General features: G+C 49.5%; 2 protein-coding genes across 10 annotated transcripts; one reads left to right on the top strand and one right to left on the bottom strand.

The window, feature by feature from the left end:
• Positions 1-664: 664 nt before the first annotated feature.
• Pif1 (PIF1 5'-to-3' DNA helicase) lies at positions 665-10,176 on the bottom strand. 9 transcript variants are annotated; one of them, XM_063265942.1, is made up of 13 exons: positions 9,704-10,163; positions 8,597-9,394; positions 7,866-7,998; positions 7,659-7,784; positions 7,395-7,548; positions 7,177-7,291; positions 6,946-7,052; positions 4,861-5,000; positions 4,469-4,575; positions 3,536-3,623; positions 3,288-3,433; positions 2,164-2,355; positions 665-1,987 (listed from the first exon to the last, which is right to left on the bottom strand). In XM_063265942.1, the coding sequence occupies exons 2-13, from the start codon at positions 9,140-9,142 to the stop codon at positions 1,928-1,930; spliced, it is 1,914 nt and encodes a 637-aa protein (XP_063122012.1). In that variant the 5' UTR covers positions 9,143-9,394; positions 9,704-10,163; the 3' UTR covers positions 665-1,927. The 9 variants fall into 9 exon arrangements, 6 of the variants coding, with proteins under 6 accessions (XP_063122012.1, NP_001037718.1, XP_063122011.1 ...); NM_001044253.1 differs by lacking the exon at positions 9,704-10,163 and having other exon boundaries at positions 1,928-1,987; positions 8,597-9,143; XM_063265941.1 differs by lacking the exon at positions 665-1,987 and having other exon boundaries at positions 1,998-2,355; positions 8,597-9,422; positions 9,704-10,171.
• A 5,287-nt stretch (positions 10,177-15,463) lies between these two features.
• Positions 15,464-42,418, top strand: Plekho2 (pleckstrin homology domain containing O2). Its single transcript, XM_236354.8, has 6 exons — positions 15,464-15,740; positions 21,575-21,724; positions 29,866-29,982; positions 35,247-35,351; positions 37,620-37,718; positions 39,254-42,418. The coding sequence occupies exons 1-6, from the start codon at positions 15,729-15,731 to the stop codon at positions 40,253-40,255; spliced, it is 1,485 nt and encodes a 494-aa protein (XP_236354.1). The 5' UTR covers positions 15,464-15,728; the 3' UTR covers positions 40,256-42,418.
• Positions 42,419-52,720: the final 10,302 nt, after the last annotated feature.

The following is a 52,720-nucleotide window of genomic DNA, read 5'->3' as shown; positions in this document are numbered from 1 at the left end:
ATCCTGGTGAGACTGAGGAGGAAGACCAGCTGGCTGTTTTCTCTGCCTCTCTGGGCTAGCAGCTTCCACCCCAGCATCTGGCTCCCAAACAATTGAGATTCTGTTTTAAAAAAAACAAACAAAACCCACCAACTTCTACTGCAGAGGACCTGAGTTCCATTTCCAGCACCTAAGTCAGGTGCCTTACAGCCACCTGTAACTCTGGTTTCAGGGATCTGACACCTCTGGCCTCACTGGCTTCCTGGCCCTGGAGTTACAGGCGGCAAGGTCTATGACCTACTTGATATAGGTGCTGGGAACTGAACTGCAATCCACTGCAAGAGCATAGGCGTGCATAACTAGGCTGTTAACCACCAAGCTATCTCTCTGACCCCTCCATCATGCTTTTTGATAAACTGAAGATAGTTTGTTGATGGCTCCTTCCCTATCCAAACATCAAAGCCAGAGTCTCAGGGTGAGCAGGGACTTAGAACTGCTCTAGAGTATCTTTGTCTTAACTTGTGCCTGATAGTTACTCTCCTTGTTGATCCATTGTTTGAAAGACAGTTGCTACAAACAGAACCTCCTCACATCAGGTTGCTGTGATCTGGGTCCTTGAGGTGGTTGGACAAGCACCTCTGTGCATCCCCTCAGTGAGGGAGAGACCAGGCAGGAGGCACAGTGACACAGTTCACAGTTTTATTTGGCCCTAATAAATACAACAGGGAACATCCATTTCTAAACATGGCCTCTCCCCTACAAAGGGCACAGTTTGCAGTGTCTGTTCTCAGTCAGGCTCAGGATGATGTTTACGTGGGGCTGTGTTAGGCTGAGCTCAGCTGTGAAGATAATTAAACTTCTATCTTGGGCTTGTGTCTGGCCTGAATCCCCTCTAGGCTCCTGCTGTAGTTTGGATGGTTTTCCTTATAGGTTTATGTGCTGGAAGCTTAGTCCCTAGTGTAGCAGTGTTAGGATGATGTAACCCTTAAGAAATGGATTGCGGGTTGTAGAGATGGCTCAGTGGTTAAGAGCACTGACTGCTTTTCCAGAGGACCTGAGTTCAAATCCCAGCAACCACATGGTGGCTCACAACCATCTGTAATGGAATCTGCTGCCCTCTTCTGGTGTGTCTGAAGACAACTACAGTGTACTTATATATAATAAATAAATCTTTAAAAAAAAAGAGATGGATTGCATGGAGGGGGTCTTGCCCTCATGAATGGATAAATGCCGCTCCCCAGAATCACTGTCTCCCGCTGCCTGTCTCATACGATCCTGCTGCACATGTCCCTGCCATGTACTGCCAGCTACCGTCCAACCCCAGCAAAGCTGGGCGTAGGCCGGTTCCACATGTTTAGTCTTCTAGAACTGTGAGCTTATTGTACAAATAAATCACTTTTACATAAAGTGCCCAGCCTTATATATTTTGTTATAATAACGAAAGGAAAATTACTACCCCAGTAGCAAGTTTGCTCACCTGGGATAAGTGCCTGATAACAAGCCCTATGACCTGAATTTAACCCCCAGAACACACATGGGGAAGAGAAAACTAACTTCCTCAAGTTGTCCTCTGACCTTCACATGTGCACTGTGCTGTGCATGCACATGCACACAAGACAAACACATGCAGTGTAATAAGACAGGCTGCTGAAGCACCTGCCCGCACTGCCTCTCTCCAGTCTGCAGCTAAGAACTCTGTGACTGTCCCAGCCTCTGTGGAGAGCTTTGTCCTCTGATAACCATTACCATTTCTAGTTTCTGACCCTGGAAGTCATTTCTCCAGGAGAACAGGTAAAATCGAGGCTAAGCTAGTTAAGTAGATAGGAGACTGTGTCCCTTAACCCTACCAGAGGCTGAATGAGGGAAGAAACAGGGGCCTCTTCCCAGTTGATTCCTAGGGCCTTGACCCATGAAAGAACTAGAAGCTTGTCTTCTCTTTCAGCCGAGGTCAGAGGTTTGGGTCCATGTTCTCCAGATCTGAGCTTGCCTCCTCATCGTCTTGCGACTCCTAGGTCAGAACCAGAAAGCCAGTCACAGGTTTGTGCCAATCCCCAGGGCCACAGCCTGGGGACCAACACCTCTTTCCTTCTGCCTCCACCAGAAAGGAATCAGTAAAGATTCACTGCTAGGCCTCCTTCTCAGCCTGCCCACACCCAGGAGGGCCCTCTTTAGGTGACTTCTTACCAGACTGAGGCCCCTGCCCTGCCGCAGGGTGGCATAGAATTGCAGCACTCGGGAGTCGCATCGAACCACAGTGGGGTCGAAGTCTAGCACACGTAGACCCTGGAGGCTACGGGCCCGGGAGAGGGCCACATAGGCTTGACCACTGGCGAACACACGGCCCAGAGAGATCTCTACACAGTCCAGAGACATGCCCTGGGTGATGGAGGAAGAGTTAAAGCCAATTTTGCCTGAAGTCCCTTACATTCAAATGACTTTCACCAACCCAGCTACTGTGCCTGAGTACCTAGAGTCTTTTTTTAAAGATTTATTTATTTATTACATATACAGTGTTCTGCCTGCATGTATGCCTACCAGGACTGTAGAGGGCACTAGATCTGATTATAGATGGTTATAAACCACCATATGGTTGCTGGGAATTGAACTCAGAACCTCTGGAAGATGAGCCAGTGCTCTTAACCACTAAGCCATCTCTCCAGCCCCTATCCAGAGCCTTAAACATAGGAGAGCTTAAGGGGCAGACAGAGAAAGCTCAGACAATGGTCAGACGGGTGCAGGGCTAAATCTGTACAGAGCTAAACTCTGCCTCTCCACTAGCTGTGACACCTGGGAAGCTTTCTCAGCACCTTTGTTTTCTGCCTGTGAATTGCTAACTCTTCAGTTATATCTACGCCTGGTATGGTTGTTACAGAGATTAACCTGTTCTGGTCATGGTCAGGAAATGGCAGAGGAGGGTCTAGAAAGGGAGAGAAGAATGTGGACCAAGAGGTATGCTAAAGAAAAGTTTAGGGGATTGGGGATTTAGCTCAGTGGTAGAGTGCTTGCCTAGCAACCGCAAGGCCCTGGGTTCAGTCCCCAGCTCCGGGGGAAAAAAAAAGAGAGAGAAAGAAAAGAAAAGTATAGGGCTGGGGGTGGAGCCTGACTGGTAGCATGCCTAACAGGCAGGAAGCCCTGGGTTCAGATTGAATGGAAGCATCCACATAACCCAGGCGGGTGCATACTTGTAATAACAGCAGGAGATCAAGGCCAGCGTCCTCCACAGCTACATGATGAGTTTGAGGCCAGCCTGGCTCAGCATTGCCTGCCCACTCTGTCCTATTGTGCTCACCCCTGCACTGGATAGTCACCTGGCTTTTGTGGATGGACATTGCCCAGGCTAGCTGTAGGGGAAGCTGCTGCCGGCTGAGGTACTGGCCCCCAGTGACCTGTACTGTCCAGCGGTCGGTGCGGATGACCTCAGTGATGCCACACAGGAACCGTACCCGGGGAAGCCCTGAGGAAGGCATGGAGAAGTCCCACCTTTTAGCAAGCCTACAGCTTGTCCTGCTGTGAAATGAACCCAAGCAGCATGACCTCTCCCTTCAACATCACTCACCTCTTCCTTCTGACTCAAACCCGACTACCACCCCTCGGGCACCATTCACCAGGCCCCGAGACACTGCTAAGTTCTTCACCAGCATGACCTGCAGAGGAGGAAGTGCAGGGATGAAGAGGGACCCTCCCTGGGCCTGACTCCTCTAGCACTTAGGGTTCAGAGAGAGGATGGGGGAGTCTTAGCACAAGACCTCTGTGACAAGATACATTATTTTCCTGGAAATATCTTGGCCTTATCTTGTGTCAAAGGGGCTTAGGAGTCATCAAATTGCCCAGAGAGAAGGTGATAAAACCAGGAGGGTAACCTGCATCACAGGACTTTGAAAAGAGTTAGACCTAGCTGGGTTTGGTGGACATGTTTTCTATCCCAGCACTCAGGAAGCAGAGAGGCAGGTGGATCTCCAGAGTTCAAGGCCACCCTAGTCAACAAGTTCCAGGCCAGCTGGGTCTACATAGTTATCTTGTTTTTAAAAAGGGGGGTAGGGAATTAAGGGATTATGCCTGCCTTGGAAGACCACAAAATTTGAGGAATGACACTAGCGTCTGCCACGCCTCTTTCAACCACAATGCTTGCATTTCCCACATGTGCCCAGTGGACCCTGAGGAGAGTCTTACCATTCTTGGCCATGCCCACAGAGGAGGAGCCAGAAGCTGCCCATCTATAAGGAATACTACTATTGGGGTAGTATACCTCATATCATGAGGGATATTACCATGGGGAGACATTTCACCTAAGGACTGAGCTTCAGTAAGGAAGAGACTTGTCCAAAGTGGAATCGCTTGACAGGGCTCTTGATGTTAAAAGAAGATAAGAGGGTGGAAGAAGACAGGAAAGGGGGTGGGGAGTGGTCACAGTAGGTCTCAACTATCAAGGGACCTTGGTAGAGTGTTAATAGTCAGGGATTTCCCCACCCCACCCCCGTTTCCCACTCACTTGAGCCCCCAGCTTTAACTGAAGGACACGGCCTACAGGGCACTGAGCATCCAGGGTCCGGCTTAGCTCAGGGTCACTGTCTATAGCCTCAAAGCTGTGTACATCACCTGGAAAAGGAAGAGTGAGAAAACATGTTATACATTGACTTGTGGCTCAGTTTCCACAAATGTATTAGATCAAGATGGTTGTGGGGGATGGACTGGGGACAGCTCAGGTCTAGCCAGGGCCTTGGAATCAGCCCACTACAGCCTTTGGGTAATAGTTTCATCTGTGAATGTACACAGAGCTTGGGCCCGGTTTTCCAGGGATGTGGGGTGGGGTTGGAGGGGAGGGTCACACCTGTCTGATGGCCCCTCCCAGCTGGTTTTGTCCAACCCAAGCATTGTATTCACCTGGTAGTTCCTTCAGCCGCTTCTCATTGGTAAGGGCCACATCATCCTGATGGGTGCACAGTCTCGTGGCTATAATTCCATCTCGTCCCACCTTATGGGCAGCTGTGGCCCTGAGCTGGCGGGTCACTTCATCTGAACATCTGTGGGGGCTTCAGTGTCAGACCAGAGATCCCCTGGACACCAGAAAAGGTGGGGACAGTATGGCCTGCTGCATAGGCCAAGTCTTGGAGCCCAAAAGGGGCACCAATGTAAGATTTGCTGCTACCCAGCCCCTAGCCAGTCTGCTTGTCCCTAGGTGTGAACAGTGAGCATGGGGACAGGGTGCTGGACTCTGAATACAGGTGGACCTGCTGCTGTGTCTGCCCCGAGGAACCCACAGTGTTCCTGAGGAAGCAGTATATCATGAGTGACCCCAGGCCAGAGGTTTGCAGGCCTCAGTAGGATGCTGGTGTTGATACACTGGAATACTGACTATCCCGTCATCAGATCCGCCTTTTAGCCATCTGCCTACTGCTTTTACTGCAATAGCTAGCCTGAGTATTTTTTTTCTTCTTTTTTCTTTTTCTCGTGTGTGTGTGTGTGTGTGTGTGTGTGTGTGTGTGTGTGTTTGCGCGCATGTGTGTGCACGTCTCTTTTTTTTTGTATTATTTTTTTTATTAGATATATGTCTTTACTTACATTTCAAATGTTATTCCCTTTCCTGGTTTCCTGTCCATAAGCTCCCTATCCCTCCTCTTCCCCCTCCCCCATATGGGTGTTCCCCCCATCTATCCCCCTTACTGCCCCCACCATTCCCCTGCACTAAGGGTCCAATGTTGGCAGGATCAAGGGCTTCCCCTTCCACTGGTGCCCCAACAAGGCTATTCTCTGCTATCTATGCAGTTGGAGTCCTGGGTCAGTCCATGTCTAGTTTTTCAGTAGTGGTTTAGTCCCTGGAAGCTCTGGTTGGTTGGCATTGTTGTTCTTATGGGGTTGCAAACTCCTTCAACTCTTTCAGTCCTTCCTCTAAGTCCCCCAAAGGGGGTCCTGTTCTCAGTTCAGTGGTTTGCTGCTAGCATTGACCTCTGTATTGGACATGCTCTGGCTGTGTCTCTCAGGAGAGATCTATATCCGGTCCCTTTCAGCATGCATTTTTTAGCACGAGCACTTCTACAAGCTAGAAGTCAACTTCCTCAGTTTCCTTTAGCCTTTGTTTTTGTTTTTCGAGACAGATTCTCACTATGTAGCCCTAGTTGTCCTGGAACTCACTATGTAGACCAGGTTGGCCTTGAACTCACAGAGATCCACTTGCCTTCAGAGTGTTGATTTAAAGTCATGTGCCTCTATACCTGGCACTTTTTACCTTTTTTATTTCTTTGTTTTTTGAGACAGAGTCTCTTACTGAATTTGGAGCTTACTCACCAGGCCAGCGAACTCAAGAATTCTCCTGTTTTGACTTCCCTAGCACAGGGGTTTACAGGTATCTGCTGTCAACTTCAACTTTTCACACAGGCACTGGGGAATCCAAACATAGGTTCTCAGGCTTCTGTAATAAGCACTTTCCTGACTCAACTGTCTCTCCAGCCAGCTAGCCTGTGTTTCAATGTGAGGTATGCTGTAAGGAGTGTTTGGTGTTGGTTTCTTTGAGATAGTGTCTTCTTCTTCTTTTTTTTTTTTTTCGGAGCTGGGGAAATAGTGTCTTCTTAAACTGCCCAGGATGGCCTCAAGCTCACTATCCTCCACCTCAGCCTCTTGAGTCCTGTGGTTGCAATTGAGTGCCACAATGCCCAGTGCCATAACGTATATTGATTGATTGATTGGTGTTATAACATTCTTGACTACATTCTATCCTAAGTTGTCCCAAACTTGTTTTCCTGTACAAACTGCTCATTCCCAAGGACAAACAAGCATCTCTCCCTCTTCCCTGAACTAGGTATGGTTACCAAAAGCCTGTAAATCCTAGGACTGATGAGATACGGGTAAGAGGATCAGGAGTTCAAGGCCATACTGCAAATTCTCGACCAGCCTCAGCTATATGAAGCCTGCCACCCACAAACATAACAATACAGACTCGTGCATGCATCCTTATCCCATTCCAGTACCCACCTGCCTAATCTCACAGCCTTCAGGAGAGAGATGAAGGTCTGGTCTGCTTGCCTCCACACCTCAGTCAGCTCCAGAGTCACTGGTACACACTTCCTCCAGCTCTTGGCCTGGTGGGGAAAGGGTAGGGGTGAGTTGGGTAATCAGAGAAGACTCCCCCACAAGCATAGGATCAGAATCAGGGTGTAAGTCCCTCCTCACAAGCACAGGTCAGGGTTAGGATGTGACCAGTACCTGAAAGCAGAATCGAGGATGCTGGGAACCTTTGGTCACTGGCGGCAACTGTAGGAAGTCCCCACAGATAATAAGCTGGATCCCTCCAAATGGTTTCTTCTGTTGCCGGACAGCTCTGGATGGGAGCAAGGAGTGCTTTAGAGATAGATGCTGGGTGGGCAAACCCCTTGGGGAAAATAACCAGACTCAGACCTCATGCCCTTGCTCTACGTACTGACCTGGCCACAGCTTCCAACTTGTCAAAGAAGTCTGCCTCTACCATGGAGATCTCATCAATGACCAAACGCTGGCAGTTCAGCCAGCCCTGCCGCACACCAGGCCGATGGGCCAGAGCCACACACTGGGCCAGGGGAGCCTGGCCTGAACCGATGCCTAGGAGTGACACTATTCAGTCTGTGCTGAAACCCCGGCGCCCCCTCCCCCCATCTCTCCTTCCACAAGTCTGGCGTGCTCTTAACCCAAGCCCAGGGGTTCACACTTACCTGCAAAGGCATGAAGGGTGGTGCCCCCAATGTGGCAGGCTGCCACCCCAGTGCTGGCAGTGGCCACAGTGCCAGTAGGAGGCAGGGAACCCAGGATATGTTTCAGCAGGTAGGACTTCCCTGTCCCTGGTGGGTAGACAAAGTCAGAGCTGCCTGCTCCCCGGTGCCACCCTAGAGCTACCCACCACGCCATTCTTTCTCTATTACCTGCACTCCCGGTAAAGAATATGCTCTGGCCTTTCAGAACCATCCGCAGCACAGCGGCCTGCTCTTCGGAAAGCTTCGGTTTGCTGGAGGGCATGCGTAGCTTCTTCACAGGCAGGGGCCACCTTGGAGCTTCCTGGGAGGAACAGGGCTGTGTCAGAACCTCCTGCCATGTTGCTTGGTCTGTATGCATTGCAAAACAGCCCTTTGCTTTGTTCTAGGCTTCACTTGGAACTTTGAGCAGGTCTGGGTCATCTGAAGACAGTCCCAACGGATACTAGCCTCCACTTCTGGCTTTTCACCCGTTCAATGCCAGGCGTCTTAGACTGGCGACCACACCTGATTGCATCTAAAAGCTTTGTCAGACTCTCCTGACGGGTTTTCTCCTCAGGTGATTGGATTATTGCCTGTTCCTGACCCGCTCCGTTCCAAAAGCTCCTCTCTTCTGGGACTCTAATACTCTTTCTTCCTTCCTAAGTTTCCTTGCCTGGTCTTCTCTGCCACTATCTCTTTGGATATGGCCTGGATGCTATTTTCCTGTTCTCAGCTTATCTAAAGAATTACTGGAGGGGAAGCATGGGTGATTTACAGCTCATCATCACCGTTCTCAAATGATGGGCATTTCAGATCACCAGCTGTCTCCTTAATACTGCTGACTATCTTCCCCCAACCTCGGACCTCCTGGGTTTCCTTGATCCTCAATAAAAGCTCTCCACTCCCTTTCTGGTCCTCACCATACTAGGCTGGGATTCCATTGGCCGCTTTTCCAGCGCTGAGTCTGGAGCCTTGGTGGCCGCAGCACGGCGCAGTTCCTCCGGCTGCACTGGACTGATCGTGACAAAGTCTCGGGGCCGCGGACCGAGCAATTGCGCACGGGCAGAGGCGGGTCCCGGCCCAGGGGCGACCGCCAGCTTCAGGCGCAGGGTGCGCAGGAAGCGGCGCAAGCGCTCCGGGGGACAGTCAGAGAGCAGCAGTTGCACTGAGCCAGCCCGGGGCACGCCATCGGCCGGGAGTCGCAAAGTGCTGCGCCCAACTGCGGCGAAGCGGGTGAAGAGGCGCACGGCGCGCAGTGGGAAACAGCGTGGCCGCCCTTCGGGTCCGGGTGCCTGCAGTCGCAGCATCAACTCGCGGCGTTCATTCCGACCTAGGCTCAGCTCTGCGGCGCGCAGAGCCTGGCGCTTGCGAGGTTGCCCTCCAGGACTCAGCTCCTCTACGGCTACCCGGCACCGCAGCTCGGTGTCATCACATTCATCGGTCGCCACCTCAGTGCTAGAAGGCATCTCCAATGCCTCTGCAGGCGTTCAGGGACCGAAGCACACAAGTCACAGAAAATCGGGGTGTAATAGGCAGTATGGCTGCCGTGACAGAAAATCCTGTCCAGATCACTTAGGGTCAAGCAGGTTGTCACTGGTAACAGGAGGTGCCACCAAGATATTCCAAGCACTCTAGAGCGAGGAGAAACGTCCTCTGCTGTAGCTCTCGGAGAGGTGGAAGGTGGCATTAACTGCACTTAGGACTGACGAGCAACTGTCCTGCAATGGCCACATTAGAAAGGTGTTCCTGAACAGAAAAAAAAAAAAAAAGACCCACCCAGGCCAACACCGGACTCATCAGGGACTTCTACCCAGGAAGCAGAACAATAACCACACGTTGGGCGATGGGAAGGAGACTGGCTGGAGGTGAAAACAGGCTGAGACAGGCACACCCCCTTCATAAACCAATTAGTAGGTATCAGGGTCAGTGTGATTCCAGTGCTTTGGAAAGGGTGAATTCTTAGGGAATGTATGGAACCTCCGGGCCCAGGAATCCATTGTCCCTCCGTCTGACCCACGAATCAGTACCTCTCCCAGCGAGGATCACTAAAATAGTCACGTTCTTTGCCTCCCACCTCAAGGATCCGACAGACTCACTGGTTGCTTTCGGATGAAAAGGCAGATCTGAACCGGCCGGCAGCAAAGCCAAGGCACTAAGAACTTTCAAATACTAGGAATAAAAAAATTACCCAATCACCGGCCTGGTCTTTAAATTCTCTAGCCAATCAGGGACAGGAGCGGGGGCGTGTCCAGGGGCGGGCGTTTCTTCGGCGTTCCAACAGTTAACCAGAACCAGCCTTTTTGTGTTGGGGGAGCGTGCGTTTTAGAGTTCCACGTGTGGGCGTGGCGGGGTAGGGAAGGGGCTGCGGTTCCAAGGCTCATGGTGTACTGTCGCCGAGGCGGTTCTGAAGATTTGAGAACCGTTTTATTTACACGGCCTGCTTTTCTCACACCCACCACCGCCACCTGGCTGTGCTTAGCCTTGGGGAGAAACTACCTAGTCCTTTGCACACCCTGTTCCCACCCACAGAACCATTGTCTCCTGTTCAGGTCATTCCCTGGGCCAGCCATGTCCGCTTCCCTGTTCCCTTATTTATTTATTTTTCCCCTTCTCTGCCCCCCTAAGAATTATTCTATACATTTGTCTCTTTTACCGTGCTGAGACCAGTGTCAGATGTCCAGTTGTTATAAAGGAAGCCAGTGAGTCCTTGTTCTCAGGGAATTCTTACTCCTCTTGTTGCTTTGATTGCGCAGAGAATGTATTTTTTTTCAGCTGGGGCCTTGTTACCTTGTGTAGGCTGGTCTTAAATTCCTGGCCTTAAGGGATCCTCCTTCAGCCTCCTAAATAGCTGTGACTACAGGCACCTGACAAGATCCAGCTTTGGAAACTTATTTTTAATTATTATTTTTCCTTCACTGAAGTTTGAAATTACATAGCTGGAAGGGATCTTCTGGGTGGGTCGAGTCACCTCATTTTACAGATAATGATAGCCACTACAGACTAAATCCTCTTCTTTCTTTCTTTCTTTCTTTCTTTCTTCCTTCCTTCCTTCCTTCCTTCCTTCCTTCCTTCTCCCCCTCCTCCCTCTATGACATTATGTGTCCAAGGCTGACCTCAAATATCTCTAGGTTCTACTTACAGGATATAACATTGAGTTTCTGATCTTTCTTCGTCCACCTAATGTTATAATTCTATGCATCTAGCACTGTGGCCAGTCAGTTATGAGGACCAGAGTGACAATTCTCAAACTCAGTATTCAAAATAAGAATTATAAAGAATTTTTAAGAATTATTTACCTTATGTGTATGAATGTTCTGCATGCACGTGTATCACTTGTGTGCCTGTTGAATCCCTTGAAGCCAAGGCTTGTGAACCACCATGTGGATTCTGGGACTTGAAGGTTCTCTGCAAGACCCACATGTGCTCTTTACTGCTGAGTCATATCTCTAACCCTGAAAGTGTTCCCATTGGAACTGGAAAAAGAATGGCTCAGAGATTAAGAGAATTAGCTCTTAGCTATTATAGTGTCCCACAATCTTCTGTTCCAGGAGGTTCAACACCTTCTGGTACACATTCAAACATGTGGGCAAGACTCGCTTGAACATATAGATGTGTGTGCATATGCATATGTATTTAAATAAATATTAAAAATTTAAAAACTTTTCACCATCGGGGCTTAGCAGTTAAGAGCACTGACTGCCCTTCCAGATGTCCTGAGTTTAAATCCCAGCAATCACATGGTTGCTCACAACCATCTGTAATGGGATATAATGTCCTCTTCTGGTTCATCTGAAGACAGCTACAGTGTACTCACAACATTAAATAAATAATTTAAAAAAGAGCTAAGTTTAAAAAAATCTTTCACCACCTCACATAAAAACTATGTACTCACTGAGATAAAAATTTGTAATTCTTTATTCTCAGACCATGGTACCCTAACATTTTATTATGAAAATATTGAAGGAAATACAGTGCAGAAAGGTTAAAAGAATTTTACAGTAGGGCCCAAGTGATTGTTCAGTAGTTAAAGGCACCTACCTACAACCAAGTCTGACAACCTAAATTTGATCCTACAGACCCATTTTGGTGAATGGATAGAATCAACTCTCCCAAGTTGTCCTCTATTAGTACCTTCTCTCTCTCTCTCTCTCTCTCTCTCTCTCTCTCTCTCTCTCTCTCTCACACACACACACACACACACACACACACACACACGTTTTGTTTGTTTTGTTTTGTTTTTCAACAGGATTTCTCTGTGTAGCCTTGGCTGTTATGGAATTCACTCTGTAAGCTAGCCTGGCCTGGAACTCTTCTTTTGGGTTTTTGAGGCAGGGTCTTCCTAAACAGTTCAGGCTGGCCTAGGAAATGCTATGATACAGCCCAGGTGGCCTTATACTAGCAACTCTCCTGCCTATGCCTCCTAAGGGCTGGGAATGCAGGATGCCAACATACCTGGTTGTGGGGTGTGTGTGTGTGTGTGTGTGTGTGTGTGTGTGTGTGTGTGAAATTTTGGAGTTTTTTATTTTAATGATTAGACTGATTCATTTTATTTTGTGTGTGGGTGATTTGCCGGCATGTATGAATGTGCACCATGTGTCTGCCAAGGTCAGAAGAGGGCATTGGATCATCTAGAACTAGCTACAGATGGTTATGAACCACCTGATGGGTACTTAGAATGGAATCCAGGTCCTCTGTAAGAGTCATCTCTCAGGCAGTGATTGTACGTACCTTTAATCCTAGCACTCTGGACAGCAGAGGCAGACGGATCTCAGAGGCCAGCCTGGTCTTCTTCCAGGTAGCCAGGGCAACACAGAGAAACTGTCTTTAAAAAACAAAAACAAAAACAAAAACAAACAAACAAACAAAAAAACAAGCCATCTCTCCAGTTTAAGCATCTAAATTTTCTGACTTATATTTTAATTTATTTTAAATAAGCACGTGGGCAAGGAACTCTAAACTACAGAGTGGTGGTACTATTTGATATTATTCGAATGTGTTAGATATTTTTCCCACCTAAGTTTTTGTAAGAGCAACAACAGTGAGTTCTTGTAGGAAAAGAAACTCAGAGCTCAACTTGGCCACTCTGGTGTTTCAATGTTTCTTGGATTTTGCCGTCCTGCCCGGCGCCCTACCTCTGGCGTTCTTTCATTTCGATTGGCAGATGCAGAGGGGCGGAGCCAGAGTGAGTCCCCACATCTGCCATCCAACTTCCTTTTTTTGCTGCCGGGTTGTGTGCATACGCAATTCTCTGCTTGCTGCTGCCGCTTTAAAGCTGCTTTTGAACTTCTTTTTCTAAATCCAAATCCCAGATTGGAGGCAGACATTTGGAGGGAAGGGTTTCTTATAAAAATTTTCTCTTGTAGAACTCTTTCCTGGTCTGACCCGTTCTCTCCTCCTGAAAGGCCCCAGTGCATTCTAAAGAAGTAACTGTAACTTTATAGCAAAGGGCGGAATCATGTGTTACTAAAGGGAGCCACGCCTCTCCACCTTAGGATCCTCTCTCCCCAAGCTTTTGCCTTCCTTCTTCTGCAATCTGATTCTTGCAAAGAAAGTGTGGTTAGAAGAGATGAAGGAGGAAAGGTTTTATGATTTCCTAGCTTCCAGAACACAAGTCAGGCCTCTCATCTCCAAACTTCCTCACGCTGAGGTAGAAGCCAGCCAGGCCACAATGTGACACCCACACCCCCACACATAAACACTCCCAAACAGTAGGACCTCACCTCAAACCGTTTCCTTACCTTGCTTGCTGCTCACTCCCCCCTCTCCCTCCCTCACCTTCTCTCTGCTGCCCCCGCCATTTACGGGTCCAGTTGAATACCTACATCCTACCTTTGATTCCCTCCTCACCTACTGCTAAAACTTTTATCGTCTTCCAAAACCTATAGAGTGTATTAATGTCCTCCATTCTCATGCCATACCCCCTGGTTAGCATTCTGTCACCTTGTCTTAGTTAGGGTTTTACTGCTGTGAACAGACACCAGGACCAAGGTGTTACAACATTTATAAGGACAACATTTAATTGGGGCTGGCTTGCAAGTTCAGAGTTTCAGTCCAGCATCATCAAAGCAGGAACATGGCAGCAGCATCCAGTCAGGCACGGTGGGTGCAGGACGAGCTGAGAGTTCTACATCTTCATCTGAAAGCTGCTAGCAGACTACTGACATCCAGGCAGCTAGGATGAGGGTCTTAAAGCCCACGCCCACAGAGACACACCTACTCCCACAAGGCCACACCTCACATAGTGCCACTCCCTGGGCCAAGCAAATTCAAACCATGACACACCTCTACCCTAAATCACAGCAATGGACAACTAGTTACCTGGAGTCCTGGCTTCTACTCTCATTATAAACCATTCTCCAAACAGCAAGAAATGGGGTTTGTTTGCTTGGTGGTTTGGTGGTTTGGTTGTTTGGTTGGTTTTTAGAGACAGGGTTTCTCTGAGTATCCCTGGCTGTCCTGGAACTCAATCTATAGACCAGGCTGGCCTCAAACTCAGAAATCTTCCTGCCTTTGCCTCCTGAGCTCTCAGATTAAAGATGTGGTACAAGTGGAATTTTATTTTGGGTCGTTCATCTTCCTGTCCAAGGAAATCTAAGCAGGATTGAAATCTTGGAGGAAACTTATGCAACCTTGTGGCCCTGGCACATTGTTTTCTATATCCTTCAAAAAATGAATTATTTTATGTGTATGAGTGTTTTTCCTGCAGGTATGTCCATGCACCACTGGAGTTACACACAGTCGTGAGCCACGATGTGGGTGCTGAGAATCAAAGCCGGGTCCTCTGGAAGAGCAGCCAGTGTTCCTAACCAATAGGCCATCTCACAACCCCTCTCCACCCTTTAGGTGTAAGGACCTGGTCCAGGCACGAGGGGCAGTGTGTTCCACCCTTTTCCATGTTGAACTGAAAAGGACTCAGGAGCCCAAAGGCCAGCAGAGGGCAGTGAAAGAGAAGTTTGGTCAACTGGAGTAGCTGAGGCTATGACAGCCAGAGTCAAAACAGGTCCTCATTAATCCATCCCACAAGCACAAAATTCTGGGTGCTGTGCCATGCAGCACACCTGCCTAGGAAAGGTCGTGCGTGTGCATGCGTGTATGGTGCTGGAGGTTAGGATGCGACAGCCAACCCTCCGAGCCTGTTTCTCCAAAATAAAAATGAAAAGTACATGGTAGACCTTAAAGGCTTTCTCCACTCTCCAGCAACATGGTCAGGGCCGAAAGGAGTTAGGGTGATGGAGTCGGCTCATAACATGAGAACCAGAGAGGGGTTGAACGAGGGAAAGGAGAGCCAAAATCAGACCCTCTATAAAGGAACCGAGTCCAGAGTCTGATTCTGGTCATACATTCCAAGCTCATGGCTCAGCCCCTCCCTGAAGTTCCACAGACCAAAGACCATCGCCACTATTCCGACCTGGGGAAAGAAAGAGGACGAACCTCTTTGTGCACTCATTTCTGAACTGCCCTGGCAGCCAGATCCAGGCCCACTGAGTTAGGCAACCTCAAAGGCATCAGCTACCCACCGCCTCCCGGGCTTGCTTGGTCAGCCGCGCCCCCGCCCCGCCCCCGCCCTACCCCACCCCGCCAGCATCCCTCTGCTCAGCCTCTGGGCCGGAAGCCCCCTCCCTCTCCGTATCCCCCACCTCCCTAGTCTCTACCCCCTCCCAGTCCCTCTCCCTGCTTTGGTCCGGGAAACCTCTCTCCGCCCTCTTCCTGCTAATTCAGCTCCGCCCAGGTTCTTCCGTCCATTCCCGGAGCTCAAGACCCGCCCCGCCCAGGATCCACCCCGGCCCCGCCCCTGCACCCCCACCCGGCCACGCTCCTTACCGAACTGCGGGCGGGGGCTTGGAGGCCGCTGCTCCCCTCCCCGGCCCCGCCCCCAGCCCCCGGAAGCCCCTCCCCGGTCCCAGCCCCGCCCCCGAAGTTTCTTGGGCCCCGGGCGCCCGGCGGGACAGAAGACAGCAAGCCGCCGCCCGGCTGCGCGTAGATGGAGCAAGCGGAGCCCGCGCAACGCGGGCAGCAGTAAGCGGCGAAGCCGCCGGACCTCACAAACTCGCCATGGAGGAAGAGGTGAGGGCGAGGGTTGGGCCAGACGGAACAAGAGTGCTGGGCTCAGATCCTGCCCGCCCTACTTCCACGGGTCTCTCTGCACAGTCCTTCCCTTCCTTCAAGCAGAACCTGGACCGATGGGGTAGGGACGGGTTGGAGGTCTCGTCTGCATCTCGCCAACAGCATCCTCAGTTTTTCTCACCAACTGGAAACAGTGCCTGTCATGGTTCCCATTGGATTGATGGGGAGACTGAGGCTCTGGAGAGTTGGGTGACTTGCTGAAAGTAGACTGGGTTGCTGTGCCTGAATCCCGTTACACCCTTTCTTGGCTTTCTTTGCCTGCTTCGGCCAGGTCTGCTTCTGAGGGGTGTGTTAGGGAAGGGAAGTTTTTCAGGGTCCTGGGCCACTGTCTCAAGGAATCTGAGATTGTAACGGAGCCTGGTGGCAGGAACGAAGAAATTGCTTTTGTCTTCCTTGTGTATATATCTCAGAGTCCCCGGTGCTCTTGAACTGTGTCTATTCGAGGATGTTAGTTGAAGGGTCAGGTCAACTGAGTCTCCCAGTAGCAAGGGCTGGATCAGCAACGCCCCTTGAGCCTCCTCTGCCCCCTGCATACAAACTAAATTCTGGCAGCATTCTGATTATCCAAGGATCCAGTATACAGCAGTCACTTACTGCATGAGTAGAAAGAAGACGTTCTTATCCCATGAAGGGTGGGGAAGAAAGATGAAGCCTTCCCTCCTGGAGCCACCCAGACCAGCTGGGGAGCCTTCAGTGAGGTCAGCCATTCTTATTCCTGTCAGTGTTCACATGCGTATTTCCTGGAGCCACTGCAAGGCTGTCCGTTCTCTCTAGGCTAGACCCTGAGTTTCTGTGGGGTGGTAGATAAGTCACTTCCCCTCTCAGCCTGTGTTTCCTCTTCTATAAAACACAGGGCCTAGCCTCCTCCCCTAGACCTCATTGTGGTCCCTGCACCCAGAGTGGGTATAGGTAGGGGGCAAAGTCAGGCCACTATGTTTTGCCTTGGTTTCTTTTCTTGCTGTCACGGGTGGGGCGGCTGCCTGCCCTCAGTTCCACTCCTGCAATGGCTGTGCTCTCTGTCCATGGCCCCTCCCCGTGCTCCCAGAGGATGTGGATCAGGATTACTCCAGCTCCTGATCTGCTCTGGTCCCCAGTTATAGGAAGTTCTCCTGGGGCTTCCTGGGCTCAGTGAAGGCAGCCCTGTACTCCCTCTGCTCCCTAATCTCTAACATGGCTACTTTGTGACTCCCAGACACCAAAAGTATCTGGGTCATTAGAATCTTGTCCATGTTACTTCCTCCCTGGAACTCCCAGGTCTCACCCACACAGTCAGGGGCTCTCTGTGCCGGTCTTCTCTTTGATACCTCTGACTCTTGTTGCTTCCTGCTTATAGAGTTCCCGTGTTCGCCTGTGCCTCTGTGTCCATCCGTCTCTAAAACACATCTTAATTATGGTCACTTATCTGCCCTTGACCTCAGGCTACCTCATCTCCCTTTCACGTAATTGTCTTCAGCCTTCCTCCTTTGCACTTCCTGGATGCCAGCCACCCCGGGGCCAGCCTCCCTTAGCCTCTGTATAGGATGTAGGATGGTGGTCCCTGTCGGGCTTTGAGAAGAGCTAGTTTGGGTTCGAGCATCTGCCTATCTGTGTTTTCTGATCCTCATTTTCCAGTTCTAAAATGAGAAGGGGAATCTAGAAATTTGATAATGTGTATACAAAAGTTCTGAAAACCAAACACATCAATGGAGGTGTTACTGCTGCCTGTGGAGTAAGGTTGGAAACCTTAGCTCTGCCTCATTGCCCTCTCAAAGCCATGCCTTTCCTTGACTAGACTGCCTACTGTCCTCCTCACCTTTACTGAGACAGGCACGGCAGTGGGCTAAATTCTTGTTCTTTCTGTTGTGCCTTTTCTTTCTGTAGTAAAGGAGTTAAGAATGTGAAGTCTTTTTTTTTTTTATTTTTTTATATGCATGGGTGTTTTGCCTGTATCCGTGTCTGTGAACCACTTGCCTGTGGAGACTAGAAGAGGGCATCAAATAGCCTGGAACTGGAGTTAACCATGTTTGTGAGCTGCTGTGTAGGTGCCAGAAATTGAACCCAGGTCCTCTGGAAGAGTAGCTAGTGCGCCTAAATCTGAGCCAGCTCTCATGGGAATAGGAAGTCTTTGGTCTGTTTTTGCCTTTAGTTCTCCACAAACACCTACCTTCCTAAAGAGCTTCTTCACCAACCCCAGGCCCTTGCCCCAGCAGAAAGCTAGGATGAGGGAATTCTTCAGGGTCAGAACCATGAACTTCCCAACAGACAAGAGCCCCCTCAAGTGGGGAATAGCCACCTAGCCCTCTGAAGCTTCTCACAGGCAGACTTTGTTCTTTCTGTCTTCATTAGCCTGGAAGATCCCTTGAGGCAGGACCTGAATTATTTCTTCTCTCTGTATTTTTTTTTTTTTTTATCTGAGATCAAGTCTCACTATATAGTCCAGGCTGGTGGCCTAGTACTCCCCATATAGACCACACTGGCCTTGAACTCAGAGAGTTGGCTTCTGTTGGCTTCTGTCTGTTGTAACTCTGTTGTAGCTTTTCATCTAATCATTTCCTACACAAGGTCAGCATGACCTGTCTCCTTTCCCCCTTGCTTTTTAAAAGAACAGCCCCGAGACACTCCTGTGTCAGGCCTACAGAGCCAGGCTGATGCCATTGGGTACTTCAGGAGCTGCTTGCCCTGAGGTAGGCTGGAGAAGGCTCGCTGAGGATGACTGGGAGGGGAACAGAAACAGTGGTCAGCTGGTCAATAAGAAGAGAGGAGCTGGAGAAACTGGGCTGAGCAAGACAAAACCTCCCCTGTGAACCCTGCCAAGGGGAGGGGTGCCTTGTTAAAACTTACTGGGGTGTAGCCAGACCCCTGGTGGGAGGAGGTCTAAGGGGTGGAGGCTGAGTTGGGTGGAGGAGAGTGGAGGCAAGGAGGACGCTGGCGTTTAGCCAGGCCTCCCATAGGATAGCTAGGTCTTGCTTTCCATCTTCTGCAGTGCCCTCCTGCCCAGTCCCTTCCTGGTTCCACCCATCCATGCAGACCTTAGACTAGCTTCCCTAGCTTCACTAGGCCCTGTGGTGCATTCCTAGAGTTTGAAGGTGACAGCAATCAAGGCCTATGTCCCAGCTGTGGCCCCTAGAGCTTCCAGCTGATGTAATGTTTTGCATGTCAGGCAGTGGAAGTGGCAGGTAGGGGAGATCTTAGGGATATGAGGTCCTTTTAAAACTACGGGGTGGGGGGTTGGACTCCTTGGAATCAGAAGAGGAACTTGGAGCTTAGAGGTGGGAACCGTGAGCAGCAGCTTTGTTCAGGAGACCTGAGAACTGAGGGCTTAGGAGGTGACCAGCCGTGCTGGCATTGCTGGTGTTGCTGGTAGAAGTGTTTGTGTATGGGCATAAAGGCTCCTATTCCATAGTTTTCCCCTTCCAGTCCTGGACCCTGTGATAGCCTGCCCGGGTTGCTGAGAGATTAGGTTCCTGGGCATCTCATAGCCTCTGGGAGCCTAGCACATCCCTATCTCTAGGGAGAGGCAATTGGGTCTATGACTAAATGAGAGAACTACCGTGTTCCTGTCAAAGAGCCCTGAAGTCCCTTCCCTCTTCCCCTGGTAGGGTAGCTCTAACTGTCCTGCATCCTCACTTCCTCATTCCTGCATCCAGGAAGGTCATTTGGAACCAGCCCACTTCCCCATTTCTCTCGTCATCCACAAGTTAGAGCGAAGATTAGAAGAGACATTCCACGTTCCTGGAGATCTGAGGCCAGCAGCTCTAGCTCGGCTGCTCTCCATCTAAACTGAGAACCGCCAGATCTGGAGAGAAGGTCCCTGAGACTCCAAGGAGGGCGGGCAGTAACAGGCAGTGACAGCAGTAACAGGAGTGACAGCTGCCAATTACCAAGCTCAAGGTATCCTAGGAACTGCTCACACGCCTTGTCCTCATTTAGTAACAAGCATGGATCAAGTCCTTGCCGGTGTGCCAGGCACAGTCTAGGCCGTGGGACAGCAGTTCACAACAAAACCCCCCACCCTCAGGGAGCCCTATATATACTTGATTGTAGTCAAAAGGCAGAGAAGCAAGATGGATCCCTATTCCTTACAGGAACTGTTAGCATCTCCATCACCCAGTGAGCAAACTGAGACATAGAAAGAGGTGATGTCATTTGCCTCCGGCTCCAAAGCCTATGGTCCCAGTGAAGCAGAATGTGTTCCAGGAGACAGAAAGGCCACAGCAAGAAGCGGGCTGGATTATTACTGCCATGACAGAAGAGCCAGGCCCTGCCCAGCTCCTGACAGATCACCACACTTACGTCTGCCTGGGCTTGTCCTTCCAAAGACATCTGTGGCCACAGGGTATCTCTGGGGAGAGGCGTGCCTCTTAACTGGGGCCCCTTTTTGGAGCTCTATGTAAATTATAACGTAGCTGAAATTAGTCAGTGTTGATTTCCTCCTCATGTCTTCTAGATTCTGATGCTGTCTTGATCCTTTCTCCACCACCCTCTTCCCTCTCAGTGCCCCAGTACCTGTAAGTTTGGCATGGTGGTTAGCAAATAGGGCATATTTAAATTTTCGTTTGTACACAGATGTCCTCAGCTCTCATTAGGTATTAGAGAAGAAGGTTAAGTGCTTAGTACTCAGGTGAATCTGACCCCATCTCATAGGCATGCAGACATGTATACCCTACACCCAGCCACCTGAGCAGGTCATGGATGGGGCATGAGATGTGAGTGACAGGCCCTGAGACTGCAATGCAGCCCCCTTGTACAGAATGGTTTGAACTCAATTCCTATACCAGCCTGTGATGGAAGAGACCGTTCTCCGAGCACTCAACAGAGGAAGTAGCCACTCCACAGCATGGGGATGAGATCTGAGGAGTCCCCACTTCAGGAGAGGGAGCTGGATTGGGTTTTCAGGGAAGTCTAGGGTCGGGGGCGGGAGGGTAGGGAATCCTGTTGTTGCCTTACAGCCTGCCTGGTTTCTCCTATCCTCACAGGCCTTGCTTAAACATTCTCTATTCCGGGAGGTCTTTCTTGGCCACCGAACCACAGACCAGGTTCCTAGTGTCCTCTTACACACCAGTGCCTGCTTGTGTCCTTTTCTTAATTTTTTTGATTGCACTTATGTGCATGGAGGGGTACAAGCATGTGTGTACATGTGCGTATAGGGAAATCAGAAGACAGGTTATGGGAGTTTGTTTTCTTTGTCCACCATGTTTGTCCATCGAACTCAGATCGTTAGGTTTGGTGGCAAGGACCATTTCTGGATGAGGTACACTTCTGTCCCTTCTTCATAGCTTTTGCAGTAGTTAATGTGTGCATTTCTGGGTATTTACCCATTTAGCTGCCCTGTCTTTCCCGATGTGTACTCTATGAGGGTAGGTTGCGTCGCTTTTGTTCTCCTGTGACATGTGACATCACTTGGGCTCAATTCATTTGTTAACCGGTTTAATAAACACCGGGAGGCACAGGAGTGGGAAGAAAATGGGTTCAGAGAGACCTGCTTTGAATTTTGGTTCTGTCTTTCTAGCAGCGTGACATCTTTTTTTTTTTTTCTCGAGTTTCAGTTTACTGTGACTTGTGGCTTTAATAGCGATTGTAAAAGTTAAGAGAAACCATGAGTGAAATACAGTACAGTGGCTCAGTGTAAGGGGGAGGTTGCTACTGTTACTGTTCTGTTTTTTAAATACCTGCTTTGAAGGTTCCTGGGGAAATGTCACGTAGGCTGCCGCACTAGATGCATTCCCCATATGGTCTGCGGACCGTTTGGCTTCATGGCGACAGCCCTCACGATACGTTCTGGTGCTGTCTTACAGAGTATAAAGGAGGGGACCGAGAAACCTCGTGGAGCACGGACTGCAGACAAGGCTGGCTGGATCAAGAAGAGCAGTGGGGGGCTTCTGAGTTTGTGGAAAGACCGCTACTTGCTTCTCTGCCAAGCCCAGCTGCTGGTCTACGAGAATGAGGTGAGGACTTGCTTGGCTCTGAGAGCAGCAGTCAAGTGAGGCAGGCGGGCCAGCAGGAGCCCCTAAGACTGGGGCTGGAAGGCTCGCTCACCGTTGTTGTTTGTTTATTTGGTTGCTTGTGTGTTTGTTTTAAACAGGGTCTAACTATGGGTAGCCTTGGCTAACCTGGAACTTGCTCTGCAGACTAGGCTGACTGGCTACAAAACAGAGACTCACCTGCCTCTGTTTCCTGAGTGCTAGAATTAAAGGCGTGCACTACCACACTGGCCCCCACTTCACTGGCATGCTGTGCCACCCTGGGCAAGTGTCTCATCTCCTCTGGTCTCTATGTGTAGTAGTGGGGATGATACTTCTAGGGGCAAAGTTAGGGTTCCTGGGTAAGGGTTCTGTGCCAGCCATGTATAGCATTTGAGTCTCCTCAACTACTTACCTGTGTACTGGAACTTCCTGTTTTGGGCCAAGGTTTCATAGATGAAGTATGTGAGCAAACTGAAAGTGTTCCAATCAGCATTGGCACTAAACATACCAACTAACCCTCACAGAGACCCACTTGCTTCTGTCTCCTGAGTGCCAAGACTGAAGGTGTACACCACCATGATGGGGCCTATGTTACATTTTAAAGAAAGGATTGGTAAGGGTTGGGGGCAGGGAGGTGGGGATGGTGGTAGTGACTTCACCTTCTCACAGAGAGTGGAGGGCTTGATCTAGAGGTAAGCCCAATACTCTTTCCACCAAGAGACAGCAGCGAGTAAACTTCAAATTTTACTTTTGGTTGAAAAATTTTAAATGTTAATTACATAATGGGAGTGGTAATGCTCACCTTTAATCCCAGTACTTGCAGAGGCAGGAGGATATCTGTGATCAGAGTTTTTTATCCGACTTTGGAATTGCCAGAGTGCCTTCAGCTTTTCCCTTTTAATAAACAAGTGTTATTAAACACTTGTTTGTGCAAGAGTTCGTCTGTGAGTGCTCGTATGTGCCAAGGCACGTGTGTGGAGGTTGGAAGACAGCCTTGGGTATCAGTCCTCACCCTCTCCTTGTTTGGGGCAGGCTGTCTCTCTGTGTACTCGAGGCTGGCTGGACCACGAGCCTCCTGGGGGCTTTCCCATCTCGCTTCCCATCTCACAGTAGAAATGCTGGGTTTACGTGACCCTGTATCCTGCTTTCTATGTGGGTTCTGGGGCTGTGGACTCAGCATGTCAGGCAGTGTAGCCTGTGCTTTTCCTCGTCAAGCCGTCACCCCAGCCCCAGTCAACACTTCTGCTGTCCCCATGCCTCCCACAATCCTCACACCTTCCCACTTAGATTCTCGCCCCCCCTCCCACTTTCAACAGACTTTGGACAACTAAGAACAGTAAAATTGCCAATTTTACACCTATAATCCCAACACTCAGAAGGCTAAGACAGGAGGATTGCTCTGAGTTGGAGCCCAATCTTGACTATAGTGTAAGACCTGGTCTCAAAAACAAAAAACAAAAAACAAAAACAAAAACAAAAAAAGCTAAAATTGTTAGTTTAGGAAGCATCAGAAATGCTGAAGACTTGGAGGGAGGGTGGCTTTTCCTCTTGGTACTGGGGTTCAGGCTGCCAGAGGGCCCACCCACTGAGAATGCGATGATATTGTCTGCCTTTGGCAGATGGAATCTGTGAATGGAAGGGGCTTGCATCTTGCCTATCGACCCCTCTCAGTCCCGTTAAGGCAGCTTGGCAAATTCCTGAGTGCCTTGGGCCCAGAAAGCCTATAAACCCCCCATCTAAGGGTTTCAAGGAGTTGCCTTTGAAAAGCATCTTGCTTCGGGGCTGGAGAGATGGCTCAGTGGTTAAGACAGTTTTTCCAGAGGTCCTGAGTTCAAATCCCAGCAACCACATGTTGGCTCACAATCATCTGTAATGAGATCTGATGCCCTCTTCTGGTGTGTCTGAAGATACTTATATATAATAAATAAATCTTTAAGAAAGAAAAAAGAAGGGGCTGGGGATTTAGCTCAGTGGTAGAGTGCTTACCTAGGAAGCGCAAGGCCCTGGGTTCGGTCCCCAGCTCCGAAAAAAAGAACCAAAAAAAAAAAAAAAAAAAAAAAGAAAGAAAAAAGAAAAAAGAAAAGCACCTTACTTGTCCTAGGTGAGTCCCCAGGATTCAGGACGACAGAGATGCTGTGGGAGAACAGCAAGGAATGGCAATGTGCAGACAGCCACCCAGATGTTCTGTACTTACCAAATTAGGATGTGCCATAGCTGGGAAAGCGGCAGCCAAGGGATATTTTTATTAGAGAAAAAGTGTGTATGTGTGTGAGTGTGTGCGAGATGTGGCTTTTTCCGGTGCCAGCTGCCGTAGGAGTTGAGTGACTGGCTCTCAGCTGTCAACCCACCAGGCACTGCCGTCCATGTCCTAGACTGCCTCTCCACATCTGGCCGCAGCTGGGAACCAGGGAGGGTTTCACATTCCCTAAACATGAAAATTCCAAATCACACTTTAAAAAAAATTGTATTAAAAACTTAACTGTTCCAAGAACCTAGTACCCAGGGATGGGAGCTTGGCCCTGGAGAAGGAATTGAGGACTGCTTATTGGTTCAATTCCTCTTTCTAATGTGAGGATTGAGGCAAGTGCAGACGATGGCTCTTGGCTGTCTCTTTGGTGTTCCAAAGAATGCTGCCCCCGCCCAGTGCCTCCCGCTTTATCCTTTCCTCTGAACTGCAGAAGGCCCCGGGATGATTCAGCACTTGGAGTGTTGAGTTGTCCCAAGCCAGACAGCCCTGGGGAGCTGGGTGGTAAAGATGGACTGAATGTGTTCCTAAGAGAGTACCTTTGGCTGATCCACTGGGGAAGCCTGCAGATGGGTGGTGCCAGTGCTGTAGCTTCTCTTGGAAGCCCAGGAAGACTTCGGAGGTCTTACTCTAGGCTGGGCACCATTCTGGCAGCCTGGTCCTATGTACTATTTTTTTAAAGGCAGGGTTTGTGTAGCTGGAATTGGCCACTAGCGGAGGATGTCCTTGAATTTCTAATTCTCCTGCCTCCCCCTCCCAAGTGCTGGGATCAGAGGTGTGTGATGCTGTGCCAGCTAGTTGTTTTGTCAGCTTGACAGAGGCTAGAGCCATTTTGGAAGAAGGAACCACATTGAGAAAATGCTGCCACCAGACTAGCCTATGGACACGCTTGCAGTTCATTTTCTTGCTTGATTACTGATGTGGCTGAGGTCATCCCTCAGTGGGTGGTGCCACCCAGGGCTGGTAGCCCTGGATGCTATGGAAGAGCTGAGTAAACCATGGGGAGCCAGCCAGGAAGCGGCGGTCCACCGTGGCCTCTATCAGCTCCTATGTCCAGCTTCTTATTCCTACCTGACATCCCTGAACGATGGACTTCACGTTGTAAGATGAAGCCAACCCTTTTCCCCCCAAGTTGCTTTGGGTCACGGTGTTTATCACATGATAAACTAAGATAGCTGCCTAGCTTGGTGACCTGAATTCAGTCCTCAGGACTCACAGAAGGAGAGAAGTGACTCAAGTCATCAGCCCTTAAGGTGGCCAGCATGCCTGGTTTGTGTGGTGTTGAGGATTAAACACAGGGCTTTGTATATTCTAAGCAAGTGTTCCAAGCACTAGAGTTGTAGCCCTAGTCCTTGTATTCCTCTCTTGAGACCTACTTCCTGGAGAGTGCCATTCGGGGAGCCTAAAGGAGACAAACACACTGAGAATAGGGTAGAACCATCCAGGCACGAGATAGGACTCTGCTCTCTTGTGTCGGGGCTCAGTGTTCCTGGCATCTAACATGGTATTTGTACCTAGTGGTTTTATAGATGTTCTCATTCCCCCAACAGTGGGTAAGACACAAGAGCACTAAGGTTTGGGGGATCATGGAAGGTAGCAGGGAGCTTCTTACAATAGAACTGTCTCAGAATAGAATATTTCTGCTGTGTATGTTTCATAAAAGAACCTGGACAGGATTGAGCCTCAGGGGTCAAAAGAGAAGTGTGCAAGCAAACATGGGAAATGACACCTGATGGGGCCAAGATAGAGAGGTCAGACCACCCTGGCCATGTAAATCAGTGGTTAATTACCTTAGCCATATAACCATCTGTCCTGAAAAGTACTGAGGTCTGGGCCAGCCTCACCCCAACATTGATCATGATGTTACCTGGGTGTATGGATTCTCATAAGTCTTTTTATCTTATTTATTTACTTGTGGGGTGGAGGGACATATGCCATACTTCAACTGTGGCAGTTGAAGGACAAATTGGGGACCCTCTTCTTCTGTGGGTCCTGGGGACTGAGCTCAGGCTATCAAGCTTGGAAGCTAGCACATCTACCCATTAAGCCATCTCGCTGGCTCCCTGCTGTCCTCTTTAATTCCTTTTTTAAAAGATCTATTTATTTTATGTGTGTGAGTCACTGTCTTCAGACACACCAGAAGAGGGCATCAGATCCCATTACAGATGGTTGTGAGCCACCATGTGGGTGCTGGGATTTGAACTCAGGACCTCTGGAAGATCAGTCAGTGCTCTTAACCACTGAGCCATCTCTCGAGCCCTCCTTTGTGATTCTTATGTATTTAAGTGTACACACACACACACACACACACACACACACACACACACACACAATTTTACTTTGATCACACCTCTCCCTTCCCCCATTATCTGTATATCTCTTTCTTCCTCAGAAGTCCCTCCTTTAGCCAGGAAGGGGTGGCGAACATCTGTAATCTCAGCACTCAGCAGGCAGATCTCCATAAGTTTGAGCCAGCCTGGTCTACAGAACAAGTTCCAGGACAGCCAAGGCTACACAAGCACTCTGTCTCAAAGCAACAACAACAACAACAACAACAAAAGACCTTCATTTACTTCCATGTTTATGTGGAGTTTGTTTGTTTTTGTTATGAGACAGCATCTCACTGTGTAGTTCTGGCTGTTCTGGAACTCACTATGTAGACCAGACTGGCCTTGAACTCAGAGATTCACCTGCCCCTACCTTACAAATGCTGGTACTAAAGGCATATGCCACCACTGCCCAGCAGAATAAATCTCAACAGCAGCAGCAACAACAACAGCAACAACAACAGCAACAACAACAGCAACAGCGTCTTGCCAAAGACCATGCTGGGGAAGTCAGGTCCTGGTTGGGAATTTACTACAATTGTTTTGCTAAATGGACATGTTGTCAAACTGCCTTTTAAATATATGTTTATGATCCACAGTTAAGTGCTGCTCTCAGCCTTGGTCAGGGATTTTCTGTTTACAGTGGCACATGTTAATGCAGAGTCAACACTGATGAAGTGTTGAGAATAAGAAACTGTTGAGTGCTCAACCGGAAACAGGGCATCTGTGTCCATCCCTTGAAGGCTCAGAGAACATCATGGAAGTGAAAGAATGTAGGAGGGAGAGAATGAAGGAGTGCTATGAAACACTGACTTCTGGACATGATCCGACTGTCGCAGCCACAAACTCACAGCAGCAGTGCCTACCGGGCCCACCAGCGTTCTGTCATGGATGGGATAGGCATCATAGGCCCCACCGAACCCTGAGGAGCTAGGCTGGGCAGGGAGAATTCATATTCCCGGGTGGTGTAGCTATTGTTAATATATTCTTGCTCAAGTAAATAACACCCTACTATGGCCATGTAAACAACCCTAGTTAAATGTAGTGGGACACATGTATACATGTATACACACACAAAACATACTGGATATGGTGGCACACGCCTTTAGTTTCGTCACTTGAGAGGGGCAGAGGCAGGAGGATCCCTGAGTTTGAGACCAGCCTGATCTATACACCGAGTACCAAGCCAGCCATGGCTACACACAGAGACCCTATCTCGAAAAACAAAAAAGAAATCACGAATTGTGCATGAATTTTTTTATGTGCATGAATGTTTTGCCTACATGTCCACATGTTCATGCCTGATGTCTGTGGAGTTCAGAGGTCATCAAATCTCCTGGAACTGAATTAAGGTTGGTTGGGAGCCACCATATAGATGCTGGGAACTAAACCCAGGTTCTCTGCAAGAGCAACAATTGTTCTTAACCTCTGAGCCATGTCCGATTTATAACACCCGGTGTGAATTCTCGTCTATAGAGCAGGCTTCACATGCAGTCAGAAAGAAGTCATACCCATAGCAGCCATAACACTGTTACACCAGTGAGCACGTCTTGCCTGGCAGACAGATGTATAGCTTGCAGGTTCATAGCTGGAGAAGACCATTGATGGCTGTTTTCTCCCAGCGGCCCACATAACACCTTCTAGCACGATGGGAACTAGCCAGCTTCACGCTCGGTTCCATGATTTCTCTGTCCTCCAGCCAGAGTGTTTCGTGTCTTTAACAGGTTTGGATATTCTTAAAAGCTTTGAGACTGCTGGGATTGAGTATTCTGGCATAAAGCCATGGTTCTCAGGGGTTTACTTATACCAGGGTCTCCTGGAGTGATAGTTAAAATGCACATTGTCCCCAGCACTCTGGGAAGCAGAGGCAGGTAGATCTCTGTGAGTGCAAGGCTGGTCTGGCCTACAGAGCAAGTTCCAAGACAGCCGTGGCTACATGGAGAAACTTGAAAAAAAAAATCACACTGTCAAAGTCCATGCTCCCCAAGTTTGTGATTGGTGCTCACAAAGTTGCATTTTTAGCAAGTTATCAAGTGGCACTAACGCACCAGCAGATCCTTTTGTAGACGTTCGGTGACTCTGGTGATCAATGATAGGGTACCTCGGGGGCATGAGAGCACCAGACCCTATACTGGGAGGGTCATCGGCACAGAGCCACCAATTAAGAAGGCATCAATCAGGGGATTGGGGATTTAGCTCAGTGGTAGAGCACTTGCCTAGCAAGCACAAGGCCCTGGGTTCGGTCCCCAGCTCCGAAAAAAAGAAAAGGAAAAAAAAAAAAAAAAAAAAGAAGGCATCAATCAGCCCTGTGTGCACTCTTTCAATCTCATTGCTTAGGGAGCCAGCCTAGTTTACATAGCAAATTTCAGGCCATCTAGGGACACACACACACACACACACACACACACACACTTCTGCTTCCCAGGAAGTTGTACCAACTGGGTCATCTCCAGAAGAGGAACCAGTTGACCACTATTAAGGGAGAGAGATTATTCTAGGCAGCTTGCCAGAGAGGTATCCTACACCCCAAACCTTCTAGGGTCAGGGTTGGCAGACAGGAAGTATAGAAGGCAGCCTGGTGTGGTGTGACAAAGGTTTTCCTGGGGAGACAAAACGCACTCATCTATCCACCCCAGATAGGGAACCCAATGGCAGAGCAAAGTACGGATACCAGCAAAGTCCAGCTTGGTTAGTTTTATTGGGGTTACTTACAGGCATATGGGTGAGAGGTTATTTACAGAGGCAGAAATGGCTCAAAGACAGCTGAGTTACCAAAGCCGTCCCAGCATTGGCAACAGCTCCCAAAGCTGGAACCTGGAGCACACAGCACAGCCAATAGGAGGCAGCTCAGCAGGTTGGAGAGTGTCTAAACCTAAATCTGGTCAGTTTCAGGGAGTTCTTGAAGCTGGCTTGTTGTTATTTACCTCCCCGAAGAATGGAATGCTTTGATCTGGGAGGAGTTGACCCCCAGACATTGTGTGGCCACTAACCTGCATAGTGAAGGAGCTGGAGAGGCAAGCTGACAGGGGGATGCTCTTATGCTCTGGCCTTCAGCCTGGGGTGAGGGGCCCCTCTGCCTAGCTCGCAGTCAGGAAGGGGAGCTGTCAAGTGAGGGAGCCAGCTCAGGATCACTGGGCTGAAGATGGGGCATGTGAGCCCATGTGTGTCTGGTTCATACACTTCATGGGAAGCTCTTCTCACCGTGTTTCATGACATCTGTATTCTCTGCCTGGCCACTGACCCTGCACAAACCCTCAGGCATCCTTTTCTTTCTATATCTGCTTCTGGTCTCAGACACTGGATACAACCCTTAGGCACAAACCTACTTCCATTTTGTATCCTATCTCTTACCAGGATGGTAAACTCTGTGGACACTTGCCAGCTAGCACACACTGACTGACACCATTTCCGTGCCGGGATCTGAATACCACATCTTGGTAATGCAATGTTCTTGCTGAGTAGGATCAGAGTCTGGAATGCATATTCAATGATTGAGGTTCTCAGTGGGACTGGCTCTCACCAGCTCACTCCTTTTGTATCTCTTTCCCCAGGACGAGCAGAAATGTGTAGAGACGGTGGAACTTGGGAGCTATGAGAAGTGCCAGGACATCCGTACTGTCCTCAAGCGGAAACACCGATTTATCCTGCTTCGATCCCCAGGGAACAAGGTAAGGGCGATTGTGAAGGCTGCCTCTCTCGAAGCCAGGACCTGCTGGGGAAAAGGCAGGCTAGGCTCAGATGGAGGACAGCTATGAATGAGGTCTCTACCTCACCAGGCTTTCCGGACCCTGACGGAGTCTGGAGCAGAGGCAAGAAGAGTATGGCATCCCCTGCATCCCACCCTCCAGGCTCTCTGGGGCCCAGAGCTTGGAGGCTAAGCTTCCCTCTCTTTGTGATTTCCTTCCTTTCCCGAGACTCTGTCCCTTGGGTGCAGGTGAAGTTTGCTGTTTGTACCACTTACAATTTTATGTGTCTGAGTGTTTGCCTGCACACCACAAGTGTGCCTGGTGCCTGCGGAGGCCAGGTCAGATCCCCTGGATCTGGAGTTACAGATGATTGTGAGCTACCCTGTGGGTGCTGGGAATCAAACCCGGGTCTTCTGCAAGAGCAGCCAGTGTTCTTTTTCCACTGAGCATCTCTCCAGCTCCTGTACCACTTTTCCCTGGAGGAAGTCAGTCAGCTGGGTGTTGACACGTGCAGTTTCGTGGCTGTCAGGAGGGAGTGCAGATGTGACCCTGGTCAAAGTGCACAGTAGCAGCTCCTGCCACACCTCACTCGAACCTCTCCACATTGTGGGGAGCCTATCGAAGGGAAGCTTCAGCGAAGAAGCTGGGTGAGGGGAACAAGCCTGGTCTGGGCCTACTGGAACCATGCTGTTTCTCTCCTAGTTTTGAAGTTAGGAGCTAGTCTCCAGTGGTGCCTGTGGTCCTAGGTGCTGGAAGAGATTACAGCGCTGTAATCCTTAGTCCATGCTACCCAAGTGTATATGTCACCAAGACAGGAGCACGAGGCTGAGCCCAGGTTCATCTGACATCTGTGGCTCAGCGTACTTTGAGGACAAGAGAATGGTCTGTCTTTCGGACCCTGCAAACCTTTCCTTATCCGAGAGACCTGCTGCCCCTCTGAGCAGGTACAAAGTATGCATCTGTGTTTGAGAGGCACAAAGTACATCGAACACAAAGGTCAGTGCCTTTGTCTGCCATGCATATGTGCAGATATCACTTGCTATGCCAGGGTCATTGTGTGTGTGTGTGTGTGTGTGTGTGTGTGTGTGTGTGTGTGTGTGTGTGTGTGTGTGATGCGGATGTGGGGTGACAAGAGACGTTGTTTCTTTGTCCTCTACCCATGTCACCTACTTTGCCAGCTCTGAGAATCAGCTAGTGGTGTGCTAGGTGGGTCACCCAGCTTGGGTGGGACAATCCCTTCAGAGAAGTCTGTTTATACAGCTGCCCTCTCAGCTTCTGTGGTCACAGCTCTCTCCCCTTCCACACACCCCCCCCACACACACACACACCCTCTAGCCCATCCTAGAGTTGAGATTGGTTCTGGGTGACTGGAAACATGGGCTAGAGCCAGTGGTGATGGCGACAGAGACGAAAGATACAACCAGGCTCCTGCTCAAGGGCCCTTGACCCTCCTCATACCACACCAGAGTGGGGCTCCCAGAGGTCCTGCAAATCCTCCGCCTGTGCCTGCTTTTCCCATCGCCCTGGGTGTTCCCCAACTTCCTTGTGGCCTCTAGCTGGCCAGGAGGTCATGTGACCCTGGCTGTCTGGTCCTGAGGCTGCCTTTTTTTCTCTCTAATCAAATAAACAAAGACTCCAGTGTCTTGTGTGCCCTACTCCCCCCTGCTGCTACATCCCCACGCCCCTGTCCATGAGGTCACAGACAGTGGCTGCCAGGAAGCAGGGTGGCCACTGCTGGGCCCTGCTGCCCTGCTGGTCTCAGCCAGCTTGGCCCTTTCCTCTTTCCGGCCTCCTCTTCCCCTCCCCCCTTTTCCTCTCTGCCTTTCTGCCCTTCCCCCTTTCCCAGGCATTGGCAGCCCGTTCTACAGTCATTCTTATTACCATGGGTTCTCCTGCTAAGCCTGTGTTCTTAGAGCTTCTGTAGAGAGCTTGTGGCAAGGAGCTGTAGCCTGAGCCCACCAGACATAGCCTCTTGGTGTTTATTCTAATTGCTCTTGTGACGGTCATCCCTGTGGAATGCCCAGCTCATTGAGGAAGGATTACACAGACGTTATAGTAGAACTGGATCCCCATGACCTTGTGTTCTCGAATCCTGGTGAACCCATTGGTCAGTCCAGTAGGTTTTTTCCAAGGCCATATCTCTCCCAGGGAGCCAATGCCCTTAACTGCAGCCTGTGGCTGGTGGACCGGGCCAGGAGGGAAGGGGAAACTGAATCCAGTGGTTCTGTTCTCAGCCCTTTGAGCCCAGAGTTGTGAAGAGAGAACTCAGCACCTGAGGCTTCTCTGTCCAATCCTGCAGCTACTGACTTCCACTGTGTGTTTCTCAGCTCCAAAATGCCAGTCTGTATCAAGGAGGGGGCCCCACTGACTCGGAACCCCTAACAGGTGCAACTTCAGGGCTGGCCTAGCCACCTAGCACATCATAGGACTGAGTGGTCTATGTAGCCCTCTAGTATGTAGTTTGGTCTCTCCCTGAGCTCCTGCAGCCCTGAAGGCCAAGAGGAAGTTGCCAAGGTGCCCTAGGGTTTTTGACTTAACTGCAGATCTGCTGCCAGGATCTAATTTAGCCTGATCATGCAAATGAGCATTTGGCTATGGCTGGCATGGAGGGGACCTGGGGTCCTGTATGAGGAGGAGGTAGTGCTGCCAGCAGGAAGTTATATAATGAGGATGCTAAGGGGGCCGGGCCAGCGCACTGTACTACGGTATTACATAACTGACTGGTGGAATGGCAGGAGGCGCTATCTAATACTGAGGTGGGGGATGGGCAAGCTGGCCACACCAGCAGAGAGCTAGGGCTTCTTGAGGTCAGAGAATAGGCAGTGGCCCAGGAACGGAGTAAGGGAAGTAACGTAGGGCCAGTTCATTCATGTATCGTCTCATTCACCCACTAACTAATTATTGAACACCTACTATGTGCCTTACTTTTCATCATGCTTAATTGCTTCATAGTAAAACATGTTATCCCATTTTACAGATCAGAAAAGTAAGACTGTGCAGGCGAAGGCTGGGTTACTATGCACTATGCACACTCATTCTGGTCAGCTCCAGACTTAGTTCTTTAGGTACTTTTTTTTCTTTTTAAAGACAGTCTAATATTTACAAGCTGACATCAAACTTCTGATTCTACATCCCAACAGCTGGGATTTCAGGCATGCGCAGTAGCACCTGGACTGTGTGGTGCTGGGGGTTGAAGGCAGGGCTTGGTGCTTGCTCTGCAAGTTCTCTACCAATCACTAAGCTACATCCCCAGCCCTAGAGAAATCTTTTGAAAACAATTTTGTTGCTGGGGAGATGGCTCAGTGGTAAAGTGCTTTCTATGGGGTGCACAATAATTCAGATGCCCCATAAGCCTGTAAACCAGGTGGGTGTGATGCTCTGCTTGTAATCCCACTGCATGGGAGGCAGAGACATGGAATCCCCACAGCAAGCCAGTTAGCCAAATCAGCCAAATCGTCCAGCTCTGAATTCTATAAGAGACCCCTGTACATAAGAATGAACAAGGAAGACACTGGATCTCAGGCCTCAAATCAACCTTTTATACACATACACACACACACACACACACACACACAGACATATACAGACACACACACTGACACACATAGACACAGACACACACACACAGAGGCACACACACAGACACACAGACATATACAGACACACACACTGACACACATAGACACAGACACACACACACACAGACATATACAGACACACACACTGACACACATAGACAGACACACACACAGACATATACAGACACACACACTGACACACATAGACACAGACACACACACACAGACACACACACACAGAGGCACACACACAGACACACAGAGACATATACAGACACACACACACAGACACACATAGACACAGACACACACACACACGCAGACACACATAGACAGACACACACAGACACATACACACACAGATACACACAGACACACATAGATACACAGAGACACACAGACACACACATACACACAATTCAACACCCATGTGAGCATGCAGTACACATACCATGTATGAAAGAAAATAGTAAGAACTGTCTATGATCAAACATGCTGACTGAAACAAAACAAAACAAAACAAAACAAAACAAAACAAAACAAAACAAAACAGGGTCTCACTATGTAGCTGGCCTGGAATCTATGTAGACCAGAGTGGCTTCAAACTCAGAGATCTGCCCACCTCTGTCTCTACCTTTTGAGTGCTGGAGGTATAGACATGCTCTACCATTCCCGACCAAAATTTCCCAATTTTTTTTTGAGCAAATAGTTTTGAGCAATAGTTTGAGGCATTAAATTCACTCTTAAGGTCATTCCATCTCTACCACCTTTCTTCAGAAGTCTTTTTTTTTTTTTTTTTTTTTTTTTTTTTTTGGTTCTTTTTTTCGGAGCTGGGGACCGAACCCAGGGCCTTGCGCTTCCCAGGCAAGCGCTCTACCACTGAGCTAAATCCCCAACCCCAAATGTAAGAGTTTTTTTTTTTTTTTTTTTTTTTTTTTTTTTGGTTCTTTTTTTCGGAGCTAAATCCCCAGCCCCTCAGAAGTCTTAAAACTTATGAAACTGGGTTGGGGATTTAGCTCAGTGGTAGAGCGCTTGCCTAGCAAGCGTAAGGCCCTGGGTTCAGTCCCCAGCTCCGGAAAAAACAAAAAAAAAAACAAAAAAAAACAAAAAACTTATGAAACTGCAACCAAAATCCATTAATCCTGGGTCCTGTTGTTCTTCCAGTCCCGGGCACCCAGGCAGTCCCCACTCTACCTTCTGGCTCTGGTTATGGCTTTTCTAAGTGTTGTAAGTGCACACACTGTGTGTGTGTGTGTGTGTGTGTGTGTGTGTGTGTGTGTGTGAGAGAGAGAGAGAGAGAGAGAGAGAGAGAGAGAGAGAGAGAGAGAGAGAAAGAGAGAGAGGTATGTGTGGTGTCAGTCTCAGGCTTCTTGGAATTTTATTTCACCTCACATGGTTTTATTTATTTATCTGATCCTGAGACAGAGTCTTATGAAGCAGGACCATACCAGAACTCTTTCTACAGAGCAAGGCTGATTCCCCCCAAGCCCCCGGAAGCTGCCGGCTGGAGGGTGCCCTTTCTTGATGTATGCCCTCCCCACTTAAGCCCAATAGCAGAATGCTCTGGGGCATTTAACTACACTTTGGAATCTGGGTTGGGATGCTTCCCAAAGACCCCAAATGTCAGTCCTAAAAATATCTGCCATCCACCCCACCTGTCTCTCACAGGTCAGTGACATCAAATTCCAGGCCTCCAGTGGGGAAGAAAAGGAATCCTGGATCAAAGCTCTCAATGAAGGGATCAACCGAGGCAAGAACAAGGCTTTTGATGAGGTATGGGGTGTGGTCTCTGCTTGGTTCTTTGTTTTCCTCCGACCCAGCAGTCTAGGAGAAGACTGTGCCTACCTCTCTCCAGACTACCCTTCAGTTCTGTCATCGCTTCAAACACAGGGACATACTTCATTTAATCTCCCAAAAGACCTTCAAAGTGGGTACTAGTGTCCAGTTTCTACCAGTGAAACCGAGGCGTGAGTAAATGAAGTGACTTTTTTTTTTTTAAAGATGGTCTCACTGTGTAGCCCCTGAAAAGCTGAGGCAGGATATTTTCTTGTGTATTCTGGCCTGAAACTCACTGTGTAGCCAAGGATGACCTTGAACTTTTTTTTTTCTTTTTTTTTTTTTTTTTTCCGGAGCTGAGGACCGAACCCAGGGCCTTGCGCCTGCTAGGCAAGCACTCTACCACTGAGCTAAATCCCCAGCCCATGACCTTGAACTTCTAATTTGCCTGTTTCTGCCTCCCAAGTGCTAGGATTACAAGCCTATGCCACCAAGCCTGGTTTTACGAGGTGCTGTAGGTTGAAGCAGGAATTCCTACCTGCTAGACAAGCGCTGTACCAGCTGAGCCACATTCCCATCCCTTAAGTAATTTTGTTTTAAATTAAAAAGCACACGGGCTGGGAGCATATCTGTGGTAGAGCATCTGGTCTTGGGCTCAGTCACCCACACTGACGGGGAGCAGAACGCATGCAGGGAGTGGGTAGACTATCCCTGGCTGCACTACATATCGTTTCAGGGCAGCCTCAGTGGGTAAACAGTAGCAGTGTGGCAGTCTCGAGCCAGGAGAGCTGGGGGTGAGCTTAGTGCCCATGAGTGGCACACACACACACACACACACACACACACACACACACACACACACACACACACCGATTTTTGAGACAGTATTCCTCTGTATAGCCCCAGACTGTCCTGGAAACTCACTCTGTAAACCGGGCTAGCCTTGTACTCAGAGATCCCCTGCCTCCACCTCCCAAGTGCTGGGGTTACAGGTCTGTGCCATCACTGTCCAGCCCATGAGCTCCTTTGTCCGTTTGCCTACAAAGCCCAGGCCATTCAGGGTTTCCCTGGCTGTCTACAATGACCTTCCATTCCTGAGGCTCCTGTGCTCTAGTAGTAACTATGGCAATACTGACTTTAAAAAGTGAGGCTTGAAATGATGTCCTGTGGGCTAGGGTCTTCTAGGAAAGACCTGCCTTTGACATCATGGGTCCATAGCTGTTTGGGTTCAAATGTATTTTAAGGACAACTTGAATGGCGGGAGATGAGACTTGAGTGGAGCCTCCTTCCTCAGCAGGTCTCCTGGCTTCTACCGTGAGTCCTGCATTCACCAGAGTCACTGAATCACTTTATGGGAAAAGTTCCTATGTGGGAGAAGACATGTGGTCCACATCATGGATGCTAGAGCGGCCACAGAAGCCATGGCCTCATAGGCAGTTTTGGCAGGTTCCCTCTCCTCCTCTGTGAGTCATAGGAACAGGCTGTTCTAGAGTTCAGAGTCCAGCTCTCCCATGTATTGAGACCACCTTTCCTGACTTTGCATACAGATGCATGCTATCCTCCACAGAGTCAGGCCCAGCCATAGAGGCCCTGCCCTTTTCTGGCCTGGACACGGCCTTGGGAGAGTAAGTGAAGTCAGGGCAAGACTTAGTGCACTCTAGGTACCAGAGGAGCATGATCTGGCACCCCCCTCTTGCTTCACTGCTCTAGCTGAGCCCCAGAGACCTCAGGGCTGCTCATCTTTGGGCAGGAAGACTGAGCTGAAGAGAATAGCTGCAGACAATGAGGATGCTTCATACTCAGTAGAGAGAGCACCCATGACAGTGCAGACAGAGAGGGGAGCAGAGGGAGCACCTATGATGGGGCAGACAGAGAGGAGCAGAGGGAGCACCTATGCCAGTGTGGACAGAGAGGAGCAGAGGGAGCACTTATGCCAGTGTGGACAGAGAGGAGCAGAGGGAGCACCTATGCCTGTGTGGACAGAGAGAGGAGCAGAGGGAGCACCTATGCCAGTGCAGACAGAGAGAGGAGCAGAGGGAGCACCCATGCCAGTGTGGACAGAGAGAGGAGTAGAGGGAGCACCTATGCCAGCATAGACAGAGTGAAGCAGAGGTCCCCCATATGGAGGCACATGGAGTGGTGAGGTGCTGCCCCTGCTGAGTGAGGATGTGAGATGCAAACCTTGACTCTGAGTTTGGGCACAGTGGGTGTTTCCTACTCTTCTAAGATCTGGCAGGAACTCACCTGCTTCTAACTCCTTCCCAGGTAAAAGTAGACAAGACCTGTGCCCTAGAGCATGTGACACGGAACCGGGTACGTGGGGGCCAGCGGCGACGGCCACCAACAAGAATCCACTTAAAGGAGGTAAGGCTTTCCCTCAGCTTCAGTAATAGGAAGTCAGTTGAGCCTGAGATTCCAGGCCCTCGGGGAAGTCATCAACACTCAGAGCTAACCTGGAGTTGGGACTTGCTAAGTGGTATGTGTGTAGGAAGAGCAATAGAGATGTCTGGGCCCTTTCTCATTTGTGGTTCACATGGGCACCTTGAACAGCAGAGAAACAGGCTTGGGTAGAGATCAGCTTCCAGCAGGAAAATGTTCCTCCTCATTAGGTGTGATTAGTTCGATATTAGAACAACTCCAGGAGATCGGGGCTGGAGGGACCATAGAGGAGTTGACAGATGGGAGTGAGAGGGACTCTTGCTGGAGGAATTGGTGTGAGCTGAGGCACCAGGCAGAACAGTTTAGGTGTGCGAGGGGCTCAGTTGGCTTGTGGATTAGGCCGGGAATGAAGCAGGAGGAGTTATGGAGCCTACGATGCAGGGTTAGGGATGTGATTGAAGAAATGTTTTAGGGATCAGCTCGAGGTCTTAGTAGGGCGGATTTGGGTTGAAAGAGGGTTCAGGATTCTGAAATGAAGGAAGAAGGATCCCAGACTCTGAAAGGGATGAGAACTGGATGGTAACACACAGTAGGAAGCAAAAGATGTCACGGGCTGCGCACAGGCAGTTTGGAGAAGGTAAGTGAAGGGGCAAGAGATAAGGAGAAACCTCTAAAAGACTGGTGGAACTGATGAGAGAGACTTTAAGGGCCAGGAAAAATCCTCAGCAAATAAAACATTTCAGGGCTTCCAGCAATGGCTACAGCAAAAGAGAAAGCTTTTTCAAAGGAGAGGTCTGGTGGCCAGGACAGAGTTCTTCAAGCAGTGCAAGGAGAGACAAATGGACTTGAGGCAACTTGGGGTTAGGCCTCAGGGGCATCAATACAGGACCTGGTGCCACAGTAGCAAGGGAAGAACTGAGGTGTGGTAAGTGGTCATACTTGTAGCATACTTTCAAAGGAGTCAGTTTTGGGTTTTCATGGGGTACAGAGCCTCAGGGACTCCCAAAGTAGGGATCATAGGCAGGAAGAACACAGGATCTTTGGAAGGTTTGTTCTTGGTATTAGACAGCCTGTTATCTGTCAGCTGAGAGAGGAGTCACAGAGAGATACTGAGAAAGGGTTTCCAAGGGGAGGATGTGGGGAGGGTGAAGTCCAGCCTTGGAGAAGAGATATTCTGTGGGAACTTAGGGAGGGACCTGCCTATGTATCTGTTTCAGATGTTGGGTAGACCATGTGGTGTACGTAAAAGGGCATGAGGGTCTCAGCCAGGACTCCACTCACCCCACCCTGTAACTATCTGAAGGACCTTGGAAGAGGCTTCTTGCATAGCCCTACTTCATGACCTCTGAGGCTCCCTGGAAAAGTCCCCATACTGTGAGGAAGGTCCAAGAATCAGGCAGAGTCAAGGGTGAAAGACTGTCCAGAGGTCTCTAGGCAAGCAGAAGTAGGTGAAGTAGGCAATTTGGGAGAACCTATATATAGCCATCCAAAATGACATCTGGATACTACTCCCACACCAGGTAGCCAGTGCGGCTTCCGATGGGCTTTCACGGCTGGACCTGGATGTCCCAGACAGTGGACAGCCAGTGTTTGCTCCTCTCAGTGACATCAGTGAAGACCAGCCCCAGGAGCCACCTCAGGCTCTCATGCCTCCTGTCAAGCCTTCCCCAGTACCAGAGACCTCTGGAGCTGAGGACAGCCAGGAGACTCCTGCAGGAGAGAGAGCCCTAACCCCTCTCTCAGAAAGCTCTGAGGCCAATTCTGAGAGCCAAGAGGATGCCGAGACCCTAGCAAAGGAGGACAGTGACTTTAAGAGGCTCCCGGACAGCGCATTGTCTGAGAAACTAAAGGTGAGCTGGGAGAACCCCAGCCCAGAGGAGCCTTCTGTTTCCGAGAGGGCACAGTTGTCCTCTTCAGAGACTCCAGAGGCCGCCCCCAGGGAGAGTAAAAAGCCCCCTGCACCCCCTCCCAAGATCCTGTCGGAGAAGATGAAGGCCTGTATGAGTGGGATGGGTGATTCTGGTCCATCCCAGAGTTCCGAGGGCCCTGAGACCACATCTCCAGGCCCCACACAGGTGTCTGTGAATGGTGTGGATGATGGTCCTGAGACTGCCTCACAGGCTGTGGGCACCGCTGGACCTGCCCCAGAGGACGAAGCAGCATCCCCAGAAGTGCCCTCCTGGGGCTTGCCATCCCAGTTTCATCCTCGCTCCTCTTCCCTTGGGGACCTACTCAGAGAAAGCCCTCAGCATCCACGACTGCCCAAGGAAAAGTTGTACCGGGCCCAGCTGGAAGTGAAGGTGGCTTCGAAACAGACAGAGAAATTGTTGAATCAGGTGCTGGGCAGTGAGCCGCCACCTGTGTGTGCCGAGTCATTGCTCAGCCAGGCTGTGGAGCAACTGAGGCAGGCCACCCAGGTCCTGCAGGAAATGAGGGATTTGGAAGAGCTGAACCAAGAAAGCCCTGGGCTAGTGCAGAAACGGAAGGAGCTGGTGACCCTCTACAGGAGAAGTGCACCCTAGGCCTGCCAAGCCCCAGGCACAAACTCACCTACCCCCCAAGTACCCTCATCTGTCACTGCCCAACCTTGTTATGAAATGAGCTACAGCTCAGGTTGTAGATGCACCACTGGGTACATCGAGTTTGGCCAGGACTTGGTGCTCCTGATATCTTTTCTACTCTGCCCCGGCCTGGGGCTACCTCTCCGGCTCCCTGTTCTGGCCTCTTCTCTAGGCTCTGGCATGGGATGGAGCATAGTCCTGTGGCCTATGTGGTTGTTGCAGACTGCCCCAGGGCTCTGGCACTGCGCTTGGAGTTTCCAGGATGGCACGAATCTGTTCTCACCCCCGACAGTTTATATTCCTGACTTCCGGGTGGAGCATGGCTGAGCTGCCCGAGGTGCCCATCTTCTGGTCTTCAGGCGGCTTCCGCTTCCCTCCAGCCATGCCTACGTATGAGTAGCTGTCAGGGCCTTGGGTCCAGGCTGTAGTGAAATGTGAAATCTATCAGCTGAGTGAAATGTGGCCTTTAGCTGGAGCCTAAAAACGGATAAGGGTCTGGATGAAGGAGCTATTTACTCTGGTTTGTTTTCCTCTCTGCAAACCGAGAGTCTTCTCTGCAACATCCCCACCCCTTTGGAGAGCTCTGAGTAGATCAGCTCAGATCTCAAGGCTTCCAAGGGGGAAGAGGAACTCAGGCTTTCTGGTACAGTCTCTGCTCCTGGGCCAGCTTCTGTCCAGCCTTGCACATTCTTTTTGGTTCTTTTTTTCGGAGCTGGGGACCGAACCCAGGGCCTTGCGCTTCCTAGGTAAGTGCTCTACCACTGAGCTAAATCCCCAGCCCCAGCCTTGCACATTCTTGAAGATGAAAACCCTACAGTGGCCTGTGTTAACTTCTGAAAAACCTGTATGAAATTATCATTAATCAACCCTTAGAGGCCCCACCCCCTACCGCTGCCTTCTGTGCCTCCCAGATGGGATTTATCTGAGTCTCTGTGGTTCTTCCTCAGCTGGAATAGCTCTGATAGTCACCCCTTTTCTTCACATGCTGGAGTCTGTGACTACAATCCACCTATCAGGCCCCTGGTGGGCCACCACTCCCTAGAGAGAAGAGGAGTGTTTTCTCTTCCCTCCTTTCATCCCCTCCTCCCTTCCCCATCGCCTCTGGCTCTCTGAGCTACCCTGAGTCTCCAACACATTCAGCAGCCAGCAGGAATGAGTCTGGAACCTGGCTGGGGGAGTGAGCCCTCCATAGGATCTGCCCCAAGGATGCATGTGCACTTTGTTTACTGGAAGAGAAAGGAGGGTCACAGCAACTCGATGATCTTTTCACTCACCCTGTTCCCAGCCACCAGCTGTGCCCACCAAGGCCTGCCAACCAGTGCGGGTTGATGCCTTCATTACTGTACTTTCCCTTCTAGCTATGAGCAGTAGGCTGGGGCAGAGTAAACAGCAGTGTCTTGACTCATGACCCCCCCCACACACACATACACACACACACACACATACACACACACATACACACACACGCATACACATACACACATACACACACACATACACACACATGCATACACATACACACACATACACACACATACACACACATACACACACACGCATACACATACACACACACGCATACACATACACACATACACACATACACACATACACACATGCATACACATACACACACATACACACACACATACACATACACACATACACACACATACACATACACACTCATACACATACACACACATACACATGCACACACATATACACACACACATACACACACACTGTCAGCCTCCCTGGGCTCCTATGCCAGCCGCCTTTTCCTCCTGTATAAGAGCAAGATTGTCCTCAGGTGTCCAGCCCTGATCCCCTGCCATCTTCCCTTGGGAACAATCGTCCTCTACAGCAACCAGGATGCTGTACCTCTGCCAGGTCACCTGCTTCCAGGAATTAGATTCTGTCTGTGCTGTCAAGTGACAGTCGGGCAAGTACTTCTGGGGTTGCTGCCTTACTGGCCAATGCTGTTGGTTCCCATGCTGGTGGGGTAGAGTAGGGTGGGGACCGCACAGGATTGCTTCCCTGCCCTCATGGGGGAGGCATCCAGTGCCTTCTGCTTATGATCCATCTTTCTTGGAATTTGGCAATAAATCTCATTTAATGACACTTCTCTGCCCCAAGCCTGTATGTTGCTATGGGAGCTAGCCTGAAGCTGGACTCCAGGGAGTAGAGGGCTTGTGGCAGTTGGCCAATGGTATCACAGGCTTTCCCAACTCAGTTCCAGAAAGGCGGTTATCATGGTCCTTTAAAAATATAAGAGGCCATCAGACCTCATTACAGATGGTTGTGAGCCACCATGTAGTTGTGGGATTTGAACTCAGGACCTCTGGAAGAGCAGTCAATGCTCTTAACTACTGAGCCACCTCTCCAGACCTACCATGGTCCTTTAAATACTTAAATATGTACTAAAAAAAAAAGTCAATCTAGGCTGGGCAGTAGTGGTGCACGGCTTTAATCTTAGCACTTGGGAGGCAGAGGCAGGTGGATCTCTTGAGTTCCAGGCCAGCCTGGATTTGGAATACACAGAGGTAACAATAGCAAATGTAAAGTCAGTATATTTGTCGGGGTTCTTTCTTTCTTTCCTTCTTTTTCTGTTTTTGTTTGTTTCTTTCTTTCAAGACAGGGTCTCACCATGTAGTCCTCATTGTCATAGAACTTATATAGAACTGTAGACACAGAGAATGATATAGACCAGGGTGGGTTCAAACTCACAGAGGTCTACCTCTGTCTCCCAAGTTGTGGAATTAAAGGCATGCACCATTACACCCAGTACTTATTTATTTATTTATTTTTTTACTATGTAGCCTTAGCTGGCCACAAATTCATAGCCTCCAGAGTGTTGGAATTAAAGGCATGGGCCACCACTGCCCAGCGTTTTTGTGGTTTTGTTATTTTTGTTATGTTTGAAACAGAGTTTCACTATGTAGCCCTGGCTGGACTGGAACTTCCTATGTAGACCATGCTAGCCTGAAATTCAGAGATCTACTATCTTCATCCCCATTTTTAATTTGAGGCAGGCAGCATCTTGATATAAAGCACAAACTGGCTTAAACTCTGGATCCTCTTGCCTCAGTCTTCCCAGCACTAAGAATATAGATATGTACAACTGTTGTAACCCCTTAGGCTTTTAAAATTAACTCAGCCTGACTATATGTATATATATATATTTATATGAGTGCACTGTCACTATCTTCAGATACACAGAAGAGGGCATCGGATCCCATTACAGATGGTTGTGAGCCACCATGTGGTTGCTGGGAATTGAACTCAGGACCTCTGGAAGAACAGTCAGTGTTCTTAATGGCTGAGCCTTCTCTCTAGCCCTCAGCCTGACCTTTAACTCTAGCTTAAGATGAATTTAAAGCCCTGGTTCTAATGTGTCCACTTCAGAAGTGCTGGGGTTACAAAAATGTGTGCCTAGATGACAGCTGGCCTTCTCCTGTTCGTAATAAACCTCTTTTGAGTTTGGGCTTTTGTCATGATTAAGCTGGAGCCTGGTATGGTGGTGGCATATAACTTTGACCCCAGCACTTGGGAGGCAAAAGCAGGCAGATCTCTGAGTTTGAGGCTAGCCTGGTCTACAGAGTGAGAAACCCTGTCTCAAACAAACAAAAAGAGAAAGAAAAGAAATTCCCATCTGGAAGACTACATGGGTCCTAACAGTTTTTCTCAGGGTATCCCGTCTGGAGATCCAGATCCTTGACATCTTGTGCCTCAGTGAAGATGTTCTTGCTGGGGATTGAACCCATGGCCTTGAACGTGCTGTGAGTATTCTTCTCACCGTGGAGCTCCTCCTCCAACGTCAGTGTTTATTGTAATCACCTGAGCAACAAGTCTGATTTTTATTTTCCGCTGTGTGATGTTCTCCTTTGATTGTTTTGTTTCTTTCCTTTTGTAAGTAACAAGTACTCTAGGAGGATCAGAAGACCAAGCTTAGTGTGTTGTATTTCACTGCAGGGTCCCCCAGTGTCTGCTGTCAATGCTTGCTGAACAGATGTTTACATCAGTGATTCCAAAATGGTGGTTCCAGCAGTTTACCTGTCAGAGATTGGGCCTGGTTAGGGGTGAACCTGGCCCACTGCCATCATAGCCCCATTGACAGGAATGCTCAGAAAAGCCCTGGATGGACTAGAGCTCAGGTCAGGCTGTCAGGATGTAAGACCCTCCCAGGAACTTGTCTGTGAGGCTCAACTTTAAGGGAGAATCTCCTTTTCTTCACCCACAAAAGGAGACTGCTGTGATCTCCCCCTTGTGTGGGAAAGCACCACTGAGCTTGCCAAAGGTTGGCTCCTGTCTTCCTCTGTGAGCCCTCTGCACAGGCCCTGTGGCCAACATAACAGGAAGCACCTGACCTGGGATATGTGAACTGTGGCCATGACCCTTATGAATTTCCCTGCCACCAGCCTGGCATGTGACAGCCGCATTTATAGGAGAGGAGTCTCCTTACTGGTAGGAGTCTCTATTTAACCCTGACCCAGGAACCAGCTTACTGGGATATGTTGGTGACCAGCAACGGGCTAAGGAAGGATGTGGTAAGAACTTTCTTTCCCTCTGGTCTTGGGGCTGGAGGCCTGTGCAGAAAAGGTGAACCTTCCTGTAAGAGCACACTCTGCAGTCACCCCAGGCGTCTAAAGACCTGTGGGTAGCTGGGCAAACCATGACTCTGTTGCTTTCACATAAAACCCAGCAACAAGACAAGGTCCTGGTGAACAGGGGCACTCTGTCCTCTCTCTGTGTCAACTCATGCTTGGTCTCTGAAAGCACCCTGTGTGTCTGGGGCCACTGTGCTTTTGTCTTTCCCTCTCTCATGGGCTGTCAAAAAAAAAAAAAAAAAAAAAAAAACCAACAACAGCAAAAAAACCCCAAAAAAACGAAAAATTCAATCTAGCCAAGGGCCGTGGTGACACACATCTTTAATCCTAGCATTTGGGTTGCAGAGACAGGTGGATCTCTGAGTTTGAGGTCAGCCTGGTCTACAGAACTAGTTCTAGGACAGCCAGGACTATACAAACTCTCTCAAAAAACCAAAAGACAAACAAGCAAACAAACCCCCAAAAGAAAGCAAAAAACAAACAAACAAACAAACAAACAAAAACCCCCTCAGGATTCTGGAGGAAGCAAAGTTTAAAGAGAAAATAACAACAAAACAAAAAACAAAAAAACAAAAACAAAAACAAAAAACAACAAAAAAAACCCAACAAATTTAGCTTTGGAAGTGAATGTACCTGGATTCAACCCCTAGGAATGGGTAGAGGATCTGGTTCAACCACACGGAGCTTGCCTAGTAAAATTGAAGCACTCATTCCGTCCTTGGCACTAAATAAAACCCAGCCGGTGGCATACTCTCTAATCCCAGTGCTCAGGAGGTGAGGACAGGGATCGGGACAAACTGCCTCCGTTCAAGGCAGAGCCTCTATTCCTCCTACTTGTGATGTGGGCTGATTCTGTGGGGTGCTGTGTCTACTACGGGGTGCTTAATAGACACAGCACTGTAGCGTCACAGAGAACCTGTGTTTGCTGAGCCTACTGAGTTGTTCTTGTCATAGAAACGTACTCGTCATGGAAACCTCATGAGAAAGACAGCATTCAGCCTGCTTCACGGCTTATGAGATGAAGAATTTGCCTAGGAGACCAAAGTTACTATTAGGGCCAAGGGATATGATTCTCTGGGAGCACACAGTCTGGGCCTACAACTGAGGGCTTCTTTCTAACTCTCTACAGGGACTGTGCTTCAGGTGGATGTTCAGCCCAGACATTTGGGCTTGGGCCATCCCCGTTTTCCACATCTGGAGGATGCCCTAAGGCCCCGCCTGGCTCTTCACCAGCAGGCCATGGGCAGAGTGTGCTGCGGGCTCGTAGGGCCTTCCCTTATAAGGGCAACAACTTAGCTGTGATGAAACCTCATGGTCTCCCAGCTGGGTGGGCGGGGGAAGGGAAGTGACTGAGGCTCCAAGGGCTACAGCTGTGAGCTGTGAGCCTCTGCAGGAACTCACCCACAAGCCTCTCTGGTCCCCATCCCGTGTCAGCTGCTCAGAGTGGGCTTTCCAGAAAGTCCCACTGGTTGGACTGGGGAGGAAAGAAGGGTCCAGGCATGGCTGGGAGGCTGGGAGTGGGAGGGAGGATTGGCTCAGAGAAGGAACAGACTATAAACTGAAATGAAGTAACAGAACCTCTCTGGAAGCAGAAAGGTGGGGTCTGGACCCCAGGTTTTAGCCTGGATGGCTGCAGCCCACTGATGGCTGGCTAAACCCTCTGAATGCCTGGAGAAGGGCTCAGGGAAGCTCCTAGGCAGGGAAGGGGTGGTACTGGCCAGTTAGTTGACAGTGTCCCCCTGTATTGCTCCTGAAGTTCATGTCCCCAGCATTGGCCAGCCCACTGTCCAGCTGAGAAACCAATCATGGAATTGCAGGATATGCAGATTGATAAGCATCTCTGAGACCCGCCAGTCTCAACCACCAGTTTTAGATGAGGAAGTAACAGCTCAGGAGGACCCAAACCTGCTTATCTGTTTTGCTTAAAAATGTGTGTGGTATGTGTGTATATTTGGCTTTTCTTTGGTTTCTTATTAAAAGTTCCTTTTAAAGAAATCACAAACCAGAACAGGGCGTGGTGGCACATTCCTGTAATCTCAGCACTTGGGGGATAGTGGCAAGGGATTCAAGAGTATAACGTCACCCCCAGCTATCTGCCGAGTTCGAGGCAATATGAAACCCAGTCTCAAAAAAAAAAGGAAGAAAGAAAGACAGGAAAGAAAGAAAGAAAGAAAGAAAGAAAGAAAGAAAGAAAGAAAGAAAGAAAGAAAGAAGGAAAGAAAGAAAGAAAAGGAAAAGAAACAAGAAAGGTAAAAATTATCTGCAAGTAGGTTAGGGGTGTGAGTCAGTAGGGGGAGGCCCACCTAGCATGTAAAAGACCCTGGGTTTGATTCCAGCACACACACACACACACACACACACACACACACACACACACACACACACACACACAGAGAGAGAGAGAGAGAGAGAGAGAAAAGAATTCCCAGCTCAATAGCTGCATAGACACGAAAGCTCTTCCACTCTCAGCTCTAGTTAGGTGTGAGATCGGTGTTTCCTTGGAGACCACATCGGGGGGGGGGGTGTCAACACTGTCATGAGGCCACATCCCAAGGGAGAACTGTATATGACAGAGTATGCCACTGACAGCAGTGTTCATAAGCTTCGTGGCCTGGGCTAGCTGCTCAGCCCCTCTGAGTCTGTCCCATCTCTCAGGAAGGAAGTTTTGACGATCATTTTGGTAGAATATGGAGCCCAGAGCCTGTCATATAGTAAGGACTTAGTAAATGGGTAACACATCTGTTCTGTACCAGCACCAGTATGTAGACGCCAAGTACATGAAAATGGGGCCTTAGGGCATGTGGCTCCCTGCCTCTCAGGAGACAGCAAGCACACTGGGGCAAGCTCTTCATTATTAGATGGTCAAGTCCTATATAGCAGGCAGATGTCTCCAGCTGCTTTGGGTCAGGGAACAGGATGTGGCTTCATGGAGGAGGTGGCCTTTATCTGGGATTTGTAAGATGACTAAGAGTTTACCAAACACGAGTGAGGGAGGACATCTGAGGCAGATGAACAGAGGATAAATTTTTCTAGACCCACAGTGAATTCATTATGAAGTATCCTTCCTCTCCTAAGGGATGGAGAAGAAACAGAAGATGAGGTAGGGGGAGGCATTGACGGTTAAGGTATCTATCCACCCAGAGTGCTTGGACTTCATTCTTGAAGGTGTGGAGGGGAGCAAGTAAAGGCTGAGGGGGGAACCTGGGCAGAAGGATCCCTGTTAGGAGGCAGGCCTAATGGAACAGGGGTGGGGAACCTCAGTGGTAGGGACACCTGGGGAGTAGCGTGGAGGGATAGGTTCTCTTAGGAGGCAGAATTGGGCTCAGGGGACTTAAACGCTCCATGGATGTAGAAAGGATTGATTCTTTTTTTTCTGGGATAGAGACTCTGTGGGGAAAGCAAAGTACAAGAAGGATGGTCACAGGGAGGGGTCTGGTGGCACCAGAATTGGACTAGGCAGAGCCAACAGTCCCAACAGGAACAGCATACTGAGTTTCATATGTTACTTCCAACTAGCTACAGTGTGATTGGCAAGAAGCTACTGAGTCAGGAGAGTTCTTCCAAGGGTGCCCCTTGACTCTTGGGGAACTAAGCCAAGTGTGTGTCTCTCCTGTACAAATTCAGTCTTCTCATGCCACCCAACTCACTCAGAGGACAAAGGTATTCAACCTGACGACCTAAGTGTGATCCTGGGAACCCACGTGGCGGGAAGAGAGGTTGTTCTCTGTTCCCCGTACATGTGCACTCTAAGTAAATAAATAGGGGCTAGAGTGATGGTCCTTCAGTGGTTGAGAGTATATGCTGCTTCAGCAGAGGACCTGAGTTCAGTTCCCAGCATCCACATCAGGCAGCTCATAACCACCTGTACCAGGGGCTCCAGGGGCTCTGGTACCTCTGGCCTCCTGGGGCTCTGTACTTACATGCACAGACCCACACGGAGAAACATTCAGACACATTATTAAATGTAATACAAACCCTTTAAATAGCTAAAAGAGGGGGGTATACAGAACAGGGTAACCTATACTTGTAATCCCAGCACTGGGGAAGCAGAGGCAGGAAGACCCCTGGGGTTTGCTGGCCAGCCAGCCTAGCTGTAATGCATTGAATAGCCTACAACCTCTGGCCTAAAATGTCAGCAATGCTGATGTTGAGAACTATGACCTACATGGACAATCTATAGTCTCTTTACCATAACTGGACAGATTGTAAAGAGAAAGGCTTGGCTTGTCACTATGAACAGGCAAGACTGTCCCCCCGCAGGCTATGATGTCAGGATCATTCATCAGTCACTCGGACCATTAATCTGCGCTTCTGTCAGATTTGTCCCAGCTTGGCTGGCTCCTGCCTTCACACAAAAGCAAAGAGGCTTTGTTTCCTTTCTTCCTCTGGCCTCCATGCACGCAGGCACAGACGCACACGGACACACACATGCACTTTATTTCTAGGAGTCTAAGAAGATTTTTAAAGGATACAGGCATTTCTTTGCCCACTGGCTACCCCATAGCTGTTAGTATCAGGAAAGCCCTATAATACAGTGTGCAGAGCAGAGCGAGTCAAGCTGTGGTCAACCTTAGGTCCATGTCCCACTCTGTCCACAAGCTGGCCCAAATAGCCAAGTGACCTCTGTGGCCCTGACTTTGCAGAGGGCAAAGCTGAGGTGGCTTTGCCCAAGCAAGGCCAACCCTTCTGACATCTTCCTCCATGAGGCCTTCTAGCCAAGTCAGCATTCTGGAACCACCCACCTCCGTTTCCTCTTTGTCTGTGGCCTTGGGTCTTAAAGGAAGCTGGCCTGCCCTGTTCCATGCAGCCAGAGTCCCCAGGGATTGACTTGGCACTGAAGTGTGCTGTCTTGTAGACTAGCGGCTGTATTAACGAAATGGTCCAGGTGCTGGGGTGGTTCCTACTCTCAGGGAGCAAGGACATCCCAAGTCAAATAGCCCTTGTTCTTCCCTGAGAGGAATTCAGCTCAAAATCACCCGTCAGGCCTGAGCCAGTGGACAGTGGCTCTGAGAGACAGGTCTCCGTGTGCTCTAGACTTTTTCTGGAGCCCCAGGGGGATCCTAGAGTTGGTTATCCTTTTTTAAATGTCTAATGGGCCTTCCAGTGCTGTGATCTTTGACAAGTTATCTAATCACTCCAGTCCTGGTCTCCTTTCTGGTTTTTGGTTTGAGAAAAAAAGCATCCAAGCGACATCTGACCTACTCCTGCACAGAGCTGGCAAGGGGCCTTCAGGAAGCAGAGATTCTTTTGCCACCGCACAGTTTTTATTATTATTATTATTATTATTATTATTATTATATTTTTCCAAGATAGGGTTTCTTGTGTGTAGGCCTGGCTATCCTGAAACTCTTTCTGTAAACCAGGCTGGCCTTGAACTCACAGAGACCTACCTGCCTCTGCCTCCTGAATGCTAGGATTAAGGAATGTGCGGCCATGGCCCAGGCATGCCTCTGTATCATCAAAGCCCGCCCCAGGAGAGCCTGTCCCACCCGGGCTGCCTGGGAGTCTCTGTCAGTCACAGAAAGTCCATAAACCGCAGATGGAGCATAGCTGGTAAGTGTTCGCCTGGCATGCACAAGTCCTTGGGCTCTGTTTCTAGCACCATATGGTGCAAGCCCTGTGGTCCCAGTGCTCGCTCGGGAGGTGGAAAAACTGATGAGACAAAGCATTGGGCAGGACCTCAGAAGCCTGCAGTATAGGGCTCCGAATGAGACACGGTGGGGTAGAGCACAGTGGTAAATACTTGCTTCACAAGAGGGAGTCCCCGGAGGTGGGTGGTCTCTGGGTTCAGTCCTAACACCAGGGGAAGGGGTGGGGAAGAAAGAAAGAAACAAAGTCAAGGAGAAAAAAAGCATCCAAGCTACATGTTACAAATGGAGAGACCAGGGCAGGGTCTGGGCTCCGGCCACACAGGGGCCGGTGGAGGGTACCGGCTGCATTCACCCCTCTCCATCAGAACACTAGCCCAGTCCTACCAGTTGTAGACATCAGCCGACTGTTTCCCTCCATCCAGGCCTGGAATCGGGAAACAAGGGACAGGAATTGCTTTCCTGACACCCCCTCGCAGGCCTTGGCTTCCTGAAATACAGCTGTGGCAGCAGCTTCGGGATTTGGCAGGACACCTAGCATTCATTTAAGAAAACAATCTCTGACGGGGTTGGGGATTTACCTCAGTGGTAGAGCGCTTGCCTAGCAAACGCAAGGCCCTGGGTTCAGTCCCCAGCTTCGAAAAAAGAAAAAAAAAAAAAAAAAAAAAAAAAAAGAAAAAAGAAAACAATCTCTGGGGCCGGGGATTCGGCTCAGCTGGGAGGGTGCTCGCCCCTGACGCCCTACCTTGGATATGATAACCCAGCGCAGCATAGAGCTAGGAGTGGTGACTCAGGTCCTGTAATGCCAGCACTCATGGAGTTCAATGTCACTGTTGGCTGTGTAGCAAGTTGGAGGCCAGTGTGAGACCTTGTCTTGAAAGATAAAAAAAAAGAAAGAAAACAACAGAGCCCTGGGTCACAGGGCGCTCCTGAAACACTGGGCAACCTCTGGCAGGGCCTGGTGATTTCTGTGACTACCTGGAGGAGAGCTAATGAACTTTCTGAAAGCTATGGAAATGCAGACGTGCTGTTAGCTTCCCAAAAGGACAGATCTCTCCGGGCCTCTGGGCCTGCCCCATGGTAAACTAGCAATTGCAGAAAGATGGACGGGGCTGGCTGGCAGCACAGGGGCCACACCCCACCCAAGTGTGTCAGCTGCAAGCATCAGTGTCAAGTGCAAAAAGACCCTGCTGGGTTTGGATTGCTGCAAGGAAACACAGGCCCAGAGGTGATGAGAGATCTCCCAACAGTTAAACAGCACATAGTAGAGCAGAGCGAGGAACCGAGGCCTCTGGCTCTGCCTTGAGTGCTGCGTCCACCCTTCCAGAACAGAGCTTTCATCTCACGGTGCCTCCAGAGCTCCACCGTGGTTGCCAAGACAAAGTGTGCAAATCACACCTAAAGCAGAAGCAAGCCTGGTGCTTGCTTCCTCAGTCCACTTCCTGTTTGGAGTTCAGTGTAGTCACTTCCAGCTCTTAACCCAGATCAAGAGACTCTCCCTCCAAGGGCATGTCTTGGTGTGTGATTTAGGGAAGGAGTAAGACTGCATATGTGGCAGAACCTACCGGTTATGCGGCCTTCCCCATCTGCCTGAAATCTCACCACTAAGGCTACTCCTCAGTATCATTTCTCCCTTGGATTTCTGAGACTCGAGACACGTTGTGTAGCAATGAGCTGTGAAAATGATTCACAGTTTATGAGATACTTGCCCAGCTAATTAGGAGGGGGCTGTTTTTGTTTCAAGATAGTCTCAAACTTACCATATAGCCGAGAATGACCTCAAAGTACCGCTCTTCCTGCCTCTGCTTGTCCAGTGCACCCATTATGCTGAACTGTAGATCAGTCCTAGGGTTTCCTGCATGGTAGACAAGCACTTTATCAGCTGAATTGCGTTCCCCATCCCCAAACAGGCTTTTTAAGATGTGTTTACAGCTGGGTATGCTAGCTCGTGTCTATAGTCTCAGAACTTGGGAGTAAGAGGTGGGAGGGTCAGTTAGCTCAGAGTCATCCTCTACTATGGAGAAGAGCTTGGGCTTCACGTGAATTAGACTTAGATTCCTTTTTGAAAAGTTTTGCCAGGCGTGATGGTGAAAATATTTAATCCTAACACTGGAGAGACAGAGGCAGGTGGATCACTGGTGAGTTCAAAGCCAACCCAGTCTACATAGAGAGTTCCAGGCCAGCCAGGACTACACAGTAAGACCCAGTCTCCAATAAAAATAAATAAA

The sequence above is a fragment of the Rattus norvegicus genome, chromosome 8, assembly GCF_036323735.1.
Source record: "Rattus norvegicus strain BN/NHsdMcwi chromosome 8, GRCr8, whole genome shotgun sequence".
In the NCBI taxonomy this organism is placed as follows: Eukaryota; Metazoa; Chordata; class Mammalia; order Rodentia; family Muridae; genus Rattus; species Rattus norvegicus.
Note: the sequence above shows the minus strand (reverse complement) of the source record. Positions and strands in the feature narration are given on the sequence as shown.

Bases quoted from the DNA above. Each gene is read 5' to 3' on its own strand.
- Plekho2 (XM_236354.8), top strand. The intron at 21,725-29,865 runs GTGAGGACTTGC...CTCTTTCCCCAG, and splicing joins TGCTGGTCTACGAGAATGAG to GACGAGCAGAAATGTGTAGA. The intron at 35,352-37,619 runs GTATGGGGTGTG...ACTCCTTCCCAG, and splicing joins AGAACAAGGCTTTTGATGAG to GTAAAAGTAGACAAGACCTG.
- Pif1 (XM_063265941.1), bottom strand. From the start codon at position 9,142: ATGCCTTCTAGCACTGAGGTGGCGACCGATGAATGTGATGACACCGAG. The intron at 7,549-7,658 runs GTAAGTGTGAAC...TGTCACTCCTAG, and splicing joins CACCCTTCATGCCTTTGCAG to GCATCGGTTCAGGCCAGGCT. The intron at 2,356-3,287 runs GTGACTATCCAG...TCCATCACCCAG, and splicing joins TGTCCATCCACAAAAGCCAG to GGCATGTCTCTGGACTGTGT.